We start from the raw sequence: 72,089 nt of genomic DNA on the forward strand, positions 1-72,089 counted from the left end.
AAGGGGGTCCTTTAGGTCATGTTTCTTTTCAATTGCATATTTTACCGCTTTAATAAACTGGCATCACGCATAAACCATAGAAAGGGAATGCCATTTAGGGAATCCTACATTAGGGATAAGCCAACCCTGTGTTCCCGTGGGTATCTAACCCTATCTTGGGAATTGCACGTTTAAATTCATGATTAACCAGAGAAATGGGACCCGTAGGTAAGGTATTTGACACCGGATTTTGTTTCTAGATGGAAAGTCCTCGCCGAGTCCAACAGATGTTAGTAGTACCGCCGGAGGTACAAAGATGGCCCACGTTGCTTTCACCCAGTGAGATTAACCAAGTAGCCATTCGATTAGGGCACATCGGGGATTTCGGGAACATTAAGTCCGACGGTTACTTGGTGGAAGCTTTGGTGCATCTATGGGACCCCGCTTGTTCTGTTTTTAGACTAGGAAAGAGGGAAATGACCATAACAATTGAGGAGATCGCTGGATTTCTCAATTTGCCGATTCAAGGAACTGCCGTGATATTTCCATTAGTGTCTGACAAGGCCGAATTCTGTCGCTTCACCGGGTTAAAAGAGTCAGCAATACGAGGGTCGGATCAAAATATAGAGGCAAAGTTCTTATTTGACCGATTCGCGTTAAGGGATGGGTTTGAGATGCACCTAGGAGATTTCTCGTTCACCTCCAAGGAAATTTGGGAACGAAAGAGAGTATGGGTGTACAGTTTGGTTATGGCTGGAACTTATTTTTTCCCTAGAAAAGACAAAAAGATAGCCTTTAAGCTCACTAAAACCTTGTACGACCTGTTCCTAGGAGTGAAAGACAAACAGTATTCTATTGTACCGACCGTTTTGGCAGATATCTTCATAGCCTGCACTACTTGTCAGAGAGGGAGAAAGTTCTTTTGTGGTTCAAACTGGATTTTACATGTATGGGGTATGGAGCACTTCATGAGACGACCGTCTATCCCCGAGAGTCTACCCATGACTGCGTACGACTGGATAGCCACACATTATAAGAGGGTCAAGAGAGAGGATCTGCCATGTGATGCATCCGAGTTTGTGGATTTCTTGAAGAATATGACTGATCAAAGTATTAGATGGGTATTGGATTGGACCAATTGTATGAAACCCGTTCTTCGCACCCAAGCATCCGAGTTTGTTCTCTTACTGGGCACCCAAGGAGTCACCGCATACGTACCAAAGAGGTTTCTTAGACAGTTAGGACGTACCCAAGAAGTGCCGCATGCATTTGATGTGAGTGAGTTTACCATCATTTTCAATGGAGAAACGTGCCCAAGCCAACTCCTTATGAAAGATCGGGTTATTGAGGCCTGGGTGATGCTATCTGATGACGAGAGCTTTAGATACATCCCGGAGCTCAAGCAGAGGGGATTGACCACTCCGCAATACGAAGACTGTGTAAGAGGATCCGCTGCGCAAGAAATTCAAGATGAGCCATCTGAGGAGGTGAAAAGGTTGAAAGCCATTGTCGAAGCAAAGGATAGGGAAATTCTGCAGTTAAGTAAGTCTGCCGAAGCATACAAAGGGATGGCGGAGCAAAACAAGCAATTGTACGAAAATGAACGAGAAAAGCGTCAGGAGCTAAAAAGGAAGTGCGGAGAATTATATGATCAAGCTGAACGCGTTAGAATTCCATATGCTAGAGAAACAAAGGACTCTGTATTAGATAGGCTTAGAAGTTTTGGCAATCTTGTACGGAGTCGTCTTCGTGACATGATGTAAATATTGGCAAGTTTATCAATGAAAGCGATTTTCCTTTTGAACTCATTTGGTATTATTGTCAAAAACAGGTTTGTGGTACGGGTCCCATTTCGAAGGTGTTGCATCATGCTAGGCCTACCCTTGGCACAAAAGGGCTCCCCGATAGGACATGCATCCAAATTTTTAGAATATCTACTAACTCTTGTCTTTTTCTTTCTCTTTGTTTTATTTTTGTTAAAAAAGCTAAGCCAGGGGTAAATCTAAAAGCGAGCCATTTCATGTTTTCAGGTAATATTTAAACATAGCTTCTCGTCGAAGCCCCATTATCACGCGATCCCGAAGTAAAGCCCAAAGGAATCGTGTAGACATGAGTACTCAACCAGAATCGTCTGACAAGACCGCTGCAACTATCCAGCCAGAAGTCACAAGTCCCGGGGTTCAGTTGACTGAATTGCTTACAAAATTTGGGGAAATGGCATCTGAAATGGCCGCTCAAAAGAAGTTGATCGACGAGCTCGTTAGTAGCGGAGTGCAACCTGAACCTGTGCCCGCCACACAACCACAATCCGAACCATTTGTTATTCCGCCAATTCAAACCACGTTACCATTTGTTATTCCTCCAATTCAAACCACGTTTGAGGGAATTGTCAACCCGCAATATGCTTATACTCAAAATCCTCCGTTCTATCCTCTCTATGGGCAAGGATTTCATCCTCAGGGTGGTCAAGGTGGTCCAAGCATGCCTCCAGATCCACACGCTTTTTATCAGACTACTGCAGAGCCTTTTGTGCCGGAGAACATTGTTCAAACCAAGCCGGAAGTGGGGGAGTCATCTGCCCCAATTGATCTGAAGTTACTTAAGCGGTTTGACCGTTTCGATGAGTTCATCCGGAAAAGCCAAGGTTTAAGCAAGCAAGGGGTGCTAGACTACGATGATTTGTGCCTGTTTCCAAATGTACAGCTGCCAGTGGGATTCAAGACCCCGAAGTTCAACAAATATGATGGTACGGGCAACCCGAAGACACACTTGCGTTTGTTTTCCAACAAGTTGGGTAGACCAGTGGATGACGAGAACTTGCCGTTAAGGTTATTCCCGGAAAGTCTAGAAGGCGACGCCCTTGATTGGTATTCGAATTTAAAGCCGGAGGAGGTGAAGACCTGGGTTGATCTGTCCAATGCTTTCATCAGGCAGTATGAGTATAACTGCGAGTTGGCTCCGACACGAACTACGTTGGAAGGGACGAAAAGAAAACCCTCCGAGGATCACAAGACTTATGCCAAGAGGTGGAGAAAAGTAGCTGCAAAAGTCGAGCCACCAATGACCGAGGACGAAATCATACGTACTTTCATAAAAGCACATGATCCGCCGTACTTTGAAGAGATTTTCCGTATGACCGGATGTTCGTTTGCTGCAATTGTAAATAAACTTGAGGAGTTTGATGACTTCGTAAGAGCTGGGAAGATTGTTAATGTCTCTGCTCTCAAATCCCAGTTGGATGCTTTACAAGGGCAAGGAAGCAATGTGAAAAAACCACAGTTCAAAAAGAAGGAGGGGGATGCAGCCTTTATCTGGAACCAAAACCCTTCACCCCGACCCCGATACCAACACAATCCAACCTACCAACCACATTACCCTTACTACTCAGACCCGCACCATGTATATACTACCAATATCCACCACCATCGACCTCGCCCGAGCTATCTTAACTCACCTGTAGCCCCTTTTCAAATCACTCAACCAAGTCCACCCCAAAATCGACCTCGCCCTCCATATAACCCAAGATTTCCTCCCCCAAATAGACCTGTTTACAACCATACTCAACCTCCTGAACCTTACAACCGACCCCCTAGCCGTACATTTACCAATTTAGGCAGGCCTTTAGACCAACTGTATGACCAGTTAAAGGCCGCCGGGAAAATTGGTATGGTACCCCCTCCTACCTATCCATATGGTATGCCCGCTTGGTATAACCCGCAAGCTGTCTGTGCTTATCACTCGGGGGCACCCGGACATTCCACTTTGGACTGCAAGGCTCTTAAGCATAAAGTTCAAGATATGATTGAATCTGGAGAAATTGTAATTAGAAAGAGGGAGGCACAAGGGCCGAATGTAAATAGGAACCCCTTGCCGGAACACGTTAATACCATTGGGGTCATTCTGGATGACACGGAGTACGTGGAACAAGTCAAAGAGATGGCTAGGGAAGCTGAGGTGTTTGGGATCACAGACCAGCCATTTGTCATAGAGTTGCCATCCGAAGAAGATAAAAAACCTTTTATCTTGGATCTCACACCAACTGAGAGTGAGGCTTTAGAGCCAGTATTCATCGAATTCCCGAAGCAAGAACCTGTTTTAAGTCTGCAGCAAGTGCCATGGAATTACGATGAACCTGTCATACAGATTGGGGAGAAGTCAATTGCAAAGAGGGAAGTGTCAGTGGTTACCAGATCGGGGAAGACTGCCAGTCCGTTTGAAACTGCCATTCCGATTCCAGCAAATAACTCCGAGCCGCCCGTTAAACCAACAATCACCGAGAGAGAAGCCTTGGATTTCCTTAAGAGACTTCAGAGAAGTGAGTACAATGTAGTTGAAAAGCTGAGCAAGTCGCCTGCCCAGATATCCATGTTAGATTTACTCTTTTCTTCAGATAGGCATAGGGACGCGCTGATCGAGTGTTGACCAAAGCTCAAATCCCTAAGGACATTTCAGTTGATAATTTCTCACATGTGGTTGGGAACGTATTATTCACCAAACAAATCACTTTCTCTGACGAGGAATTGCCGGCGGAAGGCATTGGACATAACAAGGCCCTGTACATAGTTGTGAGGTGCAATGGAAAAATGCTGCCGAAGGTATTGATTGACAATGGATCTGCACTTAATATCTGTCCTTGGAGCACCTTGGAAAAGCTAGGGTTGCAAGACATAAAGCTGAGGCCTTCAGGGACCATAGTTCGAGGTTTTGATGGAGCGCAAAGAGAGCCAATAGGAGAAGTGGATTTAGTCGTCGAGATGGGGCCCGCCCAGTTTCAAATAACCTGCCAAGTCATGCACTTTCCTAGTGTTTACAATGTTCTGCTTGGAAGGCCGTGGATTCATAAGTCTGGGGCTGTGCCTTCTTCATTACATCAATTGCTGAAATTTGTAGTAAATGACAAGCTGATAACTATCTTTGCCGAGGAGGATTGCCTTGTAATTACCGATTCTGAGTCCAAAGAAGAGAGTAGCCGAAATGCCACCGTGACCCCTCATAGCAAGGCTGATATTGTCTCCGTCAGTTGGATAACAAAGGAGGAGCGAGCTCTATCAAAGGCCAGTGTCATGATGGCTAAAGAAATGATCCGTGGAGGATATGAGTTTGACAAAGGGCTGGGACGAGACCTACAAGGAATTCTGAAGCCAGTGGAGATTGTGGAGAAAAAGGATTCATTTGGTTTGGGTTTCCGACCGACTGCTAAGGATATCAGAGAGATGAAGGAACGCAAGAGAGCGGAGAAAGAAGGAAGGCAAAGGGCTCTTGACATTCCACCACTGCATTATACTTTTCCACGACCAGCCGAGGTGATTACATCAAAGATTAACCCAGTCGATGAAATAGAAGCTAGTTTGGCCCAATTGTTTGTTGGGGCAACATTTGAAGACAGTTCCCCAGATGAGGCAGAGTTTCCCGACATCCCCGAAGGATCAATTCCTAATTGGACAACCGAATTTCTGCCCGTTCAGAAGGAGTTTCGGTAAACCTAAAGGGGGTTTGTCATTCATGCGAATTCATGAAAAATACTTTTGCATCTGTAAATAGCCAATGAAAACAATTTTACTTTTGACTAACATTTGCGCATGTAAATGTTGTTAAGTTTTCATCTTATTTCCATTTGCTTTCAATCAAAGGTTTTATGAAAATGCACAAGTTGTTCTTGTCATGTTGTTTTGTTTATTCGCTTGTTTATATTCATATTGCTTGTGCATTTGTTTGTTGTATGCTTGATTACTTATTATCCCACATTCGTTAATTCTTTCAGATAGCTAAAAATAAAATTATTTGACCCTTTGGATATCACAATTCTGGAATTCGATGATGGCAATCTCTATATCACTCACGACTTGGAGGTCTGTGAATCCGAGCTCCAAAGCGAGAGTGATAATGAAGAGGTATTCGATTCTTTTGCAAAGGATTTTGAACAATATGAGGAAAAACCAAAACCGAACCTGGAAGAAACAGAAAAGGTTAACATTGGCACTAAATATGAAGTTAAGGAAGTGCAAATTAGTATTCATTTGAATGAGGGGCAGAAAAAGGAGATGCTTGAATTTTTGACTATGTTCCAGGATGTATTCGCATGGTCCTATGATGATATGACTGGTATTTCAACTGATGTGGTAGTGCATACGTTGCCCACAGACCCTACTTTTCCACCCGTAAAACAAAAACCCCGAAAATTCAAACCAGATATGAGCCTTAAAATAAAAGAGCAAATTGAAAAACAACTCAAGACCAACATTATCATTGTTTCCCATTACCCCATTTGGCTTTCGAATCCAGTCCCTGTTCCAAAAAAGAATGGAGAGGTGCGAGTTTGTGTAGATTATAGAGACCTCAATAAAGCCAGTCCTAAAGATGATTTTCCACTGCCAAATATTCACATTCTCCTGGACAATACCGCTGGGCATGAGATTGAATCCTTCTGTGATTGTTTTGCTGGATATCACCAGATTTTGATGGCGGAAGAGGATAGGGAGAAGACTGCCTTTATCACCCCTTGGGGCACGTTTTGCTACCGAGTGATGCCGTTTGGTCTAAAGAATGCTGGAGCTACCTATCAAAGAACCATGACTACCCTATTTCACGATATGATCCACCAAGAGATGGAGGTCTACGTGGATGACATCATAATCAAGTCTAAAAGAGCGGAAGACCATTTGTTTGATTTAAGGAAGCTGTTCGAAAGGCTGCGAAAGTACAATTTGAAGCTAAATCCTGCGAAATGCGCCTTTGGGGCACCAGCGGGCAAATTGTTGGGCTTCATTGTGAGCAAAAGGGGCATAGAGATAGATCCGGCAAAAATCAAAGCAATTCGAGAGATGCCAGTGCCGAAAACTCAGAAGGACGTGAAAAGCTTCTTGGGAAAGATCAATTTTATTGGGAGATTCATTGCCCAGTTAACGGCCACATGCGAGCCGTTGTTCAAATTATTGAGAAAGAATGTGCCGTTGTACTGGAATGAGGAGTGCCAACAAGCTTTTGACAAGATTAAAGATTATTTGCTGCACCCTCCGGTCCTAGTGCCACCTAAACCGAGCCGACCGCTGATCATGTACCTATCTGTGCTCGACGGAGCAGTTGGTTGCGTTCTCGGGCAACACGATGACTCTGGAAGGAAGGAGCAAGCCATTTACTATCTAAGCAAGAAGTTCACGCAATACGAGGCTAATTATTCGTTCATTGAGAAAAGCTGATGTGCATTGGCCTGGGCAGCTCAAAAGCTGAGACACTACCTGTTGAGCCATACCACTTATCTTATTTCCCGATCTGATCCCTTGAAGTATCTCCTGGAGAAGCCGATGATAACTGGACGTCTAGCTAAATGGCAGATAATTCTCTCAGAGTTCGATATTGTTTTCACTTCACAAAAGGCCGTCAAGGGGCAAGCTATAGCTGATCATCTGGCGGAAAATCCAAGGGACAATGATTATCAGCCACTTCACACCTATTTCCCTGATGAAAATATCTTATTTGTAGGCGCCACGGACGATATAAGTGAGCAGAGCCCTGAATGGAGGCTTTTCTTCGACGGAGCTTCAAATTCTTTAGGAACTGGAATTGGAGCTGTTCTGGTTTCGCCCGAAGGAAAGCACTACCCTGCCGCTGCCAAATTGCAATTTGCTTGTACCAACAACATGGCTGAATATGAAGCCTGCATTTTTGGTCTCAAAATGGCTTTAGAAATGGAAATCAACGAGTTGATAGCCTTCAGTGATTCAGATTTGCTCGTGCACCAAACCTTGAAGCAGTGGATAACCAAAGATTCGAAGATTTTGCCCTACCATTGTAGTCTGCTCACTCTGGCCAAGCAATTTCGAAATTTGGAGTTCAGACATCTCCCACGAGCCCGAAACGCATTTGCCGATGCTTTGGCCACCTTAGCCTCTATGATTCAGTATCCAGATGAGTTGAAGATCGAACCGATCCAGATTCAGTTTCAAGACAAGCCTGCCCACTGTTGGGCAGTAGACAAGTCTTCTGACAGTGTTCCTTGGTTCAATGATATTAAGGAGTTTCTTAAAACTGGGTTTTACCCTCTGCATGCTAGTACCAAGGACAAGAGCTTTCTGCGTAGAATGGTTTCAAAATTCTTCTTGAGTGGAGAAGTTTTGTATAAAAGAATCTCAGATTTGAACCTTTTAAGGTGCATCGATGAAGATGAAGCTCAGTATATGATGAAAGAAGTGCATAGTGGCGTCTGTGGACCTCACATGAATGGCCATTGGCTAGCGAAGAAAATCATGAGAACCGGATATTTCTGGCTTACTATGGAGCATGATTGTATAGACTTTGTCCGGAGATGTATAAAATGTCAAATGCACGGTGATGTAATACACACTCCACCCACTGAGTTGCATAGTATGATCGCCCCGTGGCCCTGTTCAATGTGGGGTATGGACGTGATTGGTACAATCGATCCACCCGCTTCAAATGGACATCGATTTATATTGGTGGCAATTGAGTACTTTACCAAATGGGTTGAAGCGGAGTCGTTTAAACATGTCACGAAGAAGGTAGTGGCCAATTTCCTGAGAGATCACATCATCTGTCGCTTTGGAGTACCCGAAACGCTTATCACGGACAATGCCAAGAATCTGAACAATGACATGGTGGATGGATTATGCGAGCAGTTCAAGATCAGACACCGCAATTCTGCCATTTATAGGCCTCAGATGAATGGAGCTGTAGAAGCCGCAAATAAGAATCTGAAGAAAATTATCCGCAAAATGACAGAAAAGCATCGCGATTGGCATGAAAAGTTGCCTTATGCATTGATGGCGTACCGGACTTCTATTCGGACATCGACTGGGGCAACGCCATATTCACTTATGTATGGGATGGAAGCTGTATTACCAGCTGAGGTTGAAATTCCGTCGCTACGAATCCTTATGGAAGCCAAATTGGAGGAGGCTGATTGGATGAAGCAGCGCCATGAGCAATTGACCTTGATCGATGAAAAGCGGTTCAATGCTATCTGTCATGGTCAGTGCTATCAGAAACGTGTGGCCCGGGCTTACAACAAGAAAGTCCACCGGCGTGCATTTGAAGAAGGTGATAAAGTACTAAAGCGAATTTTGCCGATGCAAGATGAAGCTAAAGGCAAATTTGCTCCAAATTGGCAAGGGCCGTTGATTGTCCAGAAGGTATTACCTGGCGGAGCCCTTATTTTGGCAGAAATGGATGGACGAGCATTCCCTCAACCCATCAACTCAGATATGTGCAAAAAGTTTTTCATTTGATTATGCAAATTTTCTTTAGAAATTCATGCAAATGGCGAAATGCAAGTTAGGCCATCTTCTTTTACACTTAAAATATCTTATCCCTACTTGTCCCCTTTGAACCATCAGAATTGACAAATTTTTGTTTGATAACCCCTGAGAATTGCAAACCCCACACTGGGGCAAAATTTATTTTGGAAAAGAGATGAAAAAAAAAAAAAGGAAAAAGAACCCCATACTGGGGCAAATTTAGTTTTTAAAGAAAAATGCAAGAGTGAGAAAAATGCAAAGAGTGAAAATCCGATCAAACGATTTCAAAATAAGTGCAATCTCAAGTTATTTCACACCTCGCATCAATTTGCTTTCAAGCCTCAACTTTTCTTGAAAAACACCTCACCTAACCTCACTACAAAGCCCAAAGTCCTGGCTTTCGTCCCTTATTGCATTTTTACTAGGAAATTTGCTAATCAACTGGCAAGTAATGTCCGTAATGCCTTCGCCTAGTCTTACAAGAGAAGTGCATTTTACTGATGCCTGAAATCTTTAACTCATATTTCTGAGTCGATCATGCTCGAGGAGTTTCATTGTTCTTTAGGTGAAAACCCGAAAGGGCGCCTCAAAAAAAAGAAAAAAAAGAAAAGAGACAAAAAAGAAAAGAGAAAAAAAAAAGCAAAAACAAAAAGGGTGGGGGCAACCTTGGTGAAAACCCGAAAGGGCGCCAAGGCAGGTTTTCTCAACAAGACGAGCACGAGAAGGAATAGCTGGTGACCTGGTTCATTTGGACTTTCTCTCATGATTGTGATACTTCTGCCAGTATCGAATTCCGAAGCAAATATATCCAAAGCTTTGAATATGATATTCGTTGGCCAAATTTGTGTTTTTCTTTATAAATATTCTTTTGCAAAATATATCTTTATAAACCTCTTGGTTTTCTCTCGACTATTTGTGTTCAATTGCTATTGGATTGACTGCATTCTTTTGCGTGCTCATCTTTGCCTGACATAGGAGTCATCTTGCATATATCATTGATTTTTATGAAAACAAATTTGCAAGCATCATTCTTTCACCATTGGATTCGAACGGATGATAACCCTAGGGTTTGCGCAAGGATAGGGGATTCCATCATCTATTAAAGTGGGTGAAGTGCAACAAAACTGCTATATAGATTTGGTGACTCAGAAATTGAAGGGTTCCAAAATTACAAGTTCGATTAAGCTAGACACCGCGGAACAGAGGCAAAAGTGTCACAAGACTCATGTCTACACGATTCTCAAGGCAAATCGGATCAAATGATGGTGGCAAGTCCATTGTTTCTTCTTTTCTTGCAGGAACATTGCATTTACAAACAAGAACAACCACTCTCCTCTTCGCACCAAAATCAATGTTAGAAACAACTCCCCAGAAGGCAAAGACGAAGTGATAATGTTATTAGTAAAGTTTGACCATAAGAAGCAACCTCGGCCACCGTTCTAGCTACGGAGATCAAATTTCCTCGTGGTACAAAAAGTTGGAACCTTTCCCAGGTAAAAATTCAATTCATTGTTTAAGTCTCCTCAGTGCAATCCCGTTTTAAATTTCCTGTTCGGGTCAGTCCCGTTTTAAAATTCCTGTTCGGGTCAGTCCCGTTTTAAATCCGTGTTCGGGTCAGTCCCGTTTAAAAATTCAATTCATTGTTTAAGTCTCCTCAGTGCAATCCCGTTTTAAATTTCCTGTTCGGGTCAGTCCCGTTTTAAATCCTTTGTTCGGGTCAGTCCCGTTTTAAAATTCCTGTTCGGGTCAGTCCCGTTTTAAATTCCTGTTCGGGTCAGTCCCGTTTTAAATTTCTTCGTTCGGGTCAGTCCCGTTTTAAATTCCTGTTCGGGTCAGTGTTTAAATTCGTTCGGGTCAGTCCCGTTTTAAATTTCCTGTTCGGGTCAGTCCCGTTTCAAATTCTTGTTCATTGAATCCTTTTGCAGCCAAATAACACAGGTAAGTATTTGGTGTCTACTTCTTTGTCTCAAGTTTTTCAAAACTCGGACAAAGAGGGGCAAACTGTAGACACCAAATTTTTGGTTTCAAATTTGATTTTTATTCTTAATTAATTTTGTATTTATTTGTTTCGATTTTAGATTTATTTTGGTTGATTCCTATTTCGTGTCTCTTACTCTATGTTAATTAGTTTACAAGCATTTATTTTATCTATTAATTTGAAAAATAATGAAAAAGAGGAAAATAATGAAAAATGAAAAGAAAAATCAAAAATTGCCATTTTTGCTGTTTATTATTTCTAGTTTATTTATTTTTATCTGATGTTAATTAAATTGTTGATTTTTACTTAATTTTATTATCATTTTTGTTAAATTACTTTAAAAAAAAAAGGGGAAAAAGAAAGAAAATTAGCATTTCGTTTTATCTTAATTAGCATTTCTGCATTTATTTTTTATTATTTTTAGGTAATTAGTTATCTATATTAATTAGAAAAAAAAAAAAAAAGGGGTCGCGCATGCACGCTGCATTTTGTTTTTACAGCGTGCAAAGGACGAATGGACGCTCATCGAATGGCCAAGAAAAAGGGTTGGGAAGTGATGATTTCCAGCCATTGAATACAGGGTTTAGGAATCTGGAGCCGGGTATAAAAAGGAAAAAAGACCACAACCACAAAGACTCCTTCTCCAGACTTCACCTCGTGAGTATCGACTGAGAGAAAGTGAGAGACTGAGCTGCACCATATAGCCGAGAGCAAGGAAAGAAACCGAGAGCTGCAATTCTATTACTGCTCTGTCCGCGAGCTGAGGGAAGAAATCAGGAGACCTCCGCGTGAGAACCATCGACCTACACCCTACCCTCTTCCAGCTGTGACCATTTTCAACTTCAACCAAGCTGCATCTCATCAGTTCCAGCCGCAACCTTGCAGCTACCAAACCCAGAACCAAACCTGCGCGTGAGAGCCGAGAGGAAGAAAGAAATTTCAAATTTCTTGTGCGTAGGCTTAGCTGGTTTCTGAGGTAATTTCTGGGCTAAATTTAAGTTACGTATTAGTAGATGAAGTTATATCAGAGCATGCTGGTGTTGTTTATGTAGTCAGATGATAAAAAAAAAATGAATAAGAAATCTGTCTTGGAAGAAAATGGTTCTGCCGAGAAGCTGAATTGGAAATGCAGCTTTAATTTTGTTTCCCTGAGGTAACCTGAGCTTATATATGCGATTACTTAACTTAAGACATGATGTTTAAGACCATGCATGTCAATTTATGCATCCGGATGATGAATTTGAAGCATGAGGAAAACCTGTCTTGGGAAGAAAATGACCTGGCCGAGAGTTGATTAAGAAATGTTGGATTAAACCTGCTTTCGTGTGATAATCCGGAACTGTTATTATGTTTAGCTAACTAAAGCTTGGATGATTAATATGGTTAGAGCTTTGCATGATAACTTTATGCATTCGAATTTGCGAGCTATGTAAGCTATGTAAATTTGGATGATCAAATTTTTCTGAGCTATGTAAGCTGCCGAATGGTCTCAGTTGCGAAATATTTCCTTGTGGTTGCTGCATCATATGCTCAATTGTTTGGAGTAGATTTTCTGGGCTGTAAATGTTTGTGTTTGAAGTTAACAAGATGCATAGGAGGTCATGGCATTGGGGGGGGGGTTTTGATGGATAAATCCATAAGCTTCATTCCTAGCGTGCCGCACGATCAAATTTCTGTTGCATGTGAAAATTGCAGAAAATCTTGTTCCTCAAAGTCAGCATTTTGTCCAGATCCTTTTTGTTGCATTTTTGAGTTCAAAACCTGTTTGATCCTACTCCTACCTTTGCTTCAAATCTCTGCATTTTGATTTGAGTGGAGATATACTTGGGTTATTTGCATGAATATAGATTCGGCCAAATGGGTCAGAAATTGAATGAGACTGCACAGCCGTGAGTTTGCAGAATGCATGAGTTTCTTGGTGTCTTTCTTGCATGAATTTCATCCTATGTTTGATTGTTTAGATGTTAAAGTTCTACACTCGGTTGTCCAGTTAGAGTTTTTGATGTTTGGTGGGTAGAGTTTAGATCAAAAGTGAGCATGCGAATTGAAACTTGCATTTGGATTTTGAAATTGCAGCAAATTTGTTTGGCCGAAAACATTGCAGAAGCTTATTTTCTTCTTCTCTTCGTGGATCGCATGCTTTGCATGAAGAAATAACTTCCAAAAATTGCACTCCAACCCCTTGGCTTCTATCTAATGCTTCCATGGCCCAATTAATTGGAAAACTTAATTAATTTTGTCCTCCTAACATGCCATTCTCTCTTTAACACATCTTGATTTGTTTGGGTAGATACTTAAGGAGTTGTAGAATGAATTTGAAGGGTCTAATAATTTTTTTTTCTAGATTTGTAGTCAATTTGTTTTTTTCTTGGATTCTTTGGCATTATGTTGCTTAGATACTAGCAAATTGTTCCTCATTTACCTTTTTGTGAATTTTCTCGTTTGATTTGGTATGTTTCACCTTCGATTCTTAATTTTATTTTATGTTTTTTTTTAGATCCTTAGTGTTTATAATAATAATAAATTGGCCCTTTAAACCTCTTTAATTTTTCAATTGGGTCTTTGCTTGTTTTAATTGGTTAAATACGAGTATTTTACTTTCCTTGGAATGCTTCGAGTGATTCAATTTGGCGTTTATTTCCATTTTCTCTGATTATTTGATAATTAAAGTGGTACCTTGACCCTTTTATTATTTTGGAGGGTAAATTAGTAATTTCACTTCATTAGGGCGTCGATTCAAGGGGAGGTACACTCTATCCCTTATTTGCACTTCATTTGACCCTACGTGCTCCTACGTGTTATGTGAATATGCATGTCTACTTCGCTTTCCTTGCCTTTCCTTAATTCCTTGCATTTATTTCATTTACTTTTGCTTTTATTTAAGTTATTCATTATGGGGTATGTGTACACCTCTTGGCTTGTAATAGATAGGGCTTGGCGAGCAAGTTGGTCCATTTTCCCTTTCCCCTTTTGTTTTAGTTAGCAAATGTAATAGATTCATTAGCTTGGTTGCATGCCTATGTGTTACGTGTTAATTTGCTTTATTAGGCTCTTGCATCTAGTCGAGCATGCTAAGTGTTATGTGCTACGTGTTTATAAGTGATTCGCATGTCTACTCGCTTTTTATGGTCATGAATGAAAGTGATGGATGAATGGACGTCACCACACTAGTCCAATGCTAGTTGTGGCCCCCTTTCTCGTCACCACACTAGTTCAACGCTAGTTGTGGTTCATTGTCCCGTTTTCCACTAGTCCAACGCTAGTAGGAAATTCTTAGAAAAGGGCTAGTCCAACGCTAGACCCAATAGGCCGTCCCTTTTTGTTAGTGCATACTTGCATGCTCACTACATTTTCATGCATTTTTCTTAGTTTTTATTATTTGGCATGCTCCTCCACCCTTTCCCCTTCATTTTAGACTTTTGCATTTTCATGCTAGTTATAGGGTACATTTGCTTGAAGAGTCCCCTTTCGACAAGGGAAACGAGCGAGTGTGGCTCCACAAATAGCCTTAGCACGCTAGTTCCCCCTTCTAATCAAAGGGAAGATTAAAGTCACAAAGTTAGGACTCCCCGTTCCCGTCCTGATGCATTCCTCTAGTGTTCATGCATTTTATTCATTCGCTATCACATACACTTTTACTTTATATTCTATCCCTTTTTCCACATTCTCACTTCACACTACTTTTGGACGTTTTTCACTTAACCACTCACACTTTATACCATATCACTCGCACACATGCACTTTATATTATTTTCACATTATCATTCTTTACTCACCTTACCCTGTAAATACATTTGCACACCTCCACTTACATCCTATTATTTTTATCACTTTTCTCACTTCACACAAACTCACATTTTCACATGGCATGCATTCCACTCATTTTTACGTCATTTAGGATTATGTGTGACCTCTCCAAAGGATTATCATTGGGCTTCACAATTAATGTGATTGGCACCACTCAACCTTTGAAGAGAAATTTCCCCCATGTCCCCCTAGGTCTAGGTTCTTGCATTCATATAGTCATATCCAACACGCGATACATACCTTGGGTAGAAAAATTAGGAAAGGTGGGGCTAAATCACGCAACTAGCCTTGGCTAGGTCGAAGGGGTGCCTTGGATTTTATCCTTGCCTTCCCCTTCGTCAAATGTGACTCCCGAACCTTTTTTCGTTGGTTTACGTGGACTAGGAGTCGTTTAAAAGGGGTTTCTCTCTACCTTTCCTTTAGAAAAAATCACTTTTTTGGGTGACTTGGTACACCCTAACTCTATACCAAGTGGCGACTCCGTTTTTCATTCAAAAAAACTCTTTTTAAACTTCGTTTGGCCAAATCGTCGCATTTTTAAGTCCCATGGCCTTTTATTTTCATTTACACACGTTCACATATTCCACACTACTCACACACCACAACACACATTCAAAAAGTGGGGCGCGACACTCTCCCTCCAACCTCAGCCGTCATATGTTTTATTCTCTCACCCTCAGCCGTCACTCCTCCCCCTCCCTCCTTGGCTGCGGCTGTTTTCCCACAGCTTTTATACCAGCAACTTACTCCCGAAACCTAAAATCTAAGGTACACAAATAAACTCCATTTTTTTGCACATTTTTACAACCTTAGATCTTCATGATTTATGACAAACCTTGGATCAAGCTAGGGACTTTTGTTGGAACGAATCAGACGGAGGAGAAAAATGGAGTGAATAAATGAAACTGGAATTTTCTTCGCAGCTTTGTACCTTGTGCTTGCAAAAATGAAGGCAAGGGTTCGGATCCTGTGTGGCTCACACCCGTGTGAGCTTGCTCTTTTTTTTTATAATAACTTAATAAAAATGAAAATAACATCAAATAAAATGAGCAAAATCGGGAATAAAAGATAAAATGCCAAAAGATTTTTCTGCTTGTTGATTTTCTCTTCTTTTCTTTTTTTTTTCTTTTTTTCTTTTACCTGAAATCTAGTATGTAGAAAAAATGCTTTTAACCTTAAATCAAACAAAAATAAGAGACCCGAGGACAAAATAATAAACATAAAATAAAATAAACATAAAAAAAATAAAAAACCTAAAATTAAAACAAATAAAGCTATAAATTAAATTAATTAAACCAATAAAGTTAAAAAATCAAAAATTTGGTGTCTACACGGATCCTATCCCCTTGCATTTTTAGTACAGCCTGCAGACGATCAATCTCCATCTGGCCTCGATGATTGGCACTAGCCAATCTCTCCCTCTCGTTCGCTATGGCAAGGACTACTGTATCGGGGTATGAATAAGTACGCCAACAGTCACAGTGTCAGATCCTACACCCTGGAGCTCATCAAAATACCGGCCCTCTTGGGCGCTCCTAATACCTAAGCACTCGTCGAGGTTGTTCGGCACTCCCATTCTCGCCATTTCCTTCCATTGTCTACATTACAAGTAACATCAAAAGAATAAACAATCTAAACAAGTAACACTAAGTTAGTCGCCTACTCTCTAGGGTTCCACACTTAGACATTTATACACAAGCCATATTATATACAAGTCACTCAATCTATCCAGACCAATTCAAACCTAAGCTCTGATACCACCTGTGACGACTCCACCTCTCCCTAGGGCGTACCCCAAAGTTTAGTGGATCGTCTGCCCAACTCTCGTCAGGATTCACTCACTCTCTTCTCTCAAGAAAACAAATTATAGCTTTAAAAAAATGAAACAACAGTTCCCAAACTTGAAATGTACATTTATACTTATGTCTATCTCAAACGTTCATACATTCCCAAATATAATAAAAGATTCAAGATCTAAATAGCTTCCAACCTTAATCGAGCACTAGTGCGAGTATAATTACAAAAGTAAAAAAAAAAAAAAAAAACTAGATGAAACCAGCCTGTACAAGCCTCTCGCCTATACTCGCATCCCCTGTAAGGAAAACAAAGACTAATAGGGTCAGCCAAAATTCAGTGAGGTTCCAAAGCATCATGTGAACCCAAGTAGCATGTTGAACATAATATAAAACTTGAAATATCAAAATAGCGAGCAAAAGTTCATAAAAGTGAGCAATAACACTTCAAATAGCAAATCATTAGATATCCAACATTTCCAAATAAAAGGATACAGTAGCTCTTGCGAGCTAACTCCGCCATAGATTCACCAAGTAGCAGTTTAGACTCCGGCAACTTTCAAGCAGTGTAACCAGTCCAGTAGCGCGCCACTTAACTCCAATCTCTGTCCACCATTTAAACCCCTTACTGGGCCCAAACTCCACTATAAACAGTGGTGGTCATACTCAAACATACCAATTAGTCGAGAAGATAACATTCCACTCGACAAAGCAGTAGACCCAGGGTTCGTTATCTTACCGACCAAACACTTGCCGGTTCAACTCGATTAACTAGCCACAGGATTTTTGAAATTCCAGACAGTATGTAAGCCATACACACATATATATCAAGCCAATTGTAACCAGTGCATAGTAATAAGTCACATTAGTACACCCTTGCCCAATCAAACAAGTCAAATACTGTCCAATCACATTAACAAAGCAATTCATTCAAGTAATAAGTTCAAACATGCACTTCGAAACACTCACCAATAATTACTGCTTTCCAAAATCAAGCTCAGGTTCAACTCCCTGGATAGAGTCAAAATCTACAATAAAATATCGTATAACAACTTGCAATCAATTAGGGTTTCAAAATATAGGAGTTTTGCTTAAAGAAAATCAAGTAAATAGAACTCATTTAAGTAATACTCATAATACTTATTAAACCCTAGAAAATTCGTGCTCGCTCTTTTGTTTTCGATAAAGAAACGATTTAAACATTTTAAGTTCTCAACTTGGTGAAAGAAACTAATAAATCGTGTTTAAAGTGGTCGCTACTTCCTGTGGCGACTTGAAAATTTGCTTATATTTTCTTATAATTCCCTCTTATTTTGAATAAGTTAATTTATAATTTCTTTTATTACTAATTTTATTCCCTCAATAGTTGTAATATATAATAGAATTGAGAGTTTTACTTTTACTTTTATAGTTAGAGCAAATTAGGATTTTTGCACATTTTGGTAGTGTGATCACTTGGTGAGGTGTGTGTATTAAATTTGATGGATAAGAGTGAGTATTAAGTAAGAGAAAGTGTATGATTAGAAGTGCTAATAATAAGTTAGTGAATCATAAGTTAAAACACAAGTACAAGAGAGTTAAGGAAAATAGGTTTGAATCGACGTGCGCTGTTTGTTACCGGTTGAGTACACCGTTTGACCAATACTTTTTTACCCTAATCTTCTTGTTTTTATTTCATCTAATCAGCCCTAAATTAACCCCTAAACCAGCCGAAATTCTTGACCAAATAAAAGGAAGAAAAGAAAAAAAAAAAGAGAAAGCAATCTTGATGTGCCAAGTGTTGGCAATCAAAGAAGAGTTGACCAAGGCAAATTCTTTCCTTCTTATCTTTCATTTTGGCTACATTTCTTCCATTTTTCCTTCATGGTGGCCGAAACTTGGGAGAGAAAAACAAGAGAGGAGAACTTCCAACTTTATCTTGATTTTGCCTTGTGTGAGTTGAGATCTCAAAATCTAAACTGATTAAACTAGTCCCTTGGTGCTTAAGAAGTTTGGAGTGGTGAATTTCTTGGGAGAAATAGCTTGGTTCTTCACTTTCTTCAAGTATTTTGGAAGGTATAAGGCTAAAACTTCCTTTTTCTTTCTTATTTTAGCAACATATGGATTAGATGCCTTGAATCTTGGAATATTATGGATGATCTTCTAGTTTTGATGTAGATTAGTGAAATTTCAGCTAGGGTTTTGCCATTTTAGCCTTGCTTTATGTTGTTAAACTATATTATGTTGGTGTGGAGTTTGGATATGGAATTTGTGAAGTGATTAGTAGCATGATTGTGACATTTTAGCTTTAAAAGATGAAATTCCAGCTTTGCTAAGAAATTTTCAGCTTGGTATTGGTTGATTATTTGCTAGAAATGAGTTACAATTGGATGGTTTATGGCCTAGATTAAGAGCTATCTTTATATTCTTACTTGGAGTGTTGATTTGGGGCTGATTTGAAAAGAAAATGAAGCCTTGAATGGCTGAAAAAATTGTTAAATACAAAGGAAACGCTGCTCAATTTTTCTCTCGTGGGATAAGTGAGTGAAAGCGAAAATAAGTGTGTGACTTGTGCTCGACTTGGGACTTAGTTATGTAGAGATGCTTAAATAACCTTGTGGGTGACTTATAAGCTAAAAGTTTTGCTCAAAAGTGTATATTTCTCAAAAACAAAGTAATGGCCACTTTAAACACGATTTTCTAGTTTTTTCCCAAAGTTGCGAACTTAAACGTTTTAATAGCTTCTTTATCGAAACTAAAAGAGCGAGCATGAATTTTCTAGAATTTGATAAGTAAAATGAGTACTACTTAAATGAGTTTTATTTATTTGATTTTCTTTAAGCGAAACTCCTATATTTTGAACCCTAATTGATTTCAAACTGTTAAATGGTATTTTATCGCAAATTTGGACTCTAGCTAGGGAATTGAACTTGAGCGTGGTTTTGAAAAGTAATAACTCATTGGTGAGTGTTTCCTAGTGCATGATTGAACTTGATATTTGAAAGAAATACTTGACTTGTTTAGACGGGCAAGGGTGTACTTTATCGCACTTTTCCTAATGTAATTTCTTACTGTTTACTTGTTATTATTGACTTGATATACATGTGTACAACTTGAATACTACCTGGGATTCTCATCCTATTGGTTAGTCAGTCGAATCGAGTCAGTAACGGCTTGGTCGAGGAGACTGGCGAACCATAGTTACTGTTTATTGTTTATTGTTTATTGTGTAATCCTTTGGATATGGTCCACTGGATTCAATATACTTGAGTATTACCATCACTCTTAATTTGGAGTTCGGGCCTGGTAGGGCGTTGATTAGTAGATGAAATTTGGTGTAAAGTGGAGATCTACGGTCATGGTTTTGCTTCTTTAAACGTTGACGGAGTTTCAACGGGTTCGAATCAAGTAATGCAACGGGAATTTGGCTCTTGAGAGCCATCTATATCCTTATACTTGGAAATGTTGTATATTTAGTCAATTTGTTACTTGTAGTGTTATTGTTTATTTTTATGAACTTGTACGCTCGCTCATTTTGAGATCTCAAGTTTTACATAATGACCAACTTGCTACTTGGGTCTGCATGAAGTTTTGGAACCTCACTGAGCTTTGCCTCACCCTATTAGTTTTGTTTTCCTTACAGGAGAATACGAACACGGGCGTGAGGCTGGTACAGGCTAGCGTTGTCTAGTATTTTGAATTTTTGTGATTGTACTAGCACTAGTGCTTGATTAGGGTTGGAAGTTAGCTGGAACTTGGATCTTTTGTTATATTTGGAAATGTATGAACGTTTGAGATAGAAATGAGTATAAATGTACTTTCTAAACTTGGGAACTATTGTTTCCTTTACTTTTGAAGTTGTAACTTATTTTTTTGAAGTGAGTGAGTGAGTCCCGACAAGAGTTGGGCAGGCGGTCCGCTAAACCCTAGGGTACGCCCTGGGGAGAGATGGGGTCGTCACACTTTCTCCTTATAAATATTTAGGTTTTGGCAAAATTTTAGCTTATATATCCCTACTAAGGGGAACTCAAATACCCTAAGCAATCTAAGTTCAAATCAACCAAGAATCACCTCTTAAGTTCCGTTTCCGCTCGCTTGGACTTCAAGAAAAAAAACAGACAGCGTTTCCTTTGTCTTTTCCCAATTTTCTAGCCATTTTCAAGGCAACATTTTCATATCAAATCAGCCCAAATCAATACCACAAGTAATAAGATGAATTCGGTTCTCATACTAGCTATAAAATCATCCAACTGAAGCTCATTTCTAGCCTATATACATCACAATATCAAAGCTGAAAAATTCCCCAGTAAAGCTGAAATTATAGAACTAAAGCTGAAATTTTCTATTTAGAAGCTAAAAAGTCACAATAAACTACCAATCATCACACGAGTCCATAACCAAGCTCAATACCAACATATCATGGATGAACAACATAAATCAAAGTTGAAAATCATAAACCCTAGGCTGAAATTTCACCAATTTTCATCAAATCTAGGTTATCATCCATAAAATTTCAAGTTTCAAGCCATCTTCACCATAAATTGCAAAATAAAAAAGAGAAAGGAAGTTGTCCAACTTAGTACCTTCAAAACCCCTTGAGAAAGTGAAGAACCAAAGCTTCCTCTCCAAAAACTCTCTATTACAAGCTTCCTTACTTCCTTGAAGCAACTTTGTTCAGTTTAGTTTTGTGATTCCAACTCAAACAAGGTAAGAATCAAGATGAAGTTGGTGGTTTTTTCTTCTCTCTTTTCCTCTCCTCACTCTCGGTCAAGAAGATGAAGAAATGAAGGAAATTTTGTGCTAGGAAAGATAAGAATGGAAGAAAGCTTCTTGGTCAAAGGTTACATGGATGGCCAACACTTGGCAAGCTACCAATTTTCCTCTTGTTTTTGTTTTTTTTCCTCTTGTTTTTTGGTCAAAAATTTCGGCTAGCCTTAGGGTTAAATTAGGGAAGGATAAATGATAGGAAAAATAAGAAGATTAGGGTAAGAAAGTATTAGTCAAGTGGTGTCTTTGACCGGTACAAACGGCGCAAGTCGGTTCAAGCTTACTTTCTTAACTCTCTTGTACTTTTGTTTTAACTTATGGTTCACTAACTTACTCTTAGCACTTTTTAATCACATACTTTCTCTTGCCTAATACCCATTCTTATCCACTAAATTTAGTACACACACCTTACCAATCAATCACACTACACGAATACGCCAAAATCCTAGCTTACACTAATGATAAAAGTAAAAGTAAAATTCTCGATTCTATTATTTATTACAACTATTGAGGGAGCAAATTAGTGGTAAAGAATTTATAAATTAACTTATTCAAAATAAAAGAGGATTATAAGGAAAATATAGGTGAATTTTCAAGTCCTCACACTTCCACTTAATACTAAGAATTTCGAGTTATACTTCTACAAATAGCCAGACATGAGATAATTTCTCTTTCATAAGAGGTGGTAAATCCTTATATATTATTCACTATCTTTTCCATACTTCAAGTATATACCAATAAGCTAATGATGTGAGGATTCCCTATTATGAAAACAATTATATAACAAATACACGTCCGTACTCAAGATACCGTAATAACTTTAAATCTAGGGATCACTTACACAAATGTTATTTAGAGATTAATCCTTTGGCACTTAAAAGATATCTCTATGCAGATCAATCTAGTGAATTTGATCACTCTATCAAGTAGTAATATATTAATTTAGGTATGTCACACACTATAGTAGATGAGTTCTACTACTTCTTAAATAGAAGCGATATAGTATATGCTAGTCTAACCATATTATTTAAGTCATGTGATTATTGTATTAGTGGTTGTGATGCATGTTTGTTTAGTGGTTCTAGTATGTTTTGGGGTTGTGTTAAGGGCATGCAAATGTAGCATGGTGTTCATTAATTTCCTACTTATTATCAATCAGGTGAGTTTAGTGCTTATAATTCTTTCATTCCTACTTATACCTCGTTTTTTGTCTTTGACCCAGGCATTGATTTGAGGCCAAATCATTTTCATGGGAGAAGGAATGGTAGAGATATTAGAACTAATCTTTGGCGAATGGAACATGTGCATTGGTTCGTGTTTATGATCAAGTTGAGTTGGCGACATGCTTATTGGATCGCTTTTATGCAAACGTTCCCCGATGTGCTTCACTATAAGCAAGGCAACGATTTAAGGACAAATCTTTTCAAGAGAAGGGGAATGATATGAGTCCTAAGAGTTGATTGGACACTCTTTCAAGGTCCGACAATGGTTCATTGGGGTCCAATAAATAGGGGTAGGATCAAGTCGTTCAAAATTCAAAATTTGGTGTTTTAAAGCATCAATTTGGTTCGATTTGGTTCAATTTGATGTTGGCACGAACTAGGGATTGTGCATGTGGAACTTAGAAGATATGCATGAGGATCGAGGTCGAAGGAAAAAGCAGAAAAAAGAAGTAGAAGCGGATTCGCGGATTAATCTGCGAGGAACAGGTCCATGGATCGGTTCGCAGATCACTTCTTTATGTCTTTTTCTTACTTCTCGTCTCATGTTCTAGCAATGTCTAGTGCCATGTCTGATCCCATGTTCCGGGCCGATTTTTGTCGAGTCAAAATTTTCAATTTTTAGCAATTTTCATAGTTTTTAAGTTATTTTCTATTTCATCGCATCCGATTGGTTCTTGTAAGCCTATGAAGGCATATTTAGCATATCTAGACGCAAATATTAGTATAAGCTTATGAGGGCATAGTTAACATATCTAGACACAAATATTAGTATTCTTAGGGTTAGGGACTTATGTCTTATTAGGAAACTTAGGCTTTTCCAAACAGGTTTAGGGTTTTATGATCTTGTAAGGCTATATATAAGCCTAGCTTGCAACGTTTTCTTAAGTTAAGTTGAAGATGAATAAAAAATTGAGAGGTTTCTCTTTCTTGTTCCTTGGGAACGTCCTTGATACAAAGTGAGTGTTTTCTTTGTTCGAGTTTAACTTATCAAATCAACAATTATAGTTGGTTGTGGCGCCGTTCTACCTTTCTAGTCAATCTCGAGTTATCCTTGATTGTTTTAGAATCCATCTAAATTGTTTCATAACCTGATCAACATAGATCATTCCGTTGCCTGATTGAATCGTTTCTTCAAGAACGAGAATTTGGAGATTCGAGTTCACATCATGATATTTTCTGGTTGCCTTTCCATTCACTCTCTATTTCCTTTTGCACTAACTCAAAATCACCAATGATGCTTTGCCTTTACTTGCCACCAATAATATTTCTCGGTACCTTCTCTAACTCATTATTTAAAGCTTGGAAATGCTTTTTTTTTTTTTCAAAGATTGAAAAGCATTGTTTTCAAGTGGGACGCTTTACTTGAGTCACTTCAGAGCCTCACGAGATTAAGCAATATATATTTTTTGAATTTACCTAAGTTCATTTTTTAGTGGATGAGTCTCTCTTTTATTTTTAATTATGAAAATTGCCTATTACATCCTTGTTTTGTCTTACCACCCTAGCACTTAACCTTATAATGGAACCATAATTTTGTCAACCTATAGGTACTCTTTGGGATACGAGTGACTTAGACATTACGTTATAACTTATATTTGCTTACTTTTGTTGGTCAAATAGTCGATGACTTCTAACCATTTGTTTTAACTTTTCATATCTCTTTATGAAATAGGAAGACACTTCGGAATTTTCCTAGTACAATGCTAAATTTCACAGTGGGGAAGCAAAGTAAATTTTGGTAATAATGTGAGGGTGCATATTGCAATTAATTAGAATTTTCGATCACAATACTAAAATTCAGTGTGTCAGTGTACAGTGTAGGAGCAAAGTAAAATTTGGTTATAGTCCAAGGGCGCATTGCAATTAATGTTTCAACTGTTATCTCTCCATGTTTTCCCTCTTACGATTCGTCATTTGAATTTCAGCCTAAAATCTGTTTGCCATTTGAGTTCAGTATTAAAAGCCCAAATTTCATTGCAGCAAAAAGTCGAACAGATATGGCGGATTCGACAAGGTTCGAAGTGGAGAAGCTCATCGCATATAGCCACGAACTTGTCGACTTCCTGAGGGACGACGGGGACAACATCACTCTCAAGCAATATTTCCAGCAAGCCCAATCTCTCCACTCCCGTGCCCACGCCGATTTCAACGGCCTGCAACGTTCCATACAAGGTCCAATTTCTTCCTCGAAAGAATAAGATAGGATGTTACGCTTGCAATTTTGATTATTTGTTGACGAACCAAGTATGGTTTTCCCATTTTTACTAAAAGTGAATTGGAGCATGTTTTGCCAATTAACAGCAATAAGGTTTGAATTTTACCTCCTGCTAGTTTGCCTCTGGAGTTTTAGGTGATGGTTGATGTGGATTAGGGCATTTTCAGTAAATGTAATTTAGGGCACTATTTTTCCTGTTATACTGATAAAGTTCGAATTTTGCTTGCATTTGACGGTTGATGATTGGTTTGTTAATGTATAATTTGTCATGCAATTTTTTGGCTGATTTTGTGAGACTGAATTTTTAGCTAATTTGCTGCTTGGACTTGGTTAAGTTGCATTTCGCTAGTGGTCTGGAGTACTAATCACTGAAACACAATCGATTGAATTGCTTTTCCAAAATTGAACTCGCTGTATATGTGCATTGACAACATTTCACATGTTTAATTTGATTGCATTTTCACTCTTCGGTTGAAGTGTCCTTTTGACTATCTGTTACTTTAGATTCTTTTTGTTTCTCTCTATATTTGTTGGTCAGCGTCAGTGTGGTAGATGACAGCTTCTCAGGTATTGCTACTTAGATGAGTTTACTTGAAACAGAATGTCAAACAAAGCTAGAAATATGCAGAAGCAAAACTACAGAAGCAAATTCCACTGTAGTTGCAGATGAAGAATCAGATTTGCTAGCCAAGGAGCTGGAAGAAAGAGAACATCAGCTGAGGGATGAGCTTAGATAAGTATCTCTTCATTTCAGTGAAATCCTCCATTTTTTGCTCTGTGTCGGTGGTATTGATTTCAGATTCGAATATCAACACAGTGATTATAGATGAAATTAATAATCTTGAGCAACAGAGCGAATCTATTGAAGAACGAAGAAAATCACTGAAGAAACTTGAGCAAGAGGACCTGAGGAGAGAGTAAGTTGATGGAGAAATTTGGATTTACATTTATGTGTTAATCTTGCTTTGCAAGGTTTTTTGAGTTTTATTTACTCTTGGATGTATTTTGTGTGGTAGATTAATTTTTTTGGTGACATAATGTGCAGCAGTATATTAGCTCAACTGTACTTGCTGTAGATATTTATAATTCCCTTCTAGTGTTAGATCAGAGTTCAAAAAAATAGTTGTTATAGTTTTTCTTTTTGTCATCTCAATCTTTCAGTTCTGTTGATTTATCCCCCCCTAAGATGTGGATATCTGCAGGTTCCTCTGATTAGTCTTAGATATTTGAAGGAAGAATTTACCGAACTTTGACTATTGTTATTTCAAGCCTGTTTGGTCATTTTCCATTCTGCATAATTCATGCAACATAAGCAGTTGATTTAGTTGTTTGTTAATTTTTAGTCTTTGCAAGCATATGTAGTATATTGTCTTTTATGTTCTAATAATGTATTACGCTACTGTGTTCCTTTGTAAGCACTTTAAGAAGAACAAACGCATTGTTAAATTTTTTTTCTTGGATTTTGTTATGTAGAAAATTATGTTTCTTTTGTTTGCTTGTCTCATGTGCTGTTAAACGTTCTACTTATTTCAAATGTTTGTTGAGATTTTAAAATTGCTGATATTCACTTCTTTTCATCTTGTAGGATGAAATTATCCATGTATGCTTCTGTCACTAGCATTGTTCCAAACCTGGACGATCAGTCCAAAATATCTGGCCGTATCCTTCCAATTGTCTTTGGTATCTGTTTGGTAATTTCTCACTTTGTATATTGATTACAAGAAGGCTTCTTTGCTTTGGTCTGCACACTTTCCAATTACAGTTGTTTTACCCTTTATTTAGTCAATTCAGATATTGTGGAGAGGGAGGAAAAAAGAGTAGAAAAGTTTGAACTCGATCCGGTGAAGCAGACTACCTTTGAGACTTGCAATGGCATCTGGAAGATGATAAACTTGTGATAAATCTGAGTTGTTTCCACATTTAAGTCTGTTTGCAGTTTATATATTTATGTTTTGGCTCGTTGCCCAGTATGAAAACTTGAGCTCTTGGAATCCTGAAGTTGGAACCCATTTGGCTTGCAGCTAATGGCTTGGTTTGAAAATTCAGTTTCCTGGAACTTCGTTTGTTTTGCAGCTTCATGACTTTAGTTTCAAAGCTCAATGTCCTGCATCTTTCTATTACTATTGTGTTTTCCTACATTGGAAAAGCTGAGCCTGGAGACTTTTTGGTTCTTTTCCAGTGCTGTGTGCTGCATCGTATTTGAAGTGTTGTATTTTTGCAATGAATGCAGATCTGTGACTATTGGTTTTGTCAATCAGATTGTTAACATAATTTGCATTGTCTAAAAACGATTATCATCCCTCTGTAGCATTATCTTTATGATAGAAAGATGACTAATTTAATACATTTGAATTGTCTCTATTCAATTCTCTTTTCCAAAAGAACTAGTGTGCTTTGTGATCTTTTGTGACAGAGGCCAGAATGGGGCTTATTGACTCGTGAGTAAGATTTGTTTATGAATGTTCCAACAACTAGGCTTCAGTTCCAAGTGAAGAAGCAAAATACGTGTTTCACTAGTTATGTATCTCTTCTTAAGTTGAAATTCTTAGCAAATTTACAGACTACAGTACCAGGAAGCTCCTGTCGTGTGATGAAGTTAATCTTCATGGACTTTGACAGTTTGACCTACAAAATGGGTGGATAAAATGATCAAAGCTATCTGTGCAGTAAAACGCAAGATATCAAGTTCACTTTCCTTCCAGGTATCAGTATATTATTATGTTGAATTTCACGCATACAGCTTGCTATCATATGTGGGGACTACTCTAGGAGGCCATTAATAAAGTACAAAGTGTGTGTTGAACAATATGTATCGGTAGCAGAAGCATCCTGAGTATAATTTCTACTTACATATGCTAAAAGTGTAATACATAATTCTTTCACTGCAAAGAATACTATATATCAGGTTATTAGTTCAAGAGAAGATATCTGGTTGCAGTTATATGCTTGGCCATTGGGTGTTTGTAAACTGCTGCAGTTTGGAGAAGATGAATTATAAAGTGGAAGAGATGGAAACAGGAAAAAGCAAGAAGAATGACATTGTACTGTTGGTAGCAGCTGGGAGTGTAGAGGCAGGGATGCAAGAAGGCAAGAGTACAGAAGAAAAAGGAGTCTTGAGACAGATATGGTATGTGTCACTGTCACTGTAATTTATTGATACTGAGTTTCGTAATATCGATTAGTGGTTTACTGGGGCCTTCTCTTAACTTGAATGATGTTACTATGGTCAATAACAACCTTTTTCAATAGGCTGAAGGGTAAAATAGCCATATTATGTTTAAAATGAGCTCCATACATCCTGAACGAATAAGGTCAATCTAATTATGCAAGTGAGTTATTTATCAAAATAGATCAGTACCTTATGGAATGCCAGTATGATTTACCTAGTTAATAGATCAAGCCATGAGGCAGGCTTTAAAAGCCACTCCCTGGACACTTGAACAACCCCCAGTAATTGGAACTTAATCAGTTGACCATCCCAATTTTAAGTTAATGCCTTTCATGTACACGGTAATTATGTGATTTGAGTTTGACAAGAGAATTTTTTAAGTGCTCTAGTTGATCATTTTTTTCTGCTAAAAGCATGTTACTGTGCGTGAGATCTACTAGTGATTTAGTTGCATTTGTTCTGAGCATTGAATCTCTAAGACAAGGAGAATTCCTAAATTTTAACCTAATGGGATGGCTTGAAAAAGTGGCGATCTCCATGATCTTTATCTCAGGCCTAGGAAAAATAGAGTTCATATGTTTGAAAAAAAAAATTTCTTCTTAAGTTTGAAATAGCTAACAAAATTGAAAATTAGTATAAGGGTATAAAAAAGAGTAAATATGAGAATATTATGGTAGTGAAACTATTATTAAATGGTAGTGAAACTATTATTAAATTCGCATAAGAGTTAAAAAGCTCATATATAGTGCTAATGTAGATTTCTATCAAAAAGTTAAAGCCAGTAATATGACTTCAATAAAGAACTTGACCTGTTGTTGTCTTGTTGAAAAATAATTTTATTTATGGTCAAAATAAATTTGCTTTCCTTTCCTAATTTACTAAGTCTCCATTCATTGCATGCTTCCTGATTAACACACTATCTGATGTGAACTATAACATTCTTCAATTGGTCAGCCTGCTTTAATCGTTTTCTGCATTTGCGGAATCTTCAATATGAAGTGTCTTGTAAACACATTATGCATAGTAGCATAAGCGACCAAATTACCTTTCGTACATACTTCGTGGTCTATACATCTTTTAACAAACTAGTCTTTAAATGACATTTTCTTTTTCTTATCTATAAGCTACAGAAGAAAGAAAAGAAAAGCCGAACTCAAACTGACAAGATTGGAACTGATGTAACTGATTGCCAACAAAAAGTAGTATTCAAAAAGTCGGGCAGAATACAAGGGAAAATGCTCTTCCAAAAGGACAAATTCATGGATTGTTTTTGGTATGGGCACATTTTTCCCACCTTACTAGTGAGCTAAAAGGAACATGGACACATCTTTTGTAGTACATTAACATCCATCGGATGGGATGAATTCTCATTTTAAGATGACTTGTTGTCTGAAAGAAGCTAGAAACATTTATAGATAATGGATGAGCATGTGCCCTTAGCAAGAATTCAACTTCTTCTTAGATCAGTTGCCTTAGCTTTAATCGCTCTTTCTCTTTCACCTAGAACTGTGGCAGCTAAGCCACAGTTTGCAGCTATGTTTGTATTTGGTGATTCGTTAATTGATCCTGGAAACAACAATGATCTTAACTCCTTGGCAAAAGCGAATTATGTTCCTTATGGTGTGGATTTCAATGGAGGAGTACCGACTGGCAGATTTTGCAATGGAAAAACCATCATAGATTACTTGGGTAATTATGACCATTAACTTTTGACTTTAATTTTCAGCTTTAGAAGGTTATGTAAAACCGAGGTAGATTAGCAAATGTTACACCCACACCCACACCCACATACAACGATAAAATAGTTGTTTGAAATACCAAAATAAGACTCTCTATGCCCATTGGTTCACTGGAAGGAAATTATGAAACGCTCTTTTCACTTGTCTCGCATCAAGGTTTGATTGTTGATATTTCCTACGTTGCAGAAAAAGCTCACTGTGAAATTTTTGGATGAAAATTTTTGCAAGTCTTTTTCCTTCCAGTAGTAATGGGAGGGCTCTTAGAGTCCTTTATGTCAAATTCAGGGTTAGGATTTTGGACCTGACAATTGAAGGTGGGAAGGGTGGGAGAAGGGGTGAGAGGGTAGCAAGAACATACAAAAGTTTTTTTCCCTCGTCTTTCATCGCTTTTAATCAGTAAAACTTGGCTACCTTCTTTTGTGGAGAACAAACAAAAAAGAAAACGGAGAGACGAAGACACCTCAAATGCTGATTCTTTTTCTAGGACAATTATAATTGAGAAATTGATTAAAATTTGAATTAAAATTTATTTTTTCCTACGAGAATTACAATTGGAATGTTATATCTAGAATAAAGACCAAATCTAGAAACCAAAACACATAAATGAAGAAAAGGAAAATATATTTGCTACGATGAAAACTATCACCTCAAAAAAAAAAAAGGGAAGAACTAAAGTTGAGGATTCAATCAAGTATTACATGAAAAAAGTTCAAGAGGCAAAATCTTATGCCATTCTTGCAAAAATCATACTTTATGCTATTGATTAGGCAATAGATTTTTCTCAATTGGAAATTTAGCTTCATGAACACAAAAAAGTAGTTTACTCTTTTCCTGATGAAGTATGTTAAAACGCGGTATTGCTCTACTAATTTATTCAACTCCTGGTTATTTTCCCCTTGCTTCCGAAGGAGACTTGCTGGAACTTCCTTTACTTCCACCGTACACGAGTTCATCTAGTGGAAACATTGTTGGGGGAGTGAATTATGCCTCTGCTGCAGCAGGCATTCTTGAGGAGACGGGACAAAATCTTGTAAGCTATTGTTTTTCCCTTCTCTTAAAAGAAAGGAATATGGAACCTGTTGATTACACATCTAAAATAAAACCTAAAATTCGTCTTCTGGTCGTGTTTGTGCCCTTAATAGAACCAGAAAAAAAATATTCAATAATTTTTAGATGCCTTTTAGTCGTAATATGGCACTCCAATTGGAAAAAGAAGTACATTAGTCATTTCTCACATGAAATCTGCTCATAATTGCAATGGTTATTAGTAAATACTTTTAACTAAAGATATAAGATAAAAGTGCAACTCCTATTTCCTATTTCCTATTTCCTATTTCAGAGCGGGTAGCTAATAAAGTTCATGTAATATTGGTTTGATGTATTTCACCCTACACTTTTTCTTGTATGTGGTAAATTGTACAGGGTGAAAGGTTCACCTTAAGTGAACAAGTCCAGAACTTCGACAACACCTTGAATCAACTTAAGGGCCAAATGAATGAGCAGGAGTTGAGTCACTATTTGGCCAGTTCCTTGGTTGTAATGATCCTTGGTAGTAATGACTACATAAACAACTATCTACAACCTTCATTTTACACCACAAGCTATTTTTATACTCCTGAGGACTATGCTGATCTTCTCATTCAGCGTTACAGAAGGCAAATATTGGTAAGAGTGTCAGAAATTCACTTCAATCGTTTGATTAATTCAAAATACAGCTTTACAAAAGATTGTTCAACTAAACCATAATTGCCCTCTGTGGGAAACTTAGTGACTTGTAAGAGTTTGCAATTCAAAGCTGGGATGGTCAATTGGCTTGTGCTATGTTCAAACTTGCAGTGAAATATATGGTTACCATCTGACACTAAAACATGTATAAATTTCAATATGGAACCTATAGACGCCCTCGCACTTTAGCCATTAGATTTCAATGTTAGACACTTTACTCCGTAAAGTATGAAATCCATCATACTTTAATCCTTAAATTCTAGTAATTTTGAATAATTATACCTTAAAATATAAAATTCATCCCACTTTATTACTTAAAATTTGGGCATCAATTGTCGACTATTCCATTAGTTTTGAAGTTTTATGAGAAATTCTTCATACTTTAGGAGTTGAAATGTCCAAAATTGAAGTTGAAGGGCTAAAATAGAATAAATTTCATACTTCAGAAAGTAAAGTGTCCAAAATTAAAGTTTAAAGCCAAAGTTGTAGTGCATCTATAGTTCATGGGTCCAAATTGGAGTTTAACCTTAAAAAAAATAAAAGATGTTTAGACATTAATTTCTTGCTTGCTTGAACATCAAGCCCAAAATTCTGCTCGTGGTTTCTGCCATTAACCATCTCTAAGTACAAATTTAATCTTTGTAGGTATTGCAGAGCCTTGGAACGAGGAAGTTCTTTTTGGGTGGAATTGGACCACTTGGCTGTATTCCTAATCAGCTGGCAACTGGTCTTTCTTCACCAGGGAAGTGTGTGTCCTTTGTGAATGATTATGTTGGAATGTTCAACGTGCGCCTAAGATCTCTCGTTGATCAGTTTAACAGAGATTATAAGGGGTCAATCTTTGTTTATGGCAACACTTTTGCAGCACTTGGTGATATAATAAGAAACGCCTCTACTTATGGTAAGAACATAAACACCTTGCTATAACTTGCTTTTTTATATATATATATATAAGCACATGTCTAACGGCACATGTCTAACTTGCTATAACTTGCTTTTTATCGTAACGACACGTCTAACTTACTCCTACTCTTACGGGGGAGGGGGGGGGGGGAATCTACTCTATGGGAAGGCCCAACTGAGTTGGGGGAACCTGACGGGGACTGAACCACCATCAGACTAGACTGGTGCACCACACACCCGTATGGATTTAGAACAAATCTCATATTGAGACACATTGATGGGAGGCAAGGTTTGAACCCTTGACCTCCCACTCCACAATTAATGTGGTGGCTAGAGGGAGTTGGTTTGCTATAACTTGCTTATAGTTACCACAGTTTCGTGAGTTGTGTTTGAAATGTTTAAACTTTTCCTTAAGCACTTGCCATATAGATTTTACAAAATGGTCAGTGTTGGAATTAATCCCATAATCATATATGGGTTGATTCTGCTAATGGGTACTTGCTAAGAGGCTCAACTTCTCAGATGTTAACCTTTTATTAGAAGTGAAGGTAATTTGAGAAAATATCTAAATACAAAGGGTGTAATAAGGATAAATATGTGTATTCTGAGCCCACTAGAAAAATCCATTATGTATTACATAATAGGATTTTGGCTCCGTAATAATGGATTAATCTTCTGTAGATCGCATATGAAGATATAAATTTATGCACTGTATTTCTAGATAAAACTAAATATCTTGTTATTTTGTCCCATAAATCTAGTGCTAAAGTACAAATTCTTATACCCGATGTGTGTGGTAATATTGTAGGTCTTACTGTCACTGATAGAGGCTGTTGCGGTATTGGAAGAAATCAAGGGCAAATAACTTGCTTGCCATTTTCCAGTCCTTGCACTAATAGGAGTCAGTACATCTTCTGGGATGCTTTCCATCCAACAGCAATTGTGAACCAAATTCTTGCTAGCAAAGCTTACGGTGGAACAACTTCTGATTGTTATCCCATGAATGTGCAACAAATGGCACAAATATAATTTATCATTTGTTTATGGTTTATAATATGTGAAGGAGATGCTATGCCGATCAAGAAGAATAATTGCATTAATTTTCTCTTCCATTTCTTTTAGTAAAAAACAGTGCAAAAAATCATATTTCAAAGATAATGTAGGAATCAAATAATGATTATTACTCCTGGCTATTTGAATCTAAAGGATAGTTAGCAAAAGAGCGAGAAAATTCTCTCTTTTATCTCTCTTCGCAAGAACTACAGTTTCACATGTTCAAAAGTCATAATTCTAGAAAAAATCTGAAAAAGGAAAAGCAACTTATTGTATGACTCCTTTTAGTTTTTGCTCCTCTATCTTCTCAATTTAGGGAAAAGTATTTTTTACAAATGAGTATTTCTAATTAAAAACCTTGCATATTTCTATCATGCATTACAATGGAATAATGCTGTTAGACCATTTTAGAGTAATTATAGATTGACGAAAGTTAGCATTTCAGAAGCGGCATTGTAAAAAGTCTCAAAAATCTAAATGACTTCAAGTTTTCACTCTGCCACATGAGATTTACAATGACAGCTACATAAATTGTTTACAATTAATAATCACAATTTTAATAATTGAGGATTACATATTTATACAATTTTACAATGACACATACATAATTGAGGGCTGCATATGTATACAATTTTAATAATTACCAATTTCCCGATAGCTATTAGTACATTCAACCATGGCATATAGGTTGAATGGTAAGATTTTCAAAAGTTCCTCCAATTGAATTGAGTTTTACGATTTAAATGCTCTTTCTAATAAAAAGATAAAATTGATGCTATGCTCCGATCACTTTCTTACCTTTTAATTATACAGATTTAGGTAAACTGAGGAAAAGTTGGAGAAACTAAATTGAGAGGTCCAAACACCAAACCGTTGTTTTACTACCCTTAATTGCACATTTACACTTCTGGCGGGTAGTCACCTGTGTAATCTCCTTAAGAAAAAGTCTATTTTAAATTGAACGGAATAGGAATTGATGCTATCCTTTTTTCCATATTATTTCCTTGGGAAAAAAAGAAGAAGTGGTTATTTGATCTAGCTACTACCTGTTGATACTCTTTCAGTGATAAGGTGTTCTAAAGTAGGTTTAGTTTGATAACGAAATGCAGTTTAGTTAATAAGACGTTTCACCTGTAACTGATAAGTTGCGAATAGGTCACGAGTTTGAGTCATTCAGGAGGTAAGCGAGGAACTATTATTGATCATCATTTTTTTTAAAAGAAAAAAGCAAGGTAGGTTTAGTTTTATTGTTGTAATTATTATTTTCTAAGAAAAAAGAAGAAGAAAAAGTGGTTATCCGATCTAGGTTCTACCTGTTGATACTCTCTCGATGCTAAGGTGTTCTAGGTAGGTTTAGTCTTCGTCTTGTAGTTATTTGTACATATCTATAATGTACAAATTGCAAATTTTAGAATCACTTAAAGCACTTGACTTACAAGATCAAACATGCTCAACTGTTCTAGTTTAAAAAGGGATAAAATACATGGAGCCCCTTATGGTATCGCCGAAAGATACAGCGTCCCCATTCTTTGAAATCCCCCCCCCCCCTCCCAACACACACACCATATATAGTCCCCCTTTATACTTTTAATTAAAGTGAAATTTGACTTTTAACCGGTTTATGACCTGTAGATGACATAAGACTTTTCAATATTAAAAAAAAAAATAGAGACAGACAATTGAGGGACTTCTTCAGTCGAGACTCAAAATTAGTATGTCAAATTAAGATTTAGAAAAAAAACATAGTCAATTGAAGGAGTGCTGGGACTACTTAGGAGGTCCGAGCGGCTGCAATTTCATTAAGATCTATCACACTTGAGAGGATATTGAAAGTGAGACTGCTCTATTATTTCGTGCAATAAAGGTAAGAGGCACGTTAAAAGGTGATATTCAAACATCAATCGATTTTTTCTGGCCGTTTATCGATGATTAGTCAACGACTATGATAAAAAAAAAAGGTATAATTATATATCATAATCTGTGTTTTAAAACTTAACCTTATCCTAATACATGGTAAATTACTAGTTGATTAAAAAATTTTGACTCTTATAAAAAAATTTCAATTTAAAAATTAATCACTGCATTTGCTTCTAATGTGGCGATCATTATATCCAAATGCAAAAAAATTCACTTTAGACATGGATAAAAAAAAAAAAATTTCCCCATCCTTCTAGAACCACAAAAAGAAGAAATAAAAACAATATTTGATGGTTGCAACATTTCGGAAATGCAGTGGTCCTAAGTGGGAAATCTAATCCTAAAAAACACCATAATTGAGATATTTTTTGAATTCATCAAATATTTCTAGAAATTTGTCCAAGAACCACGTGTTTAGTTTGTTATGTCAATATCATTTTGCTTTTGTGGATCTAAGGAGCTTGACCAACTATTGCTATTTGCTAGTCAATCTGGAGCCCACCTCTGCAAGAATCGCATGTTGTGTGGACCCAGGGCTTGAATGGTTACACACGGATTTGAAAATGAAAGCGCAAATTACACAACGGTTAACTTCAAATTTTGTCCACCATTCTCCCTTCAAATTTTTTGTTTTAACTTCTTTTATCTAGTTAACAATGGTAGTAGTAATTGATATTATAGAGCAATAGGAAGTTCGTATTATTTCAAAATCAAGAAGTTGAGGAATGTGGCTTTTGTTAAACCTAGAAGAGAGGTGCGTATAATTTACCCAAATAAAGCAAATAAAAAAAAACCTTACATTAGTCTCATTTTTTAAGCTTTTTTGTTAATGTTCATTATTAATTTATTCATACGTTATTTTCTCTTTTTGTTCTGTAATCTCTCTCTCTCTCTCTCTTCCTTGTTGGCTCTTCTTTCTCAATCTTTCACAAAAGAACAAACAATTGGTGGTTGTGGAAAAGAACAAACTATTGCAGCGTCGTATTGCCTATTTTCCTTTTTTTTTTTATTTCACAAAAGAACAAAATGGTGGCTGCGGTAATCGACCCCCAGCACAATTGTGGCTGGTAACCGTTAGCCGACCAGGAAATTGACGCCGAAAATGCCCGCAGCCACATGATATGCCGTGGACACGCGTGCTTCATTTGGGATCCACAGCGAAATCCATCCAACACGAGAGACACACCGATTGGGTCAAATCTCAGCTTCTAGTCTATGTCAAAAAAAAAAAAAAAAAATCTCAGCTGCTAGTCTGGATGAAGTTTCAAAGTTGAGTACTATCAGTCACCACCAAGTCCTTAAGGTTTGGCTTGACAGAGTAAGAGTTAAAGAGTTCAAATCTTATCTCTTATTAATTGTTACAATACGTGATTTCTTTAAATACAATGATGAATTAGTCCCCATCAATCCCTCTTAGGCCTAGTTAAACCTTTCCTCCTTAGGTTAGGACAGAGTAGGATAATATAGATTAGATGACGATAACAAAAAAAAGAAAAATGTCAAATCCATGCAAACACGAGAGACACGCCGATTGTGTCAAATCTCAGCTTCTAGTCTACGTCAAAAAAAAATAAAATAAAATCTCAGCTCCTATTCTGTATGAAGTTTCAAAGTTGACGCTAGGAAAAATGTCAACTTTGTCCGCAAATTTTTTTGTCGTATCAATTTAGTTCATGTATAATTTTTTTGGCCAATTTAATTCTTATACTTACTTAGCAATTTCAATTGAGGAACGTCGCGACGGCATCACCACGTAAATTCAATCAAGTCACTAATTGAGCAACTAAGCAGGGTATTTCGAGTAGTTCACTGTTGGGACACAGTAACAAAAGAAGAATTTTTTGCCGAAGATATAAAGCCAGTGCTTCTTCTTGTCATTTCCGCAAGACAATCACAAAACAGAGAGCATCTTGTATTCAAACCAAGGCTCTAGCAAACAAGCGGAATATAGAAATCCTGTTTCCCAAAAACCCATTAAAAAGAGAGCAAAGAGTTGCATGGAAAGACAAAAAGATCCGAGCTTGATGATTTATTCATTTGCATTCTCCAATTCTTCGACCAATTAACCAAGTTGCTATATCCGCCTCATAATTGTGACACACCAGTAAAATCATCTTTGCAAAATTGTCAAAATCCCATTTCATCAAAATCAAGAAGCAACAGAAAATTCCCGAATTTTAGAATCACTCCACGAGATAAGGAAGAAATGGACGCACCTGTCGTGGTAAAACTGAAGCAAGAAAGGGAAAGTAGCACCACAATGGCACATGCTGTAAATTTGGCTAGAGATCTAAAGCAGGAAGAATCCATATTTGTTTCAGTAGCAAGTTTTCCTGTTTGGCCACCGCTCAACAGCACAATTTTGTGCCGAAGACCCATCAGTGAACAACCAAAAATACCCTTGCTTAGTTGCTCAATTAGTGACTTGATTGAATTTAGATGGTGGCGCCACCGTGGCATTCCTCAATTGGAATCGCTAAATAACTGTAGGGATTAAATTGGCCAAAAAAATTATACAAGGACTAAATTGACACGGAAAAAAAGTTTAGAGACGAAATTGGCCATTTTCCCTTGACGTTACTGTTGGCGACCACCAAGTCGTCCTTGAGGCTTGGTGAGGTGAGACGTCAAGGGTTTAAATCTTATGTTCCACCAATTATTATAATATGTGATTTTTCTCAATCCAATAGTGATTTAATCCACATCGATCCCCCGTAGGCCCAGTTGGGCCTTCCCCTTAGGTTAGAACGGAGTAAGATAATATAGATAAAATGACGTAACAAAAAAAATTATTTTTTTATGTGCATAAAGAACTTCTATGCACATGAGGTTTTGAATCCACGGATCTCGTATTTACAATCCTTCCTATTTTATCACCCAACTCAACCCTCCCTCCGTTTATTTATTTATTGTAAGTGGGAGGTTTTAAATCTAGAACTTTCAACTTACAATCTCTCTCATCTTATCACATATAATTAAATCATTTATATCATGCAAAGAAATATTGCATTTCTCTGATTGTCAATTTTATTGCGCCAGATTTTAGATCTAGTCAAGGACTTAACCAACCCAATCTTTGGACTCATTAGACGGAATGGCCAATCCACCAAACTCCATCCCTCCCAACTCTATAAGTTAGCTTTAATTTTGTTCCTCCTTCCTATTATATATGATTTACTACCTTTATTTTGTTAAACTTTTTTTAACACTTACACATAATATGAAGGCATATTCCACCTTGAAATTTGCTTAGATTTTGATTTTATGGAATTGAAATATGTAGACATTGCTATTTACATCATTATTAGTAATTGAAAATTTTTGATAGCTAGATTAAATTTTAAATTGTAAATTAATAGTCTCCCACACTTGTAAAATGTTTGAAAACATTCCCTATTACAATGCAAACGTTTGTTTTTCCTCGTTTTTGCTATGTAAATATATGTTTTTTAAAACTATAAAAAATAGCATCAAATAAACTTAAAACTTAGGGTCTATAGAATATGTGACCCATTAGGATATATTTTAAGTGTCATATTTTTCAAAATATAAGATTAATTAGGAAAAGTAAATAAATATAAAAAAGAATATAAATACAAGGAAGGATAATAATTATAGCATATATGTACAAATATATTAACTGGGCATCTGTTAGGAAAACCTTAAAACTTAAAAGCTAAGGTTATTTTTTGTCTAATAATTGCATAAGATGTGGATTTAGTACGGAGAAGTATGGATTTAGCCCTCACGATGACTTAACCTTAATCTTTGAAACGCTAGAAGGACTGACTGGTCCACCAAGTTAATTCCTTCTCAGTCCTGCTAATTTCTGCTCCAAAAAGAGACAAAAAGTAAGCAACAGTGGCTGCGTGACTTTGGTCGTGACAAGCATTATTCTTCACTCATTTGGCAGCCCAAACGAGAATAGCGTTTGGGATGACTAAACAAAAATTTAAATCTTGAAAACAACTTATTTACTCTCAAACTCAAGGCGATTTTTCCAAGTAATTAATTTTCAATGGGCTAAAAGGGCACAAGTCATCAAACTATTTTAGAATCTTCCTTAAGTCCTGTTTGAATTTTTTTTAAGAATTTTTACAAAAAAATATACTGTAACGATTTGACGTATATTATGAAATAAAAATATGATCGATAAATATAGTCCCCTAAAATATAAAAATTATTGTGCGGAAACTAACAATCCAAACTAGTTTTTGTTCCAATGTACCCACTGAACTTCTAAAATTGATCACAGTGTTGTCTACTTCATCAATTAAACTATTTTTGCTGGCTAAAATTTTGCATGTGAAGTGATTTTCCATTACGTCCACTTTACTATTTTTCCAAAAATCTCAAATCTAAAACCAACTAATCAATTAATTGTCAAGTGGACCGACATCCATGGATCTCTTTTAACAATTCATTGTTTGTCAAGTGGACCTACATCCATAGATCTCCTGCCTTATAAGTACGTAGGCAGCATTCATGACTCAAATCGCTCAAAGAAAGAACCATTCATCTCCGTGAATAACATGGACATTCTTTCTACCATCTTAGTCGCACTATTGCTGCTATCTCTTCTATCCAGCAAGAGTCTTTTCAAACACAAAAGAGCGAAGGACATTGTACAGAATGTGAGAAACACTGCTCCAGAAGCACCTGGAGCTTTGCCCTTCATAGGCCATCTCCATCATCTAGGTGGCCAACTTCCTCTTGCCCGAATACTGGGATCCATGGCAGATAAATACGGCCCGACTTTCTCACTCCGGCTTGGCAGTCGTCCGGCCATCGTGGTGAGCAGTTGGGAGATGGTGAAAGAGTGCTTCACGATCAATGACAAAACATTTGCTAGTCGGCCTAATACGGCACTAGCCAAGTACATGGGTAACAACAATGCAATCTTTGCGTTAGCACCTTATGGACCATATTGGCGTGATGTCCGTAAAATGGTTACTCTGGAACTCCTCACTAACCAGCGTCTTGAGAAGCTCAAGCATGTTAGAGCCTCGGAATTCGACAAATGGATCAGGGATTTGTACTCCCTATGCTCAAAGAATGATCGTCCTGATGTTGATGTTCCTACGAAAGTGGTCTTAAACGAATGGTTTGAGCTATTGACTTTCAACCTTATCCTCAGGATGCTTGTAGGAAGGCCATTTTCGACAAGCAGTCAAGGCAACGATAATTCTGAAGATAGGCGTTTGAAAGAAGCAATAAAGAAAATGCTTTATCTTGGCGGAGTTTTTGTTTTCTCGGATGTGATTCCATGGATTGAATGGTTGGACATTGGAGGCCATATCAAATCCATGAAGAAGGCCGGCAAAGAACTTGATGAGGTCTTAGGGCAATGGCTTCAAGAACATATCCAGAAAGCAAAGCAATCACATCCTGAAAGTGAAGCCGTTCACGATTTCATGGACGTAATGCTATCAACAATACCAGAAACTGGAGAAATTTCTGGCCATAAGCGCGATGCCATCATCAAATCAACAACTGCAGTACTGAAATCACAACTCTGTTTCTTGCTAAATTGCCTTAGACCACTTAAAATAAACACACTAACAGTTTTTTACTCCCATTTGTGCTGCCATTTGTTTTTTGGGAAACTTTTTCTTTGACTCACCAAACACCACGGACACATTTTTCTTAGATGATTAAGGCTCTAATTTTTTTCTGTTAAAATTGATGTATTGCTTTGTCGTTTCTATTCCCTTGTCTCTGAAATTGGTTTCAGACTCTTATAATGACAGGGTCAGAGAGCACAGCAGAGACGTTAATTTGGGCACTATCTTTACTACTCAATCATCCAAATATCTTGAAGATTGCACAGAACGAGTTGGACGTCCAAGTAGGGAAACAGAGATGGATTGAAGAGGCCGACATCAAGAACTTAAGTTTTTTACAAGCCATTGTGAAGGAAACATTCCGCTTGTATCCACCAGGTCCATTATCGGGACCTCGCGAAGCCACTGAAGACTGTTACCTAGGCAATTTTTTCGTCCCAAAAGGTGCCCGTTTAATCGTTAATCTCTGGAAACTGCACAGAGACCCCCGAATTTGGTCTGATCCATTGGAATTCAAACCAGAGAGGTTTCTGAATTCTCATGCAAATATCAGCTTAAAAGGGCAGAGTTTCGAGTATATTCCATTTAGCTCTGGAAGAAGAATGTGCCCTGCGGTCAATTATGGGATGAATGTTGTTCAGTTGACGCTTGCACGTATGCTGCAGGCATTTGATATTGCAACACCGATGGGGATGCCGGTGGATATGGGTGAAGGATTGGGAGTTGCCTTGCCTAAGCTAAAACCTCTTGAAGTTCTCCTCACTCCACGGCTTCCTGTGGAACTCTATCAGAAACTGTGAATTCCAGGAACATGAACTTGGAATTTCCACTGTGGCGTAGTTTAGTACATACTAAATAAAAGCCGGTCAGGCATTTATCTGCTGGAGAAAGGGTGATTTCCACTGTTATCACGTGTAGTTTCAATTCGTACGAAGCTAGATTATCACTTTTTATCGTTTTAGTTATGAAGTCGTGATTCACTACATTCGTAGTATCCTTAAACCCTACCCAAGAGCACATGACAGCATCTCTACAATAATAAAACTACTAAACTAGAGCAAGTGGTTTGGTGTAACAATTAATCATCACTTTTAAATTATCCTTCAAATAACTTCTCACCACTAATCCACTTCAACTCAATTACTAATATCACAAAACCAATGAAATATATATTTATTACTTAAACATAATCACTTAGAGTTAATTGCTTGATTTAATTTTTTTATTTGAATTTTATGATTTTTTGTATTAATTTTTAATTCACTACTACTAAATTAATTAGAAGATTTTTTTTTTTACTTGTATACACGTCGAGAGTGGGTCCACCACTAGTTCATAATGGAGGTAATTTAATGGCAGGTGCAGCATGCCAACGTAATAATGAGTTTAGTGATGATCTTGATCGTATCTACAACTTTCTATATTTCTCGATGGGTTTATCATCTATTCTTCATATGGACACAAATATTATTGTCCATAAGACTCCTTCTGGTACATCTACGACCGGTTCCTATCCCAAATGTAGTAAAATTATCGTGATAGACCCCTCAATTGATGAGAAAAAGGAACAAATACCTGTGGGAATGCTGGGACTACATTGGAGGTCCGAGCGGCTACAATTGCATTAAGATCTATCACACTTGAGAGTACATTGGAAGTGTGACTGCTCTATTACTTTGTGCAATAAAGGTAAGAGGCGCGTTAATAGGTGATATTCAAATATCAATCAGTTTTTTTTAGCCGCTTATCGATGATTAGTTAACGACTGTGATAAAAAAAAGTATAATTATATATCATAATCTGTGTTTTAAAATTTAACCTAATCCTAATACATGGTAAATTACTAGTTGATTAAAAAATTTTGACTCTTATAAAAAATTTTCAATTTAAAAATTAATCACTGCATTTGCTTCTAATGTGGCGACCATTATATCCAAATGCAAAAAAATTCACTTTAGACATGGATAAAAAAAAAATTTTCCCCATCCTTCTAGAACCACAAAAAAAAAGAAATGAAAACAATATTTCATGATCGCCAGATTTCGAAAATGCAGTGATCCTAAGTGGGAAATCTAATCCTAAAAAACACCATAATTTAGATATTTTTTGAATTCATCAATATTTCTAGAAATTGGTCCAAGAACCACGTGTTTAGTTTGTTATGTCAATATCATTTTGCTTTTGTGGCTCTAAGGAGTTAGACCAAGTATTGCTATTTGCTAGTCAATCTGGAGCCCACCTAACACCGCAAGAACCGTATGTTTTGTTTGGCAATATCAAAATATCATGTTGCTTTTGGGCTTTGAGGATTTTGACCGACTTTTGTTTGTAGTTCCAATTGGGACTACTTTTGTTTACAGTCATGACTTGAAACATCAACAAAAGCTTGTTTATTACTTTCAAAATGAGAAAAGAAATGACCTGTTTTATCGTGAATTTTAGGACATGAGCTTCAATTATATGGGTTTTGCAGAACTTCAAACTTACGAGTTTTTTTAATCTGTATGTGATTGGTAAGTTTAGTTGGTAATATTTAATCATAGAAGTTTAGTTGGTTCAATTTATTCGTGCACTATTTACGGCTATAAATACATCAAACTAGTTCCCACTGGAATTCCATTTTGACATATACATGAATTTTGCAATGTTTCGAAAATCGGATCGAACCGGACCAGTTGAACCGCGAACCAGCCATGCCTCCGATCCGATTCAATTAAAAACCCAAAGAATCAATTAAACCAGTCAAAACCGGTTGAACCGGTGAAAATCGGTAAAAACCGGTAGGTTCAACCGATTTTTATTAAGTATTTATTTTCTAAAATAGATATTTTAGTTTTATTCAAATTTTTGAATACTAAAATGAGTAAAAAATTATTAAACCTTTTAACCGGGGTCTAACCGTAAACCGGAAGTTCTCCGGTTCTCTCTCCGGTCCGGGTTTAAAAACATTGGAATTTTGTACAACATCAGTGCCATATTTTAGCTAATCCCAAATTTAATGTAGAACTAAGTATTTGTCATTTCACAAAGGTTAACATTTTATTTGAAAATGAAAGCGCAAATTCCGCTGAAGAGCTAAAGAAAAGAAAATCTTGTCGGTAATTTTTTCAATTTTGCGAATAAAAACATAAAAGATGCATGTTGAGGGTATTTTGGGGTTGCCATAATGTATTAATGGTAGGACTAATTAATTTTTATTATTTGCCGAGAATGTTTTAATCTAATGGTTAAGGTTCAGATTCCAAAATTTAGCGGTTTTAGGTTCAAATTCGCTTTCACTACTTTTTGAATCCACCATTCTTCCTTTAGATTTTTTGCTTTAACTTCCATTGGCCAGTTAACAATAGTAGTAGTAATTGATGTTATAAAGCAATAGGAAGTTCCTTATTATTTCAAAATCAAGAAGTTGAGGAATGTAGCTTTTGTTAAACCTAGAAGAGAGGTACGTATAATTTACCCAAATAAAGCAAATAAAAAAAAGGCTATCAAGCAACCCAAAAAATAAAAATGACCTTGCATTAGTTTCATTTTTTAAGCTTTTTTATGTTCATATTATTAATTTATTCATCCATTATTTTCTTTTTTTTCTGTATTCTCTCTCTCTCTCTCTCTCTCTCTCTCTCTCTCTTGTTGGCTTTTCTTTCTCAATCTTTCACAAAAAGAACAAATAATGGTGGTTGTGGAAAAGAACAAACTATTGCAGCGTCGTATCGCCTATTTTCCTTTTTTTTTTTTTTATATTTCATAAAAGAACAAAATGGTGGCTGCGGTAGTCGACCCGAGCACAACTGTGGCTGGTAACTGTTAAAATTTTCACTAACAATTTTTTCTATCTTAGTTTACACGCATAGAGTACATAAGTTTCATGCTAATTCAAATTTTGATTAATGGGAAGAATAGGGTAAGACAAATGATTATAGGCTTTTATTACGAAGGAAGTCTACTCACTCAATAATTGCTGGTAAATACCTTGTCTAAGCTCTCATTCGCTATATCATCTCCATTAATAATCAAAAAGAGTTTTTTTTTTTAATAAACTAGGCATGAACAAAATCTCAATCTATGGATTTGTCATGAGGGTAATTTTTCTATCTTTTTTCTTCAAACAATATGATGGGAATTCTTTTTTTTCTTTTCCCAAATTCCCTAGCCTCCCATATCCATATTCTGAATTGGAAAATGAATATTCTTGTGCGATTAGAGTTTGCTCGAATTATTCAACTGTAGGTATGATGAGAAAATTGCTATTTGACTTTAAAAAATAGTTTTATTAAAATACTCATACTTCTTAGAAGTTTGATTAAACCCTAGAGTGAGCGGAGTTAATCTTCAATAGCATATGAAATGATGTAATCATATAGTTAAACCATTGGATGCTTTTGTCAAGCTCACATTTTCTTTTCGAAATTCAATACATTTTGAAGTTCATATTGTTCACAAATTTAGAAGGGAACATCATTCTCTCTATTTGAATTTGGAAACTTCGAAAAATTTATTCTTCAAATACCTTCCATAATTAACTTTAAGGAGATCCAGAATTCTTGTGATAATAATTATGAATGTTTATTTGCTTAGGGGTCAATGTAGATAGAAAAAAGAATTTTTTAAATTTTAATGAGGTTAAATAAAAAGTAGGGATAATTGCAGAAACCTCCCCTGAGGTTTCTGACACTTGCACTGACCTCCCCTGCGGTTTGAAAAATTGCACTGACCTCCCCTGAACTTACTAATCCTTTGCAAATTTAGTCCAAAGGATTAAAATATTATTTTAGGGATTGAAATTAGAATTTTGTACCAGATTTGCCCTTTGTGCTACATGTCCAATGAATGACAAAGTACTATAAATCAATTAACAATTAATAAACTTTAAGGGGTGTAGTTTATGGGTAAATACGCATTATCCATTTAAAGTACCGACTATTTATGGATATTTTACTTTCAAACATTTAATTTATGATAAATATATCAATGTTTGTAAGTAAAATTCAAAAAATGTTACAGTAATATTCTTACAAAAAGGAAATCGGTAGGTTATCTATTTAATATAAATTAAATATTTAAAAAAAAGAAATGGCCTATAAAGTATTAATTCTTTATGACTTTCATCTATTAGATGAATAAAGTATTGGCTCTTTATAGGCATTTGATTCTGAATCATTTAATTTATATTAAATACATAAATGTTGGTAACTAAAATTGAAAAAATGTTACATTAATATTTTTAGAAGGGAAACTGATAGGTTTTGTATTTAACAAAAATTAAATATTTGACAATACAAAGTTGTACTCTCAAAGATTTGTACAAAGAAAGTTGTATTTAACAAAAATAAATATTTTGTACTCTCAAAGATTTGTATTTACTCTCAAATATTTATTTTTTGTAAATACAAAGCCTACCAGTTTCCCTTCCATAAAAATATTAACGTAACACTTTTTTAATTTTAGTTACAAACATTTATGTATTTAACATAAATTAAATGATTCAGAATAAAATGCCTATAAAGAGCCAATACTTTACTCATCTAATGGATGAAAGCCATAAAGAATTAATACTTTACGAGACATTTCTTTTTTAAAAAAAAAATTTAATTTATATTAAATAGATAACCTACCGATTTCTTTTTTGTAAGAATATTACTGTAACACTTTTTTGAATTTTACTTACAGACATTGATATATTTATCATAAATTAATGTTTGAAAGTAAATTATCCATACAGAGTCGGTACTTTAAATGGGTAATGCGTATTTGCCCATAAACTACATCTCTTATAGTTTATTAATTGTTATTGATTTGTAAAAATTTGTCATTCATTGGACATGTAGCACAAAGGGCAAATCTAGTACAAAATTCTAATTTCACTCCCTAAAGCAATATTTTAATCGTTTGGACTGAATTTGCAGAGGATTAATAAGTTCAGGAGATGTCAGTGCAATTTTTCAAATCACAGGAGAGGTCAGTGCAAGTGTTAGAAACCTCAGGGTAGGTTTCTGCAATTATCCCTAAAAAGTAACTTTAAAGATTTCTACATTTTCTAAACTAAAAGAATAATATTTTCAAGCCCCCCCCCCCCCCCTCCCTCTCTCTCTCTCAGATACATGTGAGGCTGCCCATCATCCTATGCAATAACTGATATGACATCATAATATAGTATCGATTGCACTAATTTCCTCAATCAAATGACGCCCTGAAACAACTCTTAGTGACTTAATACAAGGCAAAGAAATTTTGAGTTCAAGACAATAGAGCTATAATTGACTTGATCTTGCAGAATTTCAAACTCATGCCCGCAGCCACATGATATGTTGTGGTCCTTGTGGCCATGCGTTCTGCATTTGGGATCCACAGCGAAATCCGTGCAACACGAGAGACACACTGATTGTGTCAAATCTCAGCTTCTAGTAGACTACGTCAAAAAAAAAAAAAATTCTCAGCTCCTGGTCGGAATGAGGTTTCAAAGTTAACGATACGACTAGCCATCACCAAATACTTAAAACTTGATGGAGTGAGAGATTATAAGTTCAAATTTTATCTTTCATTAATTGTCTGGTTTCTTTAAATTTAATGGTGGCTCAATTTTAATCGATCCGCATAGGTCTAGTTGGATCTTCCCTTTAAATTAGAATAGAATAGGATAATATAGATAAAATGACAATAATAGAAAAAAAATTATTTTTTATGTGCATGAAAAACATTATACACATGAGGTTTTGAATCTATGATCTCCTATTTACAGCCGCTCCTATAGTCTCTGATTGTCAATTTTATTGCGTCAGATTTTAGATCAAGTCAAGGACTTAACCAACCCAATCTTTGGACTCATTAGACGGAATGGCCAATCCACCAAACTCCATCCCTCCCAACTCTATAAGTTAGCTTTAATTTTGTTCCTCCTTCCTATTATATATGATTTACTACCTTTATTTAGTTAAACTTTTTTTAACACTTACACATAATATGAAGGCATATTCCACCTTGAAATTTGCTTAGATTTTGATTTTATGGAATTGAAATATGTAGACATTGCCATTTACATCATTATTAGTAATTGAAAAATTTTGACAGCTAGATTAAATTTTAAATTGTAAATTAATAGTCTCCCACACTTCTAATGTTTGAAACATTCCCTATTACAATGCAAACATTTGTTTTTCATCGTTTTTGCTATGTAAATATATGTTTTTTAAAACTGTAAAAACAGCATCAAATAACTTAAAACTTAGGGTCTATAGAATAGGTTACCACGTTAAGATATATTTCAAGTATCATATTTTTGAAAATATAAGATTAATTAGGAAATATAAACAAATATAAGAAAAAGTATTTAAATATAAAGGAGGATAATAATTATAGCATATATATGTATACATATGATATGTTAGATGAATTTTAAATATATTAACTGGGCATCCATTAGAAAAACCTTAAAACTTAAAAGCTAAGGTCATTTTTGTCTAATAAGTGCATAAGATGTGGATTTAGTACGGAGAGGTATGGATTTAGCACCTCACGATAACTTAACCTTAATCTTTAAAACGCTAGAAAGAGACAAAAAGAGACATTTGATATAAATACTTCAAACTAGTTCCCACTGGAATTCCATTTTGATATATACATGAATTTTGTTCAAAATCCGTGCCATATTTTAGCTAATCCCAAATTTAATGTAGAACTAAGTATTTGTCATTTCACGAAGGTTAGCATTTTATTTGAAAATGAAAGCGCAAATTCCGCTGAAGAGCTAAAGAAAAGAAAATCTTGCCGTCAACTTTTTCAATTTTGTGAATAAAAACATAAATGATGCATGTTGAGGGTATTTTGGGGTTGCCATAAAGTATTGAAGGTAAGGCTAATTAATTTTTATTATTTGCCGAGAATGTTTTAATCTAATGGTTAAGGTTCAGATTCCAAAATTTAGCGGTTTTAGGTTCAAATTCGCTTTCACTACTTTTTGAATCCACCATTCTCCTATTAGATTTTGTGTTTTATATCTAGTTAACAATAGTAGTAGTGATTGATATTATAGAGCAATAGGAAGTTCCTTATTATTTCAAAATCAAGAAGTTGAGGAATGTGGCTTTTGTTAAACCTAGAAGAGAGGTGAGTATAATTTACCCAAATAAAGCAAATAAAAAAAGGCTATCAAGCAATCCAAAAAACAAAAATGACCTTGCATTAGTTTCATTTTTTAAGCTTTTTTATGTTCATTATTAATTTATTCATCCATTATTTTTTTTCTGTATTCTCTCTCTCTCTCTCTTGTTGGCTTTTCTTTCTCAATCTTTCATAAAAGAACAAACAATGGTGGTTGTGGAAAAGAACAAACTATTGCAGCGTCGTATTGCCAATTTTCCTTTTTTTTATTTCACAAAAGAACAAAATGGTGGTTGCGGTAATCGACCCGAGCACAATTGTGGCTGGTAACCATTACCGGACCAGGAAATTGACACCGAATGTGCCACCAAATTTGTTTTCTTCCTGGAATTTAATTATATTTCTAAACTTCCACCAAAATCATCTTAAAAATTTTTTAAATCATCTTAAAATTTTCACTAACAATTTTTTCTATCTTAGTTTACACACATAGAGTACATAAGTTTCATGCTAATTCAAATTTGGAAAAATCGTTAATTTAGTCCCTAACCTTTTTTTCTGTCGATTTAGTCCCTATATATTATTTATAGCCAATTGGATCGCTAAACTTATATTTTGGTTCCAATTAAGGATCTTTGCGGCGGCGCCACCGTATAATTTCCATTAGGTTCCTAATCGTGCAATACAAAAGGGGTATTTTAGGGAATTCCATTTTGGCGCCTTTACCAATTAAAAAGTAAATCGATGAAAACCCCAAATCCAGGTCCTCCCTCTCTTTGAAAAAAGAGAGCTGGCCAATTTTTGCAGACCCGCGTAGAAAAAGCACTGCAATTCAATGCATTCGAGAAAGAATTGGGACAAAGCATCCTCAAGCTCAGCAAGCGATCGAATTGTTAACACCGGCATCGAAGCAAATGGTTCAGAAACAGGAAACTCGATTTATGAAGGAAACGAGAAATAATACAATGGAGATAAAATCGTGTGATGGCATTGCCTAGAACAATGTCGAATTGTGACTGCTTGGACAGAGGCAAACCCATCAAGAAGGTTTCATGGTTGCAGAAATTATGGGGTAATTTTTTTGTATGTGCATAAAGTTTAGAATTTTTTAAAATATTTCTTGTATTTTAACTATGAAATGGTGGTGAATGCAGAAACGTGGTGCTTGTAGATTTTTTTTATGGTATGATCCACCCATACCCCAAAAGATGAAAAATATAATGGGCGCACTTTTAAGGGATCTGAGAAGTGTTGAGAGGGAAAACGCAGCATTATTGATTGAAGTGAACAAGTTGAAGGCAAAAGTGAAAATATTGTTTATAATTTGTGTCTGTTTTGGCGTTTTACTTGTTGTTGTACTTGGAGCCAAGGAAAGGAAGAAACAAGGTTTGCTAGAATTGAAGATGTTGCAGTAGTTTTGAACAATGTATGGAATTGTATGGTTCATCTGTACTTTAAAAATGAAATAAATGCAGTTGAGTTTTCATCTATGTTTGACTCTATTTTGCATCTGGATTTGTTATTACTCTGTTTTGCATCTGGATTGCTCATGTGAGTTTCTGTGAGAAGTTCAATGTTATGTCGACAATGTTGACTGAAGTAGAAGAATTGCAGAAGTGATGGCCATTAAAAAATTGTTGCTCAGTCGAGTCATATATAGTCATCAGCTTGAATGAATTGCACAAGTGATGACCATTGCTTGAATGAATGCAATATATAGTCATCGGCTTAAAAAAATTGCAGCAGTGATGACCATTGCTTAAATGAATGCAATATATAGTCATCGGCTAATACGAATATCTTGAATTGGAACAATGCAATATATAATAAGCATCTAATATATCAATTTCCAGCAAAAGTAATCAGTTTCCCAAAAGTATATAACTGATTTCAGCTATACAATTCCCAAAAGTAATCCAGGTCCTACCAGCCAAAAGAACTAGGTTCGGTTGTTGATTAAGGACCACAAAACCAGAGTAGATACAAAAGTGGACAAAAGACAGCTAGTACAAAAGACATCTTTTGATACAAAAGTGGACAAAAGACAGCTTTCCATCTACATATCTTCAGCAGCAAACAGAGTAGAACATCTCCAGCTTGCAACTACTTCAGCAGACATCAAGTCCTTTTCTTTGGCCTCTGTGAGCTTTCAGTCGGCGCACTGAGTTGCACATCAATTTCTTCAGCCATTTCAGTAGCTTGCACTTCATTAAATAACCAAACCAAATAAACAACAAGAAAAGTATTACTAATCCAAGAAAAGAAAGAAATGAATGAACTTTATTACACTTGAACCTTACCAGAAACATGATCAGTATCTTCTTGAGCCATATTAGAAATATGATCAGCATCTTCTTGAACCATACCAAAAACATGATCAACATCTTCTTCTCCTTTGGCAACCATTGGGCAGGTTCTAGCATTGTGACCAAGCACCTTACATTTTCCACACTTGTTAGTGTTCAAAGGTGGTCTTCTTTCACTGCTGTCATCTCCTTTAACATTCAGCTGGCATTTTCTTTTAGTGTGACCCTTCTGATGACACTTGGAGCAAGTCATCAGTATGACACCCTTCCTGGACAGCTTTGTACACCCTTTAGAATCAGGCCTTGGCTCATCCAATTCTCTCCTTCTCGCCTTTTTAGGCCTTCTAGGCAGTTTCAACTTCTTTGGTGCATACATAGGGACCTTCTTAGATCTCTTCCAGTTATTAGGTCCATTAATTGGACCAATAGCTGGCTCATAAGCTTTCAGATAAGCATCTCTAGAATAACATTGGTGCACTAGACTTTCTAGTTTAGCTCCAGTCAATGCAATGCAACCAACAGCATGAGAGCAAGGTAAACCAGTCAACTCCCACTTTCTGCATGTACAAGTCATTGCCTTTAAATCAATAACAAATGTACTCTCCTACATAGGTGTCACCTCAAATCTGGATTCATCAGACCACCTAGCAATACTTGATCTAGAGTCCTCCTCAATTTTTTCAAGTTTTTTCTGAATTTTTGGGCAGATAACATCATTTCTTTTTCTCATCCACTCTCTTTTTGTCCTCAGTCTTTCCATTAGGTATATCCTAATATTTTCTAACATACCAAGGATGGGCTTTTCTCTTGCCTCTAATATCACAGAATTAAAGCTCTCACATATATTATTAAGAAGTATGTCATACTTGCAAGTGGTCCTAAAATGTGACCTTGACCAATGGTTGGGTGATGTGTTATCAACCAGCCATTGGTGTGCACCCTCATCATACTGCCTCAATCCCTCCATTTCAGCTTCAAACTTATTAACATACGAAGACCTTGCACATGCCCAAAACATACCCTTAATAGTTTCACCAGGATGGTGCTTCTTAAAATTGTTGTGTAGATGTCTAATGCAATGTCTGTGCTCCACTCCTGGAAGAATTTCTTGAATTGTAGAACCCAATCCCTGATGTTGAAATTACAAAAAAAAAAGTTCACAAATTAGTATAAACATGCACTTTTTTGCAACAGTAGCATTATTAGAAAACATAAATGTTCACCTTCTGCCTGTCACTAATAAATGTCCATCTTTTCTGGTCATGGATTTTAAGATCAAACTTTAAGAACTCGATGAACCATTTCCAAGACATCTTGTTTTCAATCTCCAAAATTGCATAGGCAACAGGATTGTTGCAATCATTAGTATCAAGGCCTACAGCAGTCAAGAGTACTCCCTGGTGTGGTCCTCTTAGGTGGCAGCCATCAACACCAAGTATAGGGCGCCAACCTTCCTTAAAGCCTTTTTTCAAGGCTGCAAAACAAATATACAACCTCTGGAATCTTTCTTTTTCACTATCCTCATCAACCTCTGTCTCAGCATGCACTGTGGAACTTGGATTTGAGTTCAATAATTCCTCACAGTAGTCCCAAATCCTTGTGTATTGTTGCTGATACTTTCCTTGAATCAGGATTTTGGCTTTTGCAAAGGTCTTGTAAACTTGATCCTTTGTGATATTTACATTCAACTCCTTATGCACCTTCTCTTTAAATGCACCAACTGTAACTTTTCTATTCATACGCAAAAACTCCATGTAATATCTAGCCAAAAAACTAGAGTTCGCATGTTTGTGATAGAAAGTTCTACCACACCGATGTTGTGGTCCCATTGTTCTAATTACCAATGCATCAGAATCTGGTTCTTTTGCAGCATAAGTAAACCACATGCATTTTTTATTCTTGCATTTTGCCCTGATCCTTTTCTGGTCATTCTTCTCCCAACTAGGCTCCTTACCCCACTGCACAGAATATAATTCAACAGCTCTCTTAAATAGCATCTTTGTGTCAAACAGTAAACCAACAAACAATTTAGGATTCTGCATGTCAACTTCTGGCCTGAACCTCACATATTTCGGCTTACTTCTTGAAGAGTTTTCATCTGAGGAATCATGGCAACTATGTAACTCCTCTGTGTTTATGGAATCTGATTCCTCTTGGACAGGAATTTGGTCCCCGTCATAAACATCAAAATGCAAGTCAGCAGCAAGACTTTCTTTTACTTTTGCTTGTACTTGCCTATGTGATTGTACTGGTACTTTTTTCTCTTCAGCATTTGGTATACTAGCTTTCCCTCCAACACTAGCAGTATATATGACATTCTGGCCATCAATTGCATTGTCAACAGTAGCAGTACAATGATTAAATATTATGTCATTTTCATCTTTACTAAATCATAGTCACTATCATGAAATCCTTCACCATTATCACCTGACTCAAATTCTGCCTCATTTTTAGCCTCAGCACCATCCTCTTCTTTAGTTTCAGGACCTCTCCGTTTACCATTGTTCAATTCTTGGACAGGAACATGAACTGGAAGTTCTTCATTCCCAATGAAGTCATCAAATATGATGTCCACATTCCATAAATCCTCATTTTCCTTCTTAGTTTCACTTTCAACAGGTGAGGAGTTCTTTAAACCAGGATCTATGGATCTAATATGAAAGTCATATACAACATAAACTTCAACTTTTCCAGTTTGTTTACCTATGGCAGCCATGTCTATTACATCCTCTTCACCATCTATCTGCCTAAGTCTCAACCCACCATTTTCAGTTGGGATTCTATACCTATAGCTAGCATCTGCATGACACCCAAGTAAGTAGCCAAAACCTCTGACAGCATCCATATTAATTTTTTCGGCCAAAACCCCCTCAAAAAGCTCCATGCTACCACCCAAATATTTTGTTTCTGGTTTTTCAAAGTATGCCCCACCATAGTAGACATATAGAGTAAACACATCCGACTCAGCACCTGTTTCATTTTCAAACAAATTAAACTAATTTACACCACAATCTGCTAGTTTACAAGCACATGATTTGGGGTACCATTGTCTACCATTTTCACAACATGAAAGCAACATTACACATTAAAGTTAAGGGATAGGGACCACATGAACCCATTTCTACAAACAACGACAAAAAAAATAACCTGAGAAAATTACCCACATCAGTTGCAGTAAAATGTCTGCTATTTAACATAAGATAACCCCACCAACCATGATTATGCTATTAACTTAACAAAACAGACAGCATTGTAGTCCTTAAACTTAATTGATTTGCTTGACTTCCTCTCCTCAACATAGCTCCTTTCGTGCTTATTGTCCCCCATTGCCTCTATCATTCACTTTCTTACGCCCTCCGATTCCTTATTCAACACGATTTGCTTCGATTTTATTTAGCAGATCATTGACTCAAGCCCTAGATTTTGTCCAAGAAATTTTTTGTTTTCATTTTGGGTTTTTGGGTATGTATTTCTCGTAGACTTGTTTCAGTCACTTTTTAATTGGTAAAGACGCCAGAATGGAATTCCTTAAAATACCCCTTTTGTATTGCACGATTAGGAACCTAATGGAAATTATACAGTGGCGCCGCCACAAAGATCCTTGATTGGAACCGAAATATAAATTTAGGGATCCAATTGACTATAAATAATATATAGGGACTAAATCGACAGAAAAAAAGCTTAGGGACTAAATTGGCGATTTTCCCTTCAAATTTTGATTAATGGGAAGAATAGGGTAAGACAAATGATTATAGGCTTTTATTACGAAGGAAGTCTACTCACTCAATAATTGCTAGTAAGTACCTTGTCTAAGCTCTCATTCACCGTATAATCTCCATTAATAATCAAAAAGAGATTTTTTTTTTAATAATCTAGGCATGAACAAATTCTCAATCTATGAATTTTTCATGAGGGTAATTTTTCTATCTTTTTTCTTCAAACAATATAATGGGAATTCTTTTTTTTTTTTTTTCAAATTCCCTAGCCTCCCATCCATATTCTGAATTGGAAAACGAATATTTTTGTGCGATTAGAGTCTGCTCGAATTATTCAACTATACGTATGATGGGAAAATTGCTATTTAACTTTAAAAAATAGTTTTATTAAAATACTCATACTTCTTAGAAGTATAATCCACTCAGTGGCAGAACCAAAACCCTAAAGTGAGGGAAAATCATTTTCTAAAATTTAGAAAGGAAAATCATTCTTTCTATTTAGAAGGGAAACCCAAAAAATAGTTCATATTGTTCTCAAATTTAGAAGGGAAAATCATTCTCTCTATTTGAATTTGGAAACTTTGAAAAATTTATTCTTCAAATAACTTCCATAATTAACTTTAAGTAGATTAAGTAGATCCAGAATTCTTGGGATAATAAGTATGAATGTTTATTTGCTTAGGGGTCTATGTAGATAATGTTAATGGGGTTAAATAAAAAGTAACTCTACATATTTCTAAATTTTCTAAACTTAAAGAATAATATTTTCAACGACCCCCCCTCCCCCACCACCACCACCACCACCACCACCACCACCACCACCACCACCACAAAGATACAAGTGAGGCCGCCCATGATAATCACGCATTTCATCCTATGCAATAAATGATATGACATCATAATATAGTATCGATTGCATTAATTTCCTCAATCATATGATGCCTTGAAACAATTCTTAATGACTTAATACAAGGTAAAGATATTTTGAGTTCAAGACAATAAAGCTATAATTGACTTGATCTTGCAGAATTCCAAACTCATTCCCGCAGCCACATGATATGTTGTGGACATGCGTGCTTCATTTGGGATCCACAGAGAAATCCATGCAAACACGAGAGGCACACCGATTGTGTCAAATCTCAGCTTCTAGTCTACGTCCAAAAAAAAAAAAAAACTCAGCTCCAAGTCTGTATGAAATTTCAAAGTTGACGTTATTGTTGGCCACAACTAATTCCTTGAGACTTGGTGGAGTACGAGGTCAAAAGTTCAAATCTTTCCTCTCACCAATTATCACAATATTTGGTTTCTCTCAATCCACTGCTGATTTAGTCCCTATTGATCTCCTATATGCCTAGTTGGACCTCTCTCTGTTAGATTAGGATAGAATAGGATAATATAGATAAAATGACGATGATATAAAAAAAATTATTTTTTTATGTGCATGAAGAACATCTATGCACGTGAGATTTTGAATCCATAATCTCCTCTTTACAATTCCTCCTATCTTACCACTCAACTCAACCCTCCCTCTGTTTATTTATTTATTGTAAGTGGGAGGTCTTAAATCTAGAACTTTCAACTTACAATCTCTCTCATCTTACCACATATAATTGAATTAAATCATTTATATCATGCAAAGAAATATTGCAGTTCTCTAATTGTCAATTTTATTGCGCCAGATTTTAGATCTAGTTAAGGACTTAACCAACCCAATCTTTGGACTCATTAGACGGAATGGCCAAGAAACCCAATCTTTGGACTCATTAGACGGAATGTCCAATCCATCAAACTCCATCCCTCCCAACTCTATAAGTTAGCTTTAATTTTGTTCCTCCTTCCTATTATATATGATTTACTACCTTTATTTTGTTAAACTGTTTTTAACACTTACATATAATATGAAGGCATATTTCACCTTGAAATTTGCTTAGATTTTGATTTTATGGAATTGAAATATGTAGACATTGCTATTTACATCATTATTAGTAATTGAAAAATTTTGATAGATAGATTAAATTTTAAATTGTAAATTAATATTCTCCCACACTTGTAAAATGCTTGAAAACATTCCCTATTACAATTACAATGTGAACATTTATTTTTCCTCGTTTTGCTATGTAAATATATTTTTTAAAACTATAAAAAAATAGCATCAAATAAACTTAAAACTTAGGGTCTATAGAATAGGTGATCTCGTTAAGATATATTTCAAGTGTCATATTTTTTAAAATATAAGATTAATTAAAAAAATAAATAAATATAAAAAAAGCATATAAATGCAAGGAAAGATAATAATTATATATATATACATAATATGTTAGATGAATTTTAAATATATTAATTGGGCATTCGTTAGAAAAATCTTAAAACTTAAAAGCTAAGGTCAATTTTGTCTAATAAGTGCATAAGATGTGGATTAATACGGAGGAGTATGGATTTAGCCCTCACGATGACTTAACCTTAATCTTTAGAACGCTAGAAGGAATGACTGGTCCACCAAGTTAATTCCTTCTCAGTCCTGCTAATTTGTGCTACTAAAAGAGAGAAAAAGTAAGCATCGGTGGCTGCGTGACTTTGCTCGTGGCAACTGGCAAGCATTATTCTTCACTCATTTGGCAGCCCAAACGAGAATAGCGTTTAGGATGACTAAACAAAAATCTTGAAAACAACTTATTTACTCTCAAACTCAAGGCGATTTTTCCAAGTAATTAATTTTCAATGGGGTAAAAGGGCACAAGTGATCAAACTATTTTCGAATCTTCCTTAGGTCTTATTTGGATTGTTATTTTTAGGAGTTTCTGTAAAAATATACTGTAACGATTTAACGTATATAAAATAAAAAAAATTGAAAAATATATTTATTAAAGCGTAAAAAATTTTCTGCGAAACTAACAATCCAAACTAGTTTTTGTTCCAATGTACCCACCAAACTTCTAAAATTGATCATAGCGTTGTCTACTTCATCAAATAAAAGAGATCTAAGTCATAGTCACGTACGCCGAACACTATTTTTGCTGGCTAAAATTTTGCATGTAAAGTGATTTTCAATTACGTCCACTTCACGATTTTTCCAAAAAAAAAAAAACTCAAATTTATAACCAACTAATCAATTATTTGTCAAGTGGACCTATATTCATAGATCTCTTTACGAATGGTCATTCCCGTCACTTTGACACTTTAATCCAAACCATAAAGGGGTTATGTATAACTTTTGAAATTATATGAGGGTTATGGAAAAAAATTTTAAACTACAGGGGGTAAAGTGAAATTTGCTCAAAAATATTTGAGTACTGAATCTAAAGAATTATCGCTTCATAACTATCCATTGACCTACATAAATATGGGTAAAAGGCCGGGCAAATGGTTACTGTTAACCATTAGTGAACATGTGTCAAATGCTAGGTAGATGGCATAATTGACCATACATAAACATGGGTCAAAGGTCGGCTGAATGGCTACAATTGACAATAGACATCACGGTAAAGCCATAGCTCTTACAGTTTATTTCATGGTCATCTAGAGTTCATCATGTAATAACATCATTTCATATATCACATGTATATAATTTTTAATTCATAAAACATGCCACTTATTCATATCCTTACATATACATAAGAAGCACTTTGTGTTTCTACGGTGGAGCTATTTTCAAGTGCAACTTTGCTTCCATCTGTTGTACTTTTGAGTGCTGAAATTTTTGCTGAAGCTCTTGTACCTTGAGGTCGGCGTTCAAGTGCGGTGGAAAATTTTTTTTTTTTTTGGATTTTGTTTTGTGCTCCTAGCACTTATGGGCCCCGGCTTTTAAGAGATTCAGACAGACATATAGAAAGCCATTGTGTATGCTGATGAAGCTATTCTGTATAGATATATGCGACATATCAATTTTTTTTGGTGATATTATGCGGGGGAAAATTTAAGGGCTATGTGCAAAATTCAGATATATATCTTTTATTATTATATGTGTAATATAATATGTAAATATACATATATATATGATATATATACATATGTATAAAATAGAGATATATCTAGGATGAAACAATTCAATCACATGTTCCCCTAATCCTTTATATTATTTTTTTATATATAAAATTTAACTACAATTTAACTAAAATTTAATTATTGTTTCACTAAATATTAAATAAGTACGTAGATTTATATAAAATAGAGATATATATGGAAGGTAAAACAATTCAATTCCATTTTCTCCTAATCCTTTATATTTTATTTTCTTCATACTTTTTAATCCTAAAATTTAGGTAAGTGCGCAGCTTCCTTGTCATCATCTCAAAAGATACGTGTCATTTATCGGTCAACCCTTGCTTACAATTGATGGCCAGCTTTTATTAATTGTCGGCCATTAACCTTTGTTGTTGACCAAATTGTTCCGGAAGATATCTCTTTTTGCGCCACTGCATGCCACTGCTTGGCTATATTTGTAATTTTGTGTTTCTTTGATTGACTTATAAGATGCAAACAGTCTTCATGCAAAATCGACTGCGTACTTCACTTCTCAGTTGCATGTAAAGCTTCTTCTCAGTTGTTGTGAATCCAGAAACTCATACACAAGGTATTTTTATATTATCTGATATTTGATATTCGATGGAAATCTTTTCCTTCCTCTGTTATCATCTGATTCTGAATTTCGGTCTCCCTGGTTTCTTTGTTTATCAGAAATTCTATGCTTACTGCCTTAACATCTTTTGTTCAGGTTTCCAACAAAGTTGCTGCACTGCTTTCTGCCTTAGCCATCAATGGAGGTATTGTTTTGCTAGGTTTATTAACTTGCCTGTTTGTTCATAGTTTGTCTCTATCGTCTTTCCTGTTGTTCCCATCAGTCTTTTTTCCTTATTACGCTTAAGAAGCTTCTGTTTTATTCACTGTGTAATTATGTTAAAACAAATCTCCTCGATTGTAATACGGACAACATGAGTTCCTCTAAGTTATATCGACCTGACAATGCTCTGAATGTTCGTGAGAAAAAAAATGAGAGGAATAGAAAAAAGAGAGAAAAATTTGCTGCTCTTTCGGTAGAACAAAAAGAGGCTCATCGAAGGAAAAGTAGAGATGCGTATCACAGAAAAAAGTTAACCAAACTTTTGTCCAAGCCAGTTGGTGAACAATCTCAGCAGATTTCCAAACTATCAAATACTTCAGGCTCTGTTACACCAGCTACTTCTAACAATTGTGCTGATGGTACGTATCCATTGCACAATTTTTGCTTTCTCGTTTATCCGTAAGCTTTCTCATTTATTCATCGTTTTTTTTGATATTGTTGTATGCAGCCTGACTCTTTGTCTACCGTGTATTGCAGCTGCAAAACTTCATGCAAATACACTTGCTCAGAGAGCTGATGGCTGTGTCAACACAGCTACCTCTTCTAATCCTCAACTATCTGCATGCAACCGTCAATATGACAATTGTAAAGTTAAATAAAATATTACTATTTGTCATTATTTTATTACAGATTTCTTTTCTAAGCTTTCCAACATTTATCTGACTGTTTGTCTTGCAATCTCTTGATGCCGGATCTCAGTTACTTGGCTTCAAATGTGCTCCGTCCCTCCTGCCTTCCATGCACATCAAAATCATCTTCGAGATTCGCACATTTCGCCGCTTTCCTATGCCACTATTCATGATTATGGTACATGCCTAATGGTTATACTTACTACTATAAGGAACTGGCACAACTGTTTGTTTATTTTCGGTTGCTGTCCTCAACTCTGTATTTCTGTCTGTCTACTTGGTAGACAATGAGGTTCCTATACCTGACGCTGCATCAAAATTGAAGAATGGTGTCTCCTACATATGAATGAAAACAACTACTATTTCTTAGTAAAGACAACAAAAAAATACTAACGAAATTAAATACAACAACTGCAACCAGGAAAAAAAATAAATAAATAAATACAACCCCAAAAAAAATACCAACAATAAACAATAAATACACCAAAAAAATTTAACACAATAATTAAATAAATAATATCACTGCATAAGTATAACAGGATACATTTTAGACATTGGTAATACAGTTTAAAGCCACAGATTTTAAATGCTAAGACTAAGCAGTATTGAATTACACTAAATTGGCGCCCGCGCCTCGCGCGGGAAAACGCACCTAGTACTGTAACATAAGAAAACGTTTTCAAGTAAGCACACTTAATCTATTTTAATATAATAATATACGAGCAAGCAAATGTATCTCAAATTGCTCGTTCAAAGAGATTCTCAAGTACCTTAAAGTTGTTTCAAAACTATAGTCGATAACATATATACCTTAATTAGTCCTCATTTCATATTTTAGGGTACATACTTCCTTTTCTATTAGATAACCCTGAAGACCATGTTTGAACTTTCTGTCAAAACTATAGTCGATAACATATATACCTTAATTAGTCCTCATTTCATATTTTAGGGTACATACTTCCTTTTCTATTAGATAACCCTGAAGATCATGTTTGGACTTTCTGTTAAAAGTGCTTGAATAAAAAATGAGAGGTTTCCCATTTTGGAAAGTTTCTCTTTTGGAAAAGCTTACCTTTTTTGAAAAGTACCTTAGTTGAAAAATACCACAAGGAAGTTTCTAATTTTTGCATGAATGGACCCTTGCTAGTTTGGGCTGGATATGGATTGGAGTTTGCCCATCTAAGCCCGTCCATGGAAGAAGCTTTTTCTTTTTTAAAAAAAAAAATTTAAACTTGACCTTAATATCAAACTTGGTCTCTTAAAAAGAGACTTTCGGCTTATTTAATCAGAATTAGGCTATTGTCATAAAGCTGGGAATTTTGAACTCATTAAAGTGGGTTAAAGAAATGAGCCTCATGGTCCAATAACTAAATTTTAGATCCAAACTAAAATAATAAATCATTAGTTCATACGAGCCAATAAAAAGCTTATATTTTGTCCAAAGTCAGTTAAAATTTTTGAATAGAAGCCCAATTGCCATATCAATCCGAACGAAATTTTATTAAAAAATTAGTCTTGACCGAAAATAAAAGAAACATGCCCATACGTATTGGCCCAACATTTTAATTAAACCACCCATTGAGAAATACCAATAAACTTGACCCGTTTTAATTAAATTACCTAATACTGACCTATATTTTTTGTTTCGGTGCCTTTCAAATACAAAATACTATTTTGGAACTCAAATAAAGTAAGTCAGAGGCCTGAAATTGCAACTCAAAGAAGCATACAGTGAAGAGAAACTATTTTGGAGTCAGAAAGCTAGAACAACATGGCTGCAAGAGGGAGATAAAAATACACAGTATTTTCATGCTGTGGTGAAAGGAAGAAGGAAGAGAAATAAAATTCAAAGTTTGCAGAGGGATGATGGATCATGGACTAAAAATGAAGGGGAAATTGGTAAGGAAGTTGCTAAGTACTATGAAAGATTGTTTACTTCCTCTGGCCATACTAATAATAATGATATCTTAGAGGAAATACTAGTAACAATCACTGAGAAAATGAATGACAATCTAATTAAACCAGTTGAGAAAGGTGAAATCAAAGTGGTTATTTTCACTATGAATCCTCACAAAGCCTCGGGCCCTGATGGCATGACCCCCTCTTTTTTCAAAAATTCTGGGATATTGTGAAATAAGATGTGACCAGTGCTATTAATAGCTTCTTTCATTCAGGTTGCTCAGAGCCATGAACCACATAGTTATATCCTTAATCCCCAAAATCAGTAGCCCTTTGGACCTCAAGCACTATAGACCCATAAGGCTTTGTAATGTGATTTATAAGGCCATTGCAAAAATTCTAGCCAATAGAATGAAAGTAGTGCTAGATATGTGTATTAGCAAAAATTAGTCAGTCTTTGTTCCTAATAGGCAAATTCTATACAACATCATTATCTCCCATGAGTGTGTCCATTTTCTCAAAAACAAAAAGCAAGGAAAAGAAGGCTTTATGGCAATTAAACTGGATATGTCTAAGGCCTACGATAGAGTAGAATGGGGCTTTCTACAAGCTATGATGGACAAGATGGGATTCTGCAAAAAATAGGTTGAGCTGATAATGCGTTGCATCAAAACAGTGAGCTACTCTTTCAATATCAATGGGGAAACAAAGGAGTATATCATCCCAGACAGAGGGATAAGACAAGGCGACCCCCTATCGCCTTACCTGTTTCTAATATGCTCTGAAGGATTCTCAAGTCTGATAAAGAAAGCAGTAGAAAGGAAAGAAATTTCTGGATTGAAGATTAGCGGACAAGGGCCAGCCATAACTCAGTTGTTCTTTGCTGATGACACACTGGTATTTTGTAAAGCTAATGAAAGCAATGCTCAACAGCTCAAGGAAATAATGCACCAGTATGAAGATAGCTCAGGACAATTGATAAACTTAGAGAAGTTATCAGTGATATTTAGCAAAAATACAAAGGATTATCAGAGCAAAAAAATTTGTGAAATACTAAGAGGCATTCAAGCTGTTTCACAAGGTAAATAGCTTGGTCTACCAATGGTGGTCACAAGAACAAAGGACCAGGTATTCGGATTTATCAGAGACAATGTCAAGGAGAAGCTGAACAGTTGGAGAAATAAGTTGTTAGGTGCTACTATGAAATAGGTAATGCTGAAGGTAGTGAAAATGGCTATGCCCACATATGCAATGTCTTGCTTCAAACTCTCAACAAAACTCTGCAAGGAGATAACTGCTATGATGGCTAGCTATTGGTAGGGGAACGCCCAAGGAAAAGACAAACTGCACTGGTGCTATTGGAAAAAAATGACTAAGGAAAAGAATAGGGGTGGGTTAGGATTCAAGGACCTCCAATGCTTTAACCAAGCTATGCTGGGGAAACAAATTTGGAGAATTCTAAAGTACCCAAACCTATTTGTCAGCAGAGTACTAAAGGCTAAATATTTCCCAAAAGAATCCATATTCTAGTGCAAAATACCAAAAAATGCTTCGTGGATATGGCAAAGCATAATGACAGTCAGAGAAGAGGTGGAAAAAGGAATATGGAAACTGGTGAACAATGGAAAAAACACACAGATTTGGGAAGACAGATGGATTCATAATTCAGAACAAGGAAGGCCAATAACACCAAACCAGTAGGTTGCAGACTCAACAAGGTGGAGGAACTGATTAGCAACTCTATGTGGAATAGACCCCTGGTACATGGAACATTCATAAAGGAGGATGCAGAAAAGATCCTAAGAATGCCTATTAGTGTGTGTAGAAGGGAAGACAAGATAGCTTGGATTCACAGTAAAGATGGTCAATACTTAGTGACAACAAGTTACAAGAAGATGATGCAGAAGGCAGAGAGTTCAACTCAACAAGGTCAACAAGCTGCGGGACCAAGTGTTGATGAGTCCGACAACAATCTTTGGAAGACCCTCTGGAACCTTAATATAAAGCACAACTTGAAGATTTTCATAAGGAGATGCATAAACAACACACTGCCAACAAAAGAGAACATATTCAGGAAAAAAAAAGGAGATCCACAGTGCAAAGAGTGCGGAGAAGGAATGGAAATAGTGGAACACATCTTCTACCAATGCAGCAAGGCTCAACTGATATGGGAACTCTCCCCAATCCATTGGGATGGAATGAGACAACAGAATGCATGTTTTAAAAGGTGGTAGGCAGAAATTATGCAAGCAAGAAAATGGAGAGAAGGGATGGACCATTTAGCACTCACGGTCAACATTCTCTGGCAAATTTGGAAAGCAAGAAACAATACAGAATTTGAGGATAAACAGATAGAGTAGCTGAAGGTGATCCAAAAGCATCAAGGACATCTACAAGATACTGCAAGCCTATACATGCTTTTACAAGTGAGTCCTTACTATTGTATAACCGGTGGATATAATATCTTTATTAAATTTGAATGTCTGCCTAATTCAACTTGGTCGTTAATTTTTTTCCCAACAGTTATAGACATGAGAGAGAATGCCCACAATTCATTTGCCTTGTTGGTTCCAGCAGCATAGGGCAATGACTTCTTTAGAGGTGATCGGTGACCTACTAGCCGTACCACGAAATACGTGTTTTTGCATGTTATGTGATTCTTTTGAAATCGGCTCACCAATTTGGGCATTCGTGAGGTATTTTATACATGAATGTCACAATTTTACTATCACTGGTTATTTTCTTATAGGACTAACTATTTTTTTAATTGCCATAATTTATTTGGAAGTCGTATCCTGATAATTTTATTGCATATCCTCCAACCTACTGATCTGTTGGTTGACACATTTGCGGTTGATGGTCCTATTGATATATTGGAAGGTTGCCAAATTTCATTTTTCATTGTGGATACTATGACAATTTAAAATGTATCAACCCATTCCCGATTTTGTTGGCACAAACTAAAAATTGCATTCCATTAGCCGATTAGAACATGCCAGAAATGATTGGGCACATTACCATCGTCATTGGATTCAATACTAAAAGGGTTGTGCTAAAGCATATGTTCGAAGGTATCGTCGCCATCCAAACAAGCCTATGAATAAATACATGATATGGTACCATAATCATTTTTTTCGCTATATTACGCATCCTGTATCACAACAGTCGCAACGTGATAACCATCGAGGATATGGGGGATAATTTAACTATTTGGTAAGTTATTACAACTTTTTTTTCATTTCATTTTCACTATATTTTATATGTGAAAGATATCTTAACTAAATGTAGCAATAACATACAAATTCTTTTTTTGACTGGTTGATAGTTTTGAATAGGATGGAAGTGAAATAGGTGCCTTGACCTGGCCGATCCTTTGCACTGTACTCATCTCGATTTTACATCGATATGGGAGGAAGCTTTTGGGAGTCTACAGTACTTGAATCAGGGACTGCGGATGGCAGTTGGACCTTTTGAGCATTAATAATAGATATTTTATGTGTTTTAAGTGTGTTTTATTAGTTAGTTTTAGTGTGTTATTTAGTTTTATAGCTAATTAACTAAGTTTCCAGTGAAAATGCACATTTTGTGGTTAAAGTGGTAAACATTGCATTTGTATGGATTTTAATGGTAAAAACTTCATGTTTTTGTAGGATTAATAATTCAATCATCAAATGGGATGAGTTGAGAAGATAATTGGATGATTGATGATGGATTAAAGTGATAAGATGAGAATGTGAAGTGCAAAAGAGGAAATGCAATCAACAACAAAAGGAAGCAAGTTTCACAGCTTTGACACCTTGTGGTATTTCGGCTATATCTTGAGTTATAATGATCGGATTGAGGTGATTCATGAACTATTTTAAAGCTAAGAGATATATCAACATTTTATATACGGACATCGAAGTCCAGATCAGTTGTTTTGATTGTCAAAAAGTCAAAATATAGAAGTACAATTTCTTTGTCGAAAATTGAAATAGAGCTTTGACCAGTTGATGATATTTTGATCATATCTTGCTCCACAGAGCTCCAAATTCAATGATTCTTGAGGCATTGAAAAGCTAACTCAAAGGGATACAACTTTCACATTTTACACAAGAGCTGGTTCGGCCTCCATCATCACCAAAATAGCAGTTGAAATAGTGTAGAAGTGAAATGCGACTATCCAATACGCGAGTTGAAGTCGCATATTCCAGAAGTCGCGTTTCAATCACAACAACAGGGGAGTATTACTTTCTTTTTCTTGATTTCCCTTTTTACACATTGAGAATAATGTGCATGTTAAGTGTTGGGGAGGGGGGGGGGAGAATTGAGATTATATACATTACATGTGATTGACTTGTTGGTTGCAAATATTAGACTTGTGTTAAAATTCAAAATTTTTTCAAAATCTTGTCCAAAATTGCAAATTTGCCCAAAAAAGTTTCAAATTTTTTCACTTTTATCCAAAGGGCAACAAGTTCCACACCATTAGTAGTTTCAATTCCTTCTACTTTTGAGGTAAATATATGTGACTTGAATACTTCTTTTCTTATTTAATTTGGAAATGACTATTATGTGATTATAATGCATTTATAGGAAAGTATATCCTGAAACGTGGAGAAAATTATGCTTACATTTTGCAATTTCAATGAAATTTCTTCTCTTTATTTGATTTTATAAGTTAAGTGATAAATATTGTCAATAAGTGTAACAGTCTTCTCATGATTATTCTTTTGAGGGAATGTTATTATCTTTGAAAAGGAAAAAAAAAAGAGAAAACAAGGAAAAAAATAAAAAATGAAAAAAAGATTGTTCTACTCCAATAGTTATTGTGTTTAGTAACCTGGAGTCTTTATCTACAAATGTCGACTTTCGCTTAAAACAGTACTAGAATTAAGAGTATGCAAAGCAACTTGAATATGTGAAGTGTTGAGTAACTGGCGATCTTCATTTAAAAATGTCAATTTTGGTTTAAAAAAGCACTTTCATATTTTAAGTAATATTTAGCTATGTGATATGAATAAGTCCTCTTTATATATGATTAAAAAGATGATCATGGGTTTAGGAAGCATTTTTATTGACCATACGACTTATTTACTTGTGAAGTTGGATAAGGATGAGAAAATTGAGTTGAACTAGTTAAAATTATGGTATAATTGGCTCTTCTTTACTTGATATTATGAGTACTTGAGGTTAATTAAATGATTACATAATGGTTAGTTACCTTATTTTGAGGAAATGAAGTTGAATGGTGCACATATGTTTATTTTCAAACTTTGGATCATTGTTGGGTTATAGTTCATATTGCTTGAGGACAAGCAATGGTTCAAGTGTGGGCGCATTTGATAAGTAGATATTTTATGTATTTTAAGTGTGTTTTATTAGTTAGTTTTAGTGTGTTTTATTTAGTTTCATAGCTAATTAACTAAGTTTCTAGTAAAAATGAATATTTTGTGGTTAAAGTGGTAAAAATTGCATTTCTATGGATTTTAATGGTAAAAACTTCATGTTTTTGTAGGATTAATAATTCAATCATCAAATGGAATGAGTTGAGAAGATAATTGGATGATTGATGATGGATTAAAGTGATAAAAAGAGAATATGAAGTTCAAAAGAGGAAATGAAATCAACAATAAAAGGAAGCAAGTTTCACAGCTTTGACACCTTGTGGTATTTCGGCTATATCTTGAGTTACAATAATCGGATTGAGGTGATTCATGAACCATTTTAAATCTAAGAGATGTATCTACATTTGGTATGAAGAAATCAAAGTCAAGATCAGTTGTTTTCATTGTCAAAAAGTTGAAATACAGAAGTGCAATTTCTTTGTCAAAAACTGAAACGGAGTTCTGACTAGTTGATGGTGTTTTAATCATATCTTGGTACACAGAGCTCCAAATTGAATGATTCTTGAGGCATTGGAAAGCTAACTCAAAGGGATACAACATTTATGTTTTTCACAAGAGTTGGTTCAGCTTCCATCATCACTAAAATAGCAGTTGAAGTCGCGTATTCCTGAAGTCGCGTATTCTCGTCTGTTTTCTGCAACTTACTCATCAACTTGCTCTGCTTTCACGCAACTTTTCCAGCTCAATTCTAGCTAGCAATTCCGGCTGTATCTGATCAAGAAAAGGCTGGAAAGTTGAAGAAACAACTCATACGAGTTTCAAGAGTCCGAAATGACAACTAGAAACAACTCATTTAACTCTTGAATCCTCTATAAATGGCAGTCTTTGGAGAACATTTCCACAACTTTGGAAGGCTAGAGAAACTCCACAAAAATTATAGCTTTCACTAGAGTTTCCTTAGTTCATTAGTTAGATTAGTATACTATAGATAGTGTAGGTTATTCTTCTTGTATTTGTAGTTAGATTTGGATGAAGATTGAAGAAGCAAAAATGGAGAGTTTGAAGCTCATGTGACAAAAGTGACTTCTCTCCTATTACTTTCTCTTTTGTATTTGAGTTCATATTTAACTACAATACAACTTTGGATTTGTGTTTTTATCATGTTTAGTTAAAGTTTATGCCTAGATGTATGGATGAACTTGTTATATCTTGTTTGTGATGTTTATTTGGTTACTTGATGATATTATTTTGAGCAAATTATTTATCACTTTTGCTTTTCTAATCATGATTAACCGGCCATTAGTTGTGATAATCTAAAGGTGTTAAGTTTACAATGAGAATTGAAATTTAACACTAATTCAAGGAAGTGATAAATCTAGGGAATTTACTTACGAGAGTAGAGGAGCACCTTTGTAGCTTTAGTGACTTGTTTCATATAATTTCATAGAAGAAATGAGCTTGTGGTTAATTCATAACCATGACAGTAGGTATGGCTTAATTACAGGTATAGTTGATTCACTACGAGAGTAGGTTTCACAAACATTAGGAAATTACGCCATAGCTAGTCAAGATAATAGCATTCACTTAACTTGTAATCTCATTTGCAAGGGTAGTAAGGAATTCCATACCTTTAGGAGCTTACTAGTGTTATTTTTATTACTCTTATGCTTATGGTAGTCCAGATAATAAAGGAGTTCGAAAATTACCAGTAATTGAAAATCTTTCCTGTGAGATTGACCCTTAATACCCTATACTCGCTCACGACCCGTATACTTGCAGAAAAATTACGTGTGGGGTATTTAGAATTTATAAATGTAAAACTTGACTGTGGATGAACTAATTATTATATGTATACCCCGTACTCTTCAAGCGTCCAGAAGTTGAGCCATCTATCTCTCATACTACTTCATTCAAGATGCCTGTCAAGCATCTATCTAGGTAGGTGTATGAAAGCAACCAAGAAGGCAAGTGTCATAGGAGGGGCACTTGGATACGTGATGATGATGTTCCAGTTACTCAAGATACTCAGATTTTGGTACATGCCAGATATGACCCTCTGGTTATCACTCTAGTCCCCTGTCATGGAGCTTTCTCCAGACATTCGATTCTAGATTTTGAAGGTAATTTCCTTATGGCACCTTCCCCCATACTCGTAGTCGATAACATGGCAAGTGCAAGATCGTCCTCTAGTATGCCACCTGCAGCATTCCAACGTAATAATGAGTTTAGTGATGACATTGATCGTATCTACTACTTTCTACGTTCCTCGATGGGTTAATCATCTATTCTTCATATGGATGCAAATATTATTCCCCATGAGACTCCTTCTAGTACATCTACAGCTCGTTCCTATCCCAGATGTAGTAAAACTATCGTGGTGAACCCCTCAATTGATGAGGAAAAGGAACAAATACCTGTGGGAGTGTTGGGACTGCTTAGGAGGTCCGAGCGGTTACAATTTCATTAAAATCTATCACACTTGACAGTACATTGAAAGTGCGACAGCTCTACTACTTCGTGCAATAAAGGCAATAGACGCGTTAATAAGTGATATTCAAACATCAATCGGTTTTTTCTAGCCGCTTATCGATGATTAGTCAATGACTATGATAAAAAAAATGTATAATTATAAATCATAATTTGTGTTTTAAAATTTAACCTAATCCTAATACATGGTTAATTACTAGTTGATTAAGAAATTTTGACTCTTATAAAAAAAATTCAATTTAAAAATTAGTCACTACAGTTGCTTTTAATGTCACAACCATTATATCCAAATTGCAATAAAAGTTTTTCCCGTCCTTCTAGAACCACAAAAAAAATGCAATAAGAGTAATATTTCATGGTCGCCACATTTCGAAAATGCAGTGATCCTAAGTGGGAAATCCAATCCTAAAAAAACAAACTATAATTGAGACATTTTTTGAATTCATCAATATTTCTAGAAATTTGTCCAAGAAACGCGTGTTTAGTTTGTCATGTCAATATCATTTTTCTTTTGTGGCTCTAAGGAGCTTGACCAACTATTGCTATTTGCTAGTCAATCTGGAGCCCACCTAACACTGCAAGAACCGTATGTTTTGTTTGGCAATATCAAAATATCATATTGGTTTTGGGCTTTGAGGAGTTTGACCGACTTTTTGTTTATAGTTCCAATTGGGACTAATTTTGTTTACAGTCATGACTTGAAACATCAACAAAAGCTTGTTTATTACTTTCAAAAAGAGAAAAGAAATGACCTGTTTTATCGTGAATTTTAGGACATGAACTTCAATTGCAGAGCTTCAAACTTATGAGTTTTTTTAATCTGTATGTGATTGGTAAGTTTAGTCGGTAATATTTAATCATAGAAGTTTAGTTGGTACAATTTATTCGTGCACTATTTACTGCTATAAATACATCAAACTAGTTCCCACTGGAATTCCATTTTGATATATACATGAATTTTGTACAACATCAGTGCCATATTTTAGCTAATCCCAAATTTAATGTAGAACTAAGTATTTGTCATTTCACAAAGGTTAACATTTTATTTGAAAATTAAAGCGCAAATTCCGCTGAACAGCTAAAGAAAAAAAAATCTTGCCGTCAACTTTTTCAATTTTGCGAATAAAAACATAAAAGATGCATGTTGAGGGTATTTTGGGGTTGCCATAATGTATTAATGGTAGGACTAATTAATTTTTATTATTTGCCGAGAATGTTTTATTCTAATGATTAAGGTTCAGATTCCAAAATTTAGAGATTTTAGGTTCAAATTATTCTTTCACTACTTTTTGAATCCACCATTCTCCCTTTAGATATTTTGTTTTAACTTCTTTTATCTAGTTAACAATAGTAGTAGTAATTGATATTATAGAGCAATAGGAAGTTCCGTATTATTTCAAAATCAAGAAGTTGAGGAATGTGGCTTTTGTTAAACCTAGAAGAGAGGTGGTGCGTATAATTTACCCAAATAAAGCAAATAAAAAAAAGACCTTACATTAGTCTCATTTTTTAAGCTTTTTTTTTATGTTCATTATTAATTTATTCATACATTATTTTCTCTTTTTGTTCTGTAATCTTTCTCTCTCTCTTCCTTGTTGGCTTTTCTTTCTCAATCTTTCACAAAAGAACAAACAATGGTGGTTGTGGAAAAGAACAAACTATTGCAGCGTCGTATTGCCTATTTTCCTTTTTTTTTTTATTTCACAAAAGAACAAAAGGGTGGCTGCGGTAA

At 35.9% G+C, this 72,089-nt stretch overlaps 4 protein-coding genes across 5 annotated transcripts; 3 read left to right on the top strand and 1 right to left on the bottom strand.

The window, feature by feature from the left end:
- Positions 1–24,702: 24,702 nt before the first annotated feature.
- Positions 24,703–27,634, top strand: LOC113770731 (kinetochore protein SPC24 homolog). Of its 2 annotated transcripts, none has more exons than XM_027315297.1 (5): positions 24,703–24,949; positions 25,593–25,725; positions 25,808–25,909; positions 26,578–26,651; positions 27,553–27,634. In XM_027315297.1, exons 1-5 carry the CDS (start codon positions 24,775–24,777, stop codon positions 27,606–27,608), a joined length of 540 nt encoding a protein of 179 aa, XP_027171098.1. In that variant the 5' UTR covers positions 24,703–24,774; the 3' UTR covers positions 27,609–27,634. The 2 variants fall into 2 exon arrangements, with proteins under 2 accessions (XP_027171098.1, XP_027171097.1); XM_027315296.1 differs by lacking the exon at positions 27,553–27,634 and adding an exon at positions 26,784–27,246.
- Positions 27,635–28,041: 407 nt separating this feature from the next.
- On the top strand, positions 28,042–33,590 carry LOC113770730 (GDSL esterase/lipase At1g71250-like). The gene is made up of 6 exons (XM_027315295.1): positions 28,042–28,119; positions 29,286–29,850; positions 30,809–30,930; positions 31,323–31,565; positions 32,271–32,526; positions 33,337–33,590. Exons 2-6 carry the CDS (start codon positions 29,580–29,582, stop codon positions 33,555–33,557), a joined length of 1,113 nt encoding a protein of 370 aa, XP_027171096.1. The 5' UTR covers positions 28,042–28,119; positions 29,286–29,579; the 3' UTR covers positions 33,558–33,590.
- A 6,398-nt stretch (positions 33,591–39,988) lies between these two features.
- LOC113769960 (cytochrome P450 82C4-like) lies at positions 39,989–42,117 on the top strand. Its single transcript, XM_027314308.1, has 2 exons — positions 39,989–40,996; positions 41,233–42,117. The coding sequence occupies exons 1-2, from the start codon at positions 40,031–40,033 to the stop codon at positions 41,860–41,862; spliced, it is 1,596 nt and encodes a 531-aa protein (XP_027170109.1). The 5' UTR covers positions 39,989–40,030; the 3' UTR covers positions 41,863–42,117.
- Positions 42,118–52,066: 9,949 nt separating this feature from the next.
- LOC113771152 lies at positions 52,067–54,789 on the bottom strand. The gene is made up of 4 exons (XM_027315767.1): positions 54,705–54,789; positions 53,849–54,432; positions 52,686–53,780; positions 52,067–52,591 (listed from the first exon to the last, which is right to left on the bottom strand). Exons 1-4 carry the CDS (start codon positions 54,787–54,789, stop codon positions 52,067–52,069), a joined length of 2,289 nt encoding a protein of 762 aa, XP_027171568.1.
- Between the last annotated feature and the right edge of the window lie 17,300 nt (positions 54,790–72,089).

The sequence above is a fragment of the Coffea eugenioides genome, chromosome 5, assembly GCF_003713205.1.
Source record: "Coffea eugenioides isolate CCC68of chromosome 5, Ceug_1.0, whole genome shotgun sequence".
Taxonomy (NCBI): Eukaryota; Viridiplantae; Streptophyta; class Magnoliopsida; order Gentianales; family Rubiaceae; genus Coffea; species Coffea eugenioides.

What these genes read in the sequence shown, in the direction of transcription:
- LOC113770731 (XM_027315296.1), top strand. Translation starts at nt 24,775, where the DNA reads ATGGCGGATTCGACAAGGTTCGAAGTGGAGAAGCTCATCGCATATAGC. An exon ending in CCTGCAACGTTCCATACAAG is followed by an intron (nt 24,950 to 25,592) that starts GTCCAATTTCTT and finishes TACTTGAAACAG; the next exon opens with AATGTCAAACAAAGCTAGAA. An exon ending in TCAGTCCAAAATATCTGGCC is followed by an intron (nt 26,652 to 26,783) that starts GTATCCTTCCAA and finishes TAGTCAATTCAG; the next exon opens with ATATTGTGGAGAGGGAGGAA.
- LOC113770730 (XM_027315295.1), top strand. Translation starts at nt 29,580, where the DNA reads ATGGATGAGCATGTGCCCTTAGCAAGAATTCAACTTCTTCTTAGATCA. An exon ending in GTTACAGAAGGCAAATATTG is followed by an intron (nt 31,566 to 32,270) that starts GTAAGAGTGTCA and finishes TAATCTTTGTAG; the next exon opens with GTATTGCAGAGCCTTGGAAC. An exon ending in AAGAAACGCCTCTACTTATG is followed by an intron (nt 32,527 to 33,336) that starts GTAAGAACATAA and finishes GTAATATTGTAG; the next exon opens with GTCTTACTGTCACTGATAGA.
- LOC113769960 (XM_027314308.1), top strand. Translation starts at nt 40,031, where the DNA reads ATGGACATTCTTTCTACCATCTTAGTCGCACTATTGCTGCTATCTCTT. An exon ending in TCATCAAATCAACAACTGCA is followed by an intron (nt 40,997 to 41,232) that starts GTACTGAAATCA and finishes AATTGGTTTCAG; the next exon opens with ACTCTTATAATGACAGGGTC.
- LOC113771152 (XM_027315767.1), bottom strand. Translation starts at nt 54,789, where the DNA reads ATGGGGGACAATAAGCACGAAAGGAGCTATGTTGAGGAGAGGAAGTCA. An exon ending in ATGATAGTGACTATGATTTA is followed by an intron (nt 53,781 to 53,848) that starts GTAAAGATGAAA and finishes ATTGATGGCCAG; the next exon opens with AATGTCATATATACTGCTAG. An exon ending in TTATTAGTGACAGGCAGAAG is followed by an intron (nt 52,592 to 52,685) that starts GTGAACATTTAT and finishes TTTCAACATCAG; the next exon opens with GGATTGGGTTCTACAATTCA.